At 39.3% G+C, this 72,089-nt stretch overlaps 1 protein-coding gene, 2 long non-coding RNA genes and 1 pseudogene across 3 annotated transcripts; all 4 read left to right on the top strand.

Annotated features, from left to right (window-relative positions):
- Positions 1-14,199: 14,199 nt before the first annotated feature.
- FBX2 (F-box protein 2) lies at positions 14,200-16,821 on the top strand. The gene has a single exon (XM_088980196.1). It carries the CDS (start codon positions 14,800-14,802, stop codon positions 16,483-16,485), a length of 1,686 nt encoding a protein of 561 aa, XP_088836322.1. The 5' UTR covers positions 14,200-14,799; the 3' UTR covers positions 16,486-16,821.
- Positions 16,822-30,766: 13,945 nt separating this feature from the next.
- Positions 30,767-34,107, top strand: LOC148866974 (uncharacterized). The gene is made up of 2 exons (XR_016110617.1): positions 30,767-31,939; positions 33,832-34,107. It is a non-coding gene; the product is annotated as an uncharacterized LOC148866974 (long non-coding RNA).
- Positions 34,108-34,606: 499 nt separating this feature from the next.
- Positions 34,607-51,489, top strand: LOC148866973 (uncharacterized). The gene is made up of 3 exons (XR_016109173.1): positions 34,607-34,776; positions 36,901-36,964; positions 51,206-51,489. It is a non-coding gene; the product is annotated as an uncharacterized LOC148866973 (long non-coding RNA).
- Positions 51,490-61,639: 10,150 nt separating this feature from the next.
- LOC148866972 (SKP1-like protein 4 pseudogene) lies at positions 61,640-61,927 on the top strand (annotated as a pseudogene).
- The last annotated feature ends 10,162 nt before the right edge of the window (positions 61,928-72,089 follow it).

The raw sequence follows: 72,089 nt of genomic DNA, 5'->3' as shown, positions 1-72,089 counted from the left end.
TAGGCTTCCGTTGCTCGAACTACTTAACCGAGGAGAAACTCGTGCAAACAGGTTTGAGCCCGCGTAGGTCGGTCTTTTAGGTCACGTAGTGCCCTGTGACTTGCGTACACATGCATTTTGTTTATTGTTGGACTAATACCTTGTGGTCTTGTGGCAGTCATCATGTCTAGTGCCGATTCGCACTGCCTTCTCTCGGGCAGCCAGAGACGCTAGGTGAAGAGGACACGCCCTGACCGAACCCCGCCTTTGGGAAGCATTGAGTTCAGGTCTGCCGAGTCGGCCTTGCCCTCTCCTTCGCTCGAGGTTCCGATGCCCCCTCCTGAGGGGACTAGTGGGACTAACCCTAGGGGAAGCGAGCTCCCTTAGTTGGGGGAGGTACCCTTTAACCCCCTTCAGCCCCGTCCTTACCCCCGATTCCTAGTGGGAAACTGGGAAGGGTAAATGATTATCTGGTAGCTCGCCGGAGGAGTCGGAAGGCAATCACAAATGATGAAATCACTCAGTGGGGAAACATGGAGCCCGGGGATCTCTCCGCGTTCGCCTCTGCTCACTGCATGGTGGTAAGTGACCTTTTTCCCTCTTCCTCTCTTATTTTGCCTTCTTCTGTTGTCTTCTGATCTTTCTTTTTCCTCGATAGGTAAATTCTGCCATCCATGCCATGGCTCTCCAGACGCGCATCCATCGCGTCGACGCCCTCGACCAGTGTGCTGCCAACCAGAAGCTCTAGGTCGAGCTCGATTGAATCTGCAACGAGCTCCATCACACCCACAAGGGGAGCGAGTCTCAGGAGCTGCTCGTGCGGGACTTGGAGTCCACTCTTCTGAATTGGACCCGAAACTTTGATCAGATGGTGGAGGCTAAGCGAGAGAAAGCGGTTTGGGATTTTAAAGACTCGTAGGAATTTCATGACCTCCAGGCGGAGTATGGTTCGGGTTCGTACCGCTCAGGGTTTAAGCTCTATTGGTGGCTAGTTCAGAAGAAGTTCTCCGGGTTCAACCTCGCCGGCATTACTATGAAGGGTCTGTCTCCTGAGACAACAGACCAAATGGATGAAGAGGAGCCTGATTCTCCAGAGGATGAGGAGGCAGATTCTTGAGGTGGCATTTCTTTGGTCTTTTGTGGCTTCCGGGTGCTGTAAACCCGATCTTTCACAAGTTTTCGGTTGGGCGGTTGTGCCCTATGATGATCAAACCTTTCCTGAGCTATTTAGCTCGGTTACTGCACTTGTTATTTTCTTTATTGTTTTTTTTTTACAATGAAAGTTTCTTCCTTCTTCTGAGTATGATGAATTTCCTTTATTTTTACTAAAACAATCTCATCATTTGAACTGTTAAAGTTACATACTTGAAGTAGGGATCTTCAGTAGGCATTATCCCGATTTGTCACGTTTAAGGCCCCTGCGGTATACCGCGGAGTGATTACAACGTATGTCCAAGGTTGGCTATTCCTCAGTTCGACCAACGTGTCGGGACGAGCTATGCTTTGCAAGGTTTAAACCCGAGCTTCTTACGCTTTTGATATTTCATACCTTGCATTCGCCACTGAAGTGTCTTTCTTCATGCCGAGGTCTTTGTTAGCTTGGTGTTTTGGCCCTTGGGCTGAAAGAGTGGCTTGTGGTCCACTCACGGAGTTTGCCCATGCCATAGAGGCGGCTGGGTCCTGTTGTGCCGAGGTCATATTAGCCCGATATTCTAGCCCTTAGGCTTTGGGAGGGACCCGCAGTCCGCTCCTGGATTGCTCCTAGGCTGAAGTGGCATCTGGGGTCCTCTTGTGTCGAGGTCATGTTAGCTCGGTCTTCTGACCCTTAGGCTTTGGGAGGGACCCGTAGTCCGCTCCTGGATTTCTCCTAGGCCGAAGTGGCATCTGGGGTCATCTTGTGCCGAGGTCATGTTAGCTCGGTCTTCTGGCCCTTAGGCTTTGGGAGGAACCCGTAGTCCACTTGACTTTTATAGATAATATTGCCTTATGTTGATAATATTCCATGCTCGAGTTACTTGTTTCCCTTCAAGGGTCTCAAGCTCATAATTTCCTTCCCCGAGCACTCATTTCACTTGGTAAGGACCTTCTCGGTTGGACCCGAGCTTGCCAGCACCGGGCTCAGGCACCATAACTTTACGAAGGGTTAGGTCGCCAACATGGAGGTTTCGCCTCTTGACCCTGGCGTTATAGTACCAAGCTACTCTCTGCTCGTAGGTTGCGGTCCTAATGTACGCGTGGTCCCTTACTTCATCGAGTAGGTCGAGGTTGGTAACGTAGCTCATCTTCGTTTGTTTGATTGCTGTATGCTTCTAGGCGCAACGTAGGTACTTCAATCTCTGCGGGAATCACTACTTCGATGCCGTAGGTGAGATTGAAGGGTGTTTCTCCCGTGGCAGTCTTCTTCATGGTTCGGTAGGCCCATAAGACACTAGGTAGTTCATCTGCCCACATTCCTTTAGCTTGGTCCAATCGTGCCTTTAGTCCGCGGAGGATGGCTCTGTTCGTGACTTCTGCCTGATCGTTTGCTTGAGGGTGCACGACTGAAGTAAAGTTCTGTTAGATCCCCATGTCTTGGCACCAATCTTGAAATTTGATGTCCTCGAACTGTTTGCCATTGTCAGAAATCAATACCCGAGGTAGTCCGAAGTGGCATACGATGTTCTTCCAAAAGAAGTTTTGGACATTTTGGGCTGTGATGGTCATGAGGGGCTCGGCTTCTACCCACTTGGTAAAATAGTCCACCGCCACTACTAAGAACTTTCTTCCCCCCGTTACTGGCGGGAATGGCCAGAGTAGATCGATGCCCCATTACGCAAAGGGCCACGGGCTGGTGAAATACTTGAGGTTGGCAATGGGTTGGTGGTAAATATTGGCATGTCTCTAACATTTGTCACATTTTCTAATGAGTTCAATGGCGTCTGCCTTCATTGTTGGCCAATAATACCCTTGTCGAAGCACTTTCTGGGCAAGGGCCCTGCCCCCAAGTGTCCGCCGCACAGACCCTCATGAGTGTCGTGGAGTACGAGCTCGGCTTCGGTAGGTCGCAAGCAACACAGGTAGGGGAGCGTGTAGGATCTCCTGTATAGCCGCTCGTCTATCATAACGTATTTAGCTTCCTGGCGTTGCACCCTTCTGGCTGCATTGTGATCTGCAAGGAGGGTCCCGTGTAACAAGAAGCTCATGAGTGGGTCAATCTAGCTTGGCTCTACTCGAACGACGGGAGCGACCTCCTCTGCCCCCCCCCCCCCCCCCCCGAGAATGCTAGGCCGAGACAGGTCCTCTATGTACACGGTTCTCATGGTGATGTCGCTAGTATTGGTTAACTTGGACAAGGCATCGGCCTCGGTGTTCTCTGACCTAGGGATCCGTCTGATGAAGTGTGATTGGAAGTTGAGTAGGGCCTCTCTAACTTTGGCTAAGTAGGCGACCATGGTTGGCTCACGAGCTTCATATTCGCCCGTGACATGGTTGACCACAAGCTGGGAGTCGCTGTAGATAACGATGTGCTTGGCTTTTATTTCTCTGGCTAAGGCTAGTCCGGCTATCAACGCCTTGTATTCTGCTTCATTGTTGGATGCCTCGAACTCGAAGCATAGCGTGTACTCCAGTTTCATGCCGCTTGGGCCGTGTAGAACTATTCTAGCACCGTTGCCCTATTGGTTTGATGAGCCATCTACATGAAGGATCTAGTGCTCCTCATCCTAGCTTGTGGTTGGCCGAGCTAGGAGAGGTGCCACACTGGCTACTACTTCACGAGGTTTGGACTCGACCGATCCGGGAGCTTCGGGCTCACCCGAGGTGGGAGCCTCGCGCTCAACCGAACTGGGAACTTTGGAGCAGAATGTGCATTCGGCTATGAAATCTACTAAGGCTTGGGCCTTAATGGCAATTCGCGACTTGTACTGGAGGTCGCACTCGCTGAGCTCAATGGTCCACTTCGTCAACCGACCGGAGACCTTGGGCTTAAGCAATACTTGCCTCAGAGGTTTATTGGTAAGGACGATGACAGTATGAGCTTGGAAGTATGGGTGGAGCTTCCGAGCTATAATTATCAATGCGTATGCTAGCTTTTCCATCTCCAGGTATCTCGTTTCTGCTCCCTGCAATACTTTACTAGCATAATAGATGGATCGTTGGACCCGATCTACTTCCTTAATTAGTATCGAACTGACCACCTCGTCGCTCACCGAGAGGTAGAGTTCTTTGAGCTCGTTGAACGCGAGCTAACAATCTTGGGTCCATTCAAACCCTTTGCTCTTTATTGCCTTAAAGAACGGCAGATAGCAATCCACCGGTTTAGACATGAAACGGCTTAGGGCAGCTATGCGGCCATTCAACCTCTGAGCTTCCTTCAGCTTTCGGGGTGGTTTCATGTCCAAGATGGCCTTAACCTTAGCTGGGTTGGCTTCAATGCCCCGCCGGTTAACGATGTATCCTAGGAACTTACCCGAGGTTACACCGAACACATGCTTGTTTGGATTCAATCTCATATTAAACTTACGCAAATTTTCAAAAACAGAACGCAAGTCTTGTATTAATTCATGTGAAAATTGAGTTTTGATGACCATGTCATCCACATAGCATTTTACTTTTCTGTTGATTAACGGCACAAATAATTTATTTACATGCCTCTGAAAGGTTGCCCCTACGTTTTTCAACCCGAAGGGCATAACCTTGTAACAGTATAGGCCGAACTACGTGATGAAGGCAGTCTTTTCTTTGTCTACCGGGTCCATCTTGATCTGGTTATAGCCCGAATAGGTGTCCTAAAAACTTAGCAACTCATGCCCTGAGGTCGCGTCCACCAGACAGTCGATTCGGGGTAGTGGCAAGCAGTCTTTCGGGCAAGCCCGGTTTAGGTCGGTGTAGTCAACGCACATGCGCCACTTGCCATTGGCCTTCTTTACCAGAACGGGGTTGGCTACTCGACTCGGGTATTGGACTTCTCTTATGAAGTCCACTGCAAGGAGCTTCTCGACTTCCTCATTGACCGCTTTCCACTGTTCCAGAGCTAGGTTGTGTTTCTTCTGTCTAACGGGCCTAACTACAAGATCAGTGTTCAGCTTGTGAGTTATGAGTCCGGGGTCTATACCGGGCATTTCTGCCATGACCATGCAAAAATATCTAAATTTTGAAGTAAAAAACTTACCAGTTCGGATCGTAGGGGCTCCTGGATGGAAGCGTCGATCTGGAGCATCCGAGCTAGGTCTGTTGTCGAGGTCGGGACCGCGGCTCGCTCTTCACCTTGCTCCGTGGGTCGCTCCAATTCAAGGTCATCGGCTACCTTGGTTTTCCCCTTTAGGGCGGCAACGTAGCACTTGCGAGACTCAAGCTGGTCGCCCCATGCTACTCCCGCTTCGAAGTCTGTTGGGAACTTCATAGCCAAATGGTAAGTGGAGACCACCGCCCGTAGGACATGGGTGATCGGTTGACCTACTATGGCATTGTAGGGCTAGGGGGTCGCTACCACCAGGAAGTTGTGCTCGAATCTGACCATACAAGGCCACGTGCCGACCTCTACAGGTACTATTATTTTCCCAAGGGCTGGACTTATTCTCTGTTGAAGCCTATCAAAGGAGTGTTTGCGGGCTTCAGGTCACTTCTCTGCAATTGGAGTTGGTCAAACATAGTTTTGAAAAGTATGTCGGCCGAGCTGCCTAAGTCGACGAGTACGTGCCTAACCTTGAAGTCGTTGACCTCACGAACTCCCGGGTGACCTCACAAACTGAGCTCCCCGGTGACCTCACGAACCGACGTCCGAGCTACCGCTGAAGTGCAACCCGCAACGATTGAACCTCCCACTATCATGTGGATGGTCCACCGAACTGGCCTCTCCCCTGGAGGCTGCCTCTGTGATTGTTCGGCCGACCTGCTACTGGACTCGGGAGCGTCTTTACCATGCTCCCCTTGCAAACCTGTTCTATTACTATTATTATTATTATTATTATTATTTTGTACAAAGTTTCTCAAATATCCGTGACGGATGAGCTCCTCTATCTCGTCATGGAGGTTTTTACAACTCTCGGTACTGTGACCGTGGTCTTTGTGAAAGCTGCAATACAAATTCTTATTTCTATCATTGGGATTCCCCCTCAGACGGGGTGGCCACTTCACGTACGGGGCGTCCTTGATCGCCATAAGAATTTTGGCCCGCTTTGCGTTCAGTGGAGTGCAATCAGCTCGGTCCGAAGCAAGAGCTCGGAACAGCTGACCCGGCTTTGCACCCCAAGCTGTTTCCTTTTTTCTTCGAATGTACTCTTAGCTGGAAGGTTCTCCTTCTCTTTCTTTTTTCGGGTGCGCCCTCACCCTTCTGGTTGATCTCCACTTGAACTCTTTGTGCTTCACGCCCTTCTTGGCTAATGCAAGGTGTACGGCGGGATCCAGGCACTGTGTCTACATACAAGCGTCGTTGAACCGCTTGATATAGCTCCTGATGGACTCTCCCACCCTTTGTGCTACGTTGAAGATGTTTTCTTCAGTTCGTGGGCACTGCTTGCTAGTGACCAAGTGAGACATGAAGGCTTGCGCGAACTGCGCCCAACTTCTTATCGACCCGGGTGCCAAGTTCCAGTACCATGTGCGGGCTGCTCCCCTGAACATAATGAAGAAGGCAACGCACATGCACGACTCACTGGCCCGCGCCAGGTGCATCTGTGACTGAAAGGCGTCTACATGATCACTCAGGTCGAACGACCCGTCATACTTGTCAAGAGGGGGGAGCTTGAAATCCTTGGGCATCGGGACCGCTAGAAGTTCGGAAGACAGGGGGATGGAACTGAGAGGAGGGGAGCTTTGGCTTCGGCCGAGCCTACCTCTTCTTTGCCCATGAGCTCGGGCAAATCGCGGGTGACAGATCGACGAGCTCGGCGTCGGCACCTCTGCTTCCTGACGGGCTCGGCATTCGTGTTGCTCACCTCCACGCTATCCAGAACAGTTTGCGCCGGGGGTAGCCCGGTCTACTGGTGATGGCTACGGACAGAAGGGGCCTGCTTGGAGTCTTTTGCCAGAATCTCGAACCGGTTATCAAGAATCAGGGTTCCAAACTTCGACTATCGAGGCGATGCTGACCTGCCAAGCTGGGGTCCTCTTGACTTGTTCACCCATGGCGAGATCGGGGTAGCCGGTCTCTCCCGTCTGCCGTGGGGGGAAGCTTGGTTTTTTGGGAGATTTTGGGAGGCCTCTCCTTGGCTAGAGTGTTCTTTCTAGCGGTGAGACTTGGCTTGCTACGAGGCCAGGTGCTGAGGCTGGAGCTGAGGCCGTTGAAGCCGAGGTTGGGGCAGCTAGGGGAACTGCTACTGATACTGGTACTGGGAGACCTGGTGCAGCACGTGCTGTTAATAGAGCTGAAGTTCTTGGAACTGTTGCATTTGGGCCTGCATGGCTCTCACGCACTGCATCAGGTCCTCCAGCTGGTTCGGGCTGGCCACTGGGGGCACGACCGAAGGTTTGGTGAACGTCATTCCAACTGTAGTAGGGAGTGGGGCCATGACAGGTGCCATTGTGAGAGGCACGTTCAAGCTGGGGATTTCGTCCGCTGAGAGGGGGACGATGAATTGTCCGATACAGATAGTAGGAAACTGGGGTTGTTCCCTGGAGTTATCCATTTCTGGGCTTTGTCCGACGTTGCTAGAGGAAGCCATGAATGTTGGATTGTTTCAAGGAAGAAGGAACTAAAAGAGTTTAGAGAGAAAGGCTTTTTGAAGCGTTTCCCACAGATGGCGCCAAATGATGTAGTGCGATCTAGGCACTCCTAGCTGACTGCTGACTGGCTCCTTGTTGGCAACGAACGGCACCTGAGAAGATGAAAGGAAAGATTCCCGGGGATTTACCCGGTGGGAATACTCTGATGCTTAAGTTAGTACTGTGTATGGGAAATAAAAGGAAAAAATGAAGGCTAAGAGTGGAGGTCGTGCTTTTTTCCTATACTCGAGAGATTGGAGGTCTCAAGAAGAAGTTTCTCCTCTACCCTGAGGGCTTTTGTAGGGGCGCTCTTTGTGAGATGGGGCATAACCGCCACTGGGCCCCTTGCCACAGCCGTTACTTGCCAGGGCTGCGCAGGTGGCCATTGTGACGTACTCCTTACTCGGGCGAGTGACACGTCCCCAAAGTGACAAGCACGCCTCCGCCTACTGAGAGACATGGGCGCAGACTGACAAAAGGACAAGGACTATGCCATCAGTAAGGGATATGGCGCAACCTGATTGGTATGGCCTGTTAGATAGAAGATTCCTGCGGAATGCTCGTGCGGCTCACTCGCGAGCTACTTTGCAGCGAGCTCAGAATACTTCAGGAGTACCCTTAGTAGAATTAGTCCTCAGGATGACTTGTCTGCTTGGGTGCTCGGGCGAGCTGGTTTTCTTTGCTTGCGAGCTGAAGTTGCCTCAGAATATCCCTTTGGGGGTAGCTCGGGGAAACCGGAGCTTGCGTCATGGCGAGCTCCTCCTTTTGTGCGATACGATGTGGTGAGCTGATTTATGGGCCCATTACTTAGCTGTACTGGGCTGCAATGCTGAACTGTCGCTTACGTCAGGTCAATGTCCACGTGTCGCCGTTTCATAGATCGGGTCAAATCATCCTTCATCAGTATTCAATGTCGTCAATGTTTTCATAACAAATCTGGTTCCTAAAACTGAAGTTTGATATATATGTTGAGGATACTGAACACTCTATATTAGGCCATATGGATTTATTTTGGCTAGTTAATCACATGGAAAGTGAGAGACCTTTCACTACTTTTAGAATGGTGGACAAAGTGAGGTAGGTTTGAATTGGATATGTTAATCAGCTTATGGAGGCAGAACTCATAGTGCAGGAACTGTGGCCGCCTGTGAAAATGTTGGTTCCCATATCGAAGGCTTTGTGTGCTGCTATTGATATCAAAGGAAGCACAGATAAAGTTGCAGAAGATGATCACTAGCATTCATTTGCATATGTAGATTAGATGTTACAGTTTGAAACCTACTGGGGGTTCAACTGTATACAAATGGCTAACATTAGATGACAATAGAAGTTTTAGAGATGATGACACTTGGACCATAGAGATGGAATCTATTAGCAGTTGAGCATCTTTGCTGTAGTGAGACTAAAATACATAGCTGATGTCTTAAAGCAATTGAACTAGTCCTTGTAAATCACTGAAAACAGCCCCTGCACTAAAATAGAAACGAGAATTCAGAGACTTGAGCTCTGAATTTTCAATAGCTTAATTTGTATCATATTTGAAAAAACTCCTCAATGCATGCTTTTGCCCATGCAAGAGTAAAAGCTTCCACGATTTGAGATTCGAGATGTTGGTATTTCAAAGTTTATATATCAACAGATACGGATGATTAGGGGAGAAAGAGGGTTTCCTTAATAACATAGGGCCAACACCCAACAGACACTAATCGGTATTGATATGCTTAATTGCTGCTACCAAACTTTTTGGTTTTACTTTCGTCTAAGGTGTCTGATCAGTTCATATATGCAACACTGCCGTGATCAGAGAATTACAGTAAGTACTGTTGAATTCTTTTGCAGACTGATCCATTTCTGGGCAAGTGAGAAGAGATAATAAGATTGCAGCTTGATGATGTCTTTGTTCCAGTTTGATGATTATCGTCCATATGCAGATGCTGGTTCTGGCTTATGTCTCGAAGCTTTTTAGCATAGTAAAGATTATGGGTAAGAGTACCCTGGTTAAGTATAATTCGTGTCCTGTCCGCGAATTGAATGGTAGAGAATCTAGAGATGCACCGAATTCCATTATATATACTGTAACAATGGCATTTGTTACATAAGCAATGAATACACCTTAGTGAGACTATAATCTTAGATGTACCCTAACTTGTATAGGTTACATCCTCCTCAATCTGCTCTTATTGTATAGGTTACATCCTCCTCAATCTCTTTTCTGGTATGATGAGTTATTAATCCGAGGCATTGAAAAAGATCACATTGAATTATTTCTTGATCTTTAATCCTAGATGTACCCTAACTTGTACTCTTATTATTAATAAGATCGGTTTAGTTCGTAGTCAGAATCGGAATCAAAATTCTCCGGAATCGGAATGGTCCATTCCCATAGTCTGTTTGGTTTAGACAGGAATGAGAATGAGAATTAAAATCAACAGGAATGAAATTTCATTTCCAAAGAAGGGACAGGGAATGGCCATTCCCTCAAATGGGGGAATGCCATTCCAGCAGGAATGGGAATGGGAATTTCGATTCTGCCCAACCAAACAGTTGGAATCAGAATAGCCCATTCCGATTCCAATTCCAGACACCTATTCCCACAAACCAAACAGGGCCTTAGGGTCCATTTGATTTGTGATTGGAATCGGAATCGGAATGAGAATAGGAATCCCTTGGAGTCGGAATCGGAATGATTTATTCCCCCTACCTATTTGGTTCAAACAGGAATCAAAATCGGATTTCGATTGATGCTGTTTGATTCATCAAGAGGCTGGAAACGAAATCAGCCAAGTTTTCCAATTTTGCCCCTAATAAAAATAAAAAAAAATAGAAAATGCATGAAAATATCAAAAAATGCAGAAATTGTAAATTTAACCCAAAAAATTTGTAGAAATGTAGAAATTGATCGGATCAAAGCAAAACCTATGGCGCATGCACTCCACTACGAAACAAAAAAATGTGAATGGATGATAAAATGACATGTCATTTTTTATATCTTTAACATTCTTATTAAGACTTAATGGTAATTAGACCTTGTGAAATGTGAAAGTATATTTTATAAAACATGAAACCAATAAATAAACAATGTGATGTCTTTAATCAATATGATTGGGCAAAGACAATTAATCAAATAGATCAAAATAACGGTTATTTTCCCGCCAAACAATCCATTGATAACTTTGAGTATAACATTAATTCCAAATATTTACAATGGCCTCCTTTTCTTAAATAACCCAAAAATACAGTGCCCAACTTTTAATAATATAAATAAGAATTATAATTATATTCATAAACAAGGTTTAAAGTATTGATACATCTAAAATGCATTAACATGCTTATCGAGTGTTTAAGGTGAGTAAGAAACTTTTTTATTTTTTTTATTTTTTTAGTTTCATATTTTTATAATGCACTCGTAACATTACTATCTAACATTTAAAAACATTTTTTTTGAGAAGCCTAAACTGGTATGTTAGTCACCTGCCAGAACAATATGATAAATATATATTTTAAAAACTAGACATATTTTTCATTTACATGTAAAAATAGCTTTTTATTATTTAGGGCTGCAAAGGGTATCTGATGGTCCACATTGGAATTCAATCCCATTAAGAGCTACCTGAATTTTGATAGGTAGAGTGACACTTTAAGCATTGTTATGTGTAAAAGGATATAATTATCATGATTTAGGAGAATGTTACCACATTCGAATTCAATCCCACTACTGTATATATATATATATACACACACATAAATATTTGCAGTAAAAGTAATACACATATTACCATTTGATTTACAGTAATAGGGGTATGGAATCAAAATTATATTGGAATGGGCCATTCCGGTTCCAATTGCTTGGTTGGTCGGAAACAAAATTGTTAGATAGTGTATACCTTTAGCTTCAATCAGATTGATGTATATGTATATTTATTGTAAATGAATAAAAATACATAATTATTCCATATTATCAATGATGTGTTTTTATGTAATTATCCCTTAATTTAGACACTTATGAGACTCATGTTAGTTTAAAATGTTCTTAATCATTGGATAAAGTTGGGGAGTATATCCTGCCAAGAATGACACTAATGTACTGCCAAAGAGGTTGGGGTAGCTTGTCTCGGTTGTTAGGGTTAGACCCGAAGCACGTGTAGTGTGTGTTTGTTTGAAGCATTGAACCCGAACCAATTTTCAGTTATGTCTTGGACCATAGAGTTTGATGGGCAAAATTGAAAAGTTACACCTAACCTCTAGACTTGATTATGGTACTGCACTGAGTGTTGGATTGGATTGTCTTTGATGTGTCAATCGTGAGATCCTTTGGGGGTCAAAACTTGGGTATGTTGGGGCAGTCTGAGAATTCACTTTAGCGGGTGATCATAGTGATAGGATCAACCCCTTTTATCGGACAAAATGAATGATCGGGACTATACTCTCTTTGATGGAAACAAAAACTATTGGTAGTCGATTTCAACCGTGTTTGAGATTTGTTTTGCAAAATATATTTATATTGATATTTTTATATTATGTTTCAAGAAAAATGTTTGCAAAAAGTTTTTAATTCCCAGAATCATCCGAGTAGAGAGTGCAACACTGCACCTTGTAGTCAGGGGAGATGTCCTTCTCTATCGGGCAGTGTTTGGTCATTGTGGGCTAAGAAGTTCAGTGTAAGAGACCATTAAGAGTTGTTTACCTGATGGGTTATATCTTGCTTAAGTTCATTATCCTTGGGCCTTCATAAGATGACTGGATTCAAGGATCATTTAACTATAAATGTTGGACCCATATTGAGCCCATATTGATGAACTCAAGGGTTCATTGCATTTAGTAGTGAATTTGGCTAGGCCTTTTTACATAGGCTGGGCCGAACCCATGTAGGCTTATGTGAGGTCATTGTTGGGGTCCTACACTAAACAAATTGAACCTAAATGCACTAACTTTCTTGGGATGTGAGCCACTTGTTTAATGGGCCTAAAGCCCATGATTATTAGATTAATCAAGATGTCACATGATAGCTTAAGCAATCATATGATACGGGTGAATACGAGTATAGAGCACCCATTCTTATAAAAGGATAATGGTTTATTTGCTGATAGAGTACAAATCCAAATAAAGATTTGGATTGCAAAACCTCATAATCAGATTATGAGTGGTGCTCCTTAAGGCTTATAAAAAGGGAGGAGGCAAATTGCTCCAGATCATCTTTTGCTTTTAGTTCTCCCTCTCTACTCTTACTGTCAGAAACCCTAGTTCGACCTCCCCTTCTTGGATTGATTTTTTATTAGTCCCTTCTCTAAATTTTGCAAGAAAGTTGTAAAGAAAATTTGTGCTCACCTCCCTTGTACGATCCAAAGAGTTGGATTGTAGTTTTGCTGAAAACTACATTGCTGAACCAACTTCGTTTCAAGTCATGCCACCTTTAGTGGAGGCTGGTTTTGGGATTTAGTTTGGGTGTGAACTACCACTTTGAGAGCTACATTTGTGGATTCCATATCAGGTATACTTCTACCTTTCTTTTGGTTTCAAATCTAATCCGATTTTGGTGCAAGAACGACCATTGAAAAATGCAGTTTTTCTAAAACTAGGAATTCAATTCCCAGAATGTGAAAGAAAAATTTTGAAATTTCACCCAACCATCCAGCATGGTTTGTCCATCCATATGATGGATTGCACATTCTTTCAAAAATTCCATTCCCATTCCTTTTAGTATGGCATTCCCCCATTTGAGGGAATATCCATTCCCTCCCCCTCCCTTGGGAATGAAATCTCATTCATATTCTGATTCCTATATAAACCAAATAAACTATGGGAATAAATCATTCCGATTCTAAGAAATTTTGATTCTGATTTCCACTATGGACCAAACAGACCCTATATTTATACATACTAGTGTGAAGGGAACATGTTTGTAAGTTATAAAGCTTACTTTGGGAAAAGTATAAATATAAATATATAGAATACAAATACATAAATAGAAATACAAAAATACAAGGCTTTGCATTGTTCAGATCGCATTTTCACTCCTTCCAAACTAAGTATATTGTATTTACAATCTTTATATTTGGGAAGAGTAGAAATATGAATATGTATAGTGCAAAATACCTTTTATGACAATGCACCACATTCAAAGACAAATATCCGATTTATAATAATATAGGTAGATAAATATTGTCAGATTGATCAATGCTTCAACCCTAACCCAATCCATCCCAAAATTAGATCGGCTTCATGCTTTCCAACCTTAACCCGAACTTCAACCCAACCCGACTTTTTCGGGCTGGTCCGGAATAACCCAAGTTGCAGCCCCATTAAAAGGGAATCAATTTTGAATCTTCCTATATCCGGTTCGATTCATTCCGTATCGGACTGCATGTGGAATGTGGTGTCGTGTCATCTCTCGGATACGCAGACAAGTAGGAGTATGAGATCATTGAACCGTCTAATTTCAATCCAACGGCTGTTAACTAGTGGTTTGACGCCCATTTTCCTAATCTTATCCGTAGATCTTCTTTAAATGGACGGTTGAGAAACCACAACTCATTTAAGCCACCGCTTTGAACTTTTTTTTCTTTTTTGTTTCTCTCAAGCAATCTGAAAGTCTCTCTCTCTCTCTCCAAAATTGCTCGAAATCTCTGAGGTACGCCTTAGATAGTTCATCTTTTTTCCCTCTTTCTGATCTCTTCGACGATCCTTTCTTCATATACAGTGGTTTTATTTCTGCGTATTTTTCTTGTTTTTTTTTTTTTTTTTTCTTCCGTTTCTGGGTCATCGAAAGATCAGATTTTCTTTCAATTTCCAGCATTTTACTCCTAGTTTTGTTTTGTGTCTCTCTGATTCTGATACTGTAAAAGGTGAGTTTCTTCCTTTCTTTCGATTAGTTTTTATTTCTGACCGGGTGATACGTCCTTCGATGAAATTAGGGTCTTGAAAATTTAGGTTTTATTGACTCCAGGAAAATTTTCTAGATTGATCTTATAGAGGCAGAACGGTTGGGGTTCGTTGATTTCTGGGGGTTTCTGTTTGATTGGGTTTTAGAATTGTAGGTTTCCAGTTTAGTTTTGCAATTCTGCAAGAGAGGGGCTCTTGTTCTTTTTTTTTTTCGAGAAATAGTTGATTCAGGTGGTTTGGGTGGTCTTTCGTATTCATTTTATGGCATTTGAATGTCACGAAACAGGGGGTTTGTTGTTGAAGAATTCTGTAGATTGTATAGATAATCCTTCGGACGAAGAAGTTGCATCACCCCAGTTCAGATCTTACATTCCTTCAGCTGATTCGAACTTTGATTCCACAAAGGAGAGCCGGAAATCAGTAACACCGAGACCCAGTTTTGAATTCCAGCCCAAGAAGGGCACCGCGACATCTAAAACCGAGAAACTATCTAATTCGGATGATTCGGATTTTAATAATGGCCGGAGATCAATCACCGACCTTCCTCCAGCCCTATTATCTGAAATCCTCCATTGCCTGGACGCCAAAGAGCTGGGAATTGTCTCCTGCGTATCTACATTCCTTCACAGGCTTGCATCCGATCATCATGGATGGAAGGAATTCTATTGCGAAAGATGGGGCCTGCCGGTGGAGGCGGTTCCCCCTGGTTCCGGATTTCCAGACGACAGATCATGGAAGGAGCTCTTTGTAGAGAGGGAATATAGGAGCAAGACTTTCATGGGGCGGTACAGCATTGATGCTCTATATGGCCATACTGAAGCAGTTCGCTCAGTTTTCATTCTGACCTCGGCGAAGCTTATATTTACTGGGGGTTACGACTTGATTGTCAGGATGTGGGACATGGAAGAAGGGTTGCTAATTGCGTCGTCTCGGCCACTGGGGTGCACAATCCGAGCAGTTGCTGCTGATACAAAGCTTCTGGTAGCTGGAGGGACTGATGGTTTCTTACAGTGCTGGAGGGCTGTTGAAGGAAACCCACATTTGTTCGACATTACAGGTTCCCAGAACCAGAACTTTGAGTTCCGCCTGTGGGAACATGAAGGGCCTGTTACTTGCCTTGCATTGGATCCTACCAGAATTTACAGTGGCTCATGGGACATGACTGTTCGTGTCTGGGACCGATCCCTGTTGAAGTGTGTGAAGGTCTTGAGGCATGCTGATTGGGTTTGGGGTCTTGTCCCCCGTGACTCTACTGTCGCAAGCACAGCAGGCAGGGATGTGTACATTTGGGATGTTAATGGCGGGGATCAAGTTTCTATTGTTCAAAATGCTCATGTGGGTAATACATGTTCTCTGGCAAGGAGTCATACAGGAGACCTTCTCTTCACTGGAGGAGAAGATGGAGCAATTCACATGTTTGAAATCATGAGACATGATACAGAAGCTAATGTTTGTAAGGTTGCAACCTGGATTCCACACACAGGTCCAGTCCACTCCCTTGCATTTGAGTTTCCCTGGCTTGTGTCTGCTTCTAGTGATGGGAAGTTATCACTGATTGACGTGAGAAAGCTATTGAGACCGCAAAGGCGCTCTTTATCAACAAAGTCTTCAGTAGGTGTGGAAGCCCCTCAGAGGATGTTACATGGGTTTGGGTGCAATTTGTTTACAGTTGACATAGGTGCTGATCGTATTGTATGTGGTGGGGAAGAAGGTGTTGTTAGAATCTGGAATTTCTCACAGGCTTTGGAGATTGAGTGCAGGGTTAGGGCCTTGCGTGGCATTCGGTTAGAAAACCGGATGAGGCGACGGAAAATTCAAATAGAAATGAGCAACAAGGGTAGCCGGGCTGATCAGTGTTCGGTGGCAGCCAAGAAGAACCAGATGAAGGGTGATAGGAGTGGCACCTGGCATGGTAGGCGTGGAACAAATGGGAAGCTGAAGGCTTAATGGACTGCATTGTCTCTGGTACTCAACCATGTATACTCTTAGCAAACATGTAGCATGGCTCCATTCCTGTGTTTTCAAATTAGGGCATAGTTCTGTCATTTACGTCAGTAGTTGGATTTGACTCGATGCTTTCTTTTCTGGTGTCATTTGATCGATTCTTTTCTTTGTGTAGATATTAGATGGTAATCTATTCCATCATCATTTGGGGCATAAATTTTCATTAGTGTGACTTGCAAAGGAGTTAGATTGCAATTTTAAGACAGTGCCCAGAAGTACACATCCGACTTAGATATCTTTGGCTTCTAAATGACACAAGTATCTTTAGTTTATTTCTTAGATGCATGTGATCCTTTGTTTACCATTTTCATAGTGTTCAGAGCAAATCTTGCAATGAAAGTCACATTAGAAAATCAGGCTTAATTCCAGAGTCCAAACTAATAATTCATTTTCATTTTGTATATCATTCATTCTTATAAATAATAAAATACTCAATAATTACTGATAAAAAAGACACGAGAACATACTACTTTATCAAGTTGTTAGTGGTTTGAAAGTGCTGGTTCTTGTTTTTTCACATATTGTGAGCTTCCCTGCTATTTCCTCGTTGCATGCTTCTATGTATCTCAACTACCCATGCATTGCCCCGTCCCCTGGGTCTTATTGTCTACCAAAAGGCATTGATTCAAGGAAGCCTTGTAGATTTGACAAACTGGGCCGATCGGCATTATTGCTTATTGTCAGTAGAAAATATTGTTTATACAAACCAGGTTGATATAAGGTATAGAGAAGTTATAATTTCACAAATACACTAGAAAGATAAAAAAGAAGAAGCTTCAGTAGAATAGGCTCCCCAGTCTGTGTATAGGAAGCTTCATGCCTCTATAATTAACATGTTGAAGATATTGATTAGGAATGGCAACGGGGCCGTCCCCATCCCCGTCCCCGTCCCGTGATTCTTTATAATGCTAATCATTTTGTTTTTTTTTTTAAATAAAAATAAAATAATTAATATTTACAATCGTATTAAAAAATATTCAAACATATTTAACCCTATTTTTAAAAATATTAATACATAGATGTGTGTTTACATATTTGCATATATAACGTATATATACATATATACATATATATATTAGTGGGGATCCCATGAAGCGGGGATCGGGGTCTCCATGGGGTAGGGAGTGCTCTCTCCATCCCCGCCTCATTCCCGCTAATGGGGATGAAAATTTCCCCATCCCCGTCCCCACGGGGGAAAAATCATCCCCATCTTTGCCTCATTCGGGGTGGATCCCTACGGGAATTGGGGAAGTGGGGAAAATTACCATCCCTAATGTCGATAAATCAAGTTTGATGGATATATAACCATAAAAGGTATTTTCTTTTGCACGTGTTCGGGCCATTGCAAATGCAAGTTATTATCCATTTCTCGCTGTCATATCATTCGGATGAAATAATGCAGGCTGCTTCAAGATCGTCCGACTTCTGAGAGCTTCCATTCTTGTGTTTGTTTGACTGTCTTGTTAAATCTCCTGTTCTTGATATTCTTTATTAACAAGATAGTAACAATTTAAAAGAAATTCTTGGAGATGCTCTCAAGGGATCGCTTGGGAGCACCAAATGATTCTAGACAATAGACTTTCCCTTTTGCCATAACCCATTACTGTGACTCCTTTGCTTGTGATGGCTTCTGAAATGATGGGGATGCTGTTGGGATTGGAAACCTATTTGGTCGTGATTCAGTAAGTTTTTGCCAACCGTTGACTGATTCCTGGGGTGCATCTACGGTGTACAGATAGAGTGTGCTTTGGATTTCAGCGATTTCTTGCAATGGAGAAAGATGAAAAATCAGCTGGTATAAACCTCTTCACTGAGCCAGGAAGATAGCTTTTTGCATCCCCTGCGAGATAATGGTGTTGGGCACAGCTCAGCGAGAGGATTTTTTTTTAACCATTTCATTCAGTCGTTAATGCAAGGATTGAAATATGGGTATCGAGTATTGTATCATATTGGACAATATGGATATGGATATAGTTATATTTAGGAAATATATGGATATGGACAAAAAATATGGAAACATTTGGATACATAAGGAAATTGCATATAAATTCTATAAAAATATTAATAACATTAAGTTTAATGGTAGAATAATTATAAATAATGTATAAATACATAGGAATTGTGTAATTAAATGATATATATGAAGAAATATATTATAATTAATATAGTAAGATACATAGATATTATACAATTTTATTAATAATGCGTCAATCAAGAGTTCAAGGCACATTTTATATAAATTTTTATAAATTAATGTATGTAAAAAATTAATATTATTTTATTATCTATTAAAGTGTAAGGCATAAAGCATATGCAATTATTATGTTTAAATTATTATATTAATTTTTTTTTCTAATTTTATTTTTTAACATTAACAAAAAGTTCAACTAAAAATTAATTCTCAAATGTTTGGTAAACAATATTTGTATTTTTGTAAACAATAAATATGTTATTATAAAATGTAAGTTAAAATATCAATTAATAATTTATAAAAATATATAATATTAACTTAAAATATATCAAATTTATTAAAAATATGAAGATGCATATCATATGAAAATTCATAAATTTTAATTACTAAAATAATTATTCTATTATTAATATTTTACTTTTATAAAATTTTAAATTTAAAAATTATTTTTTATACAAAGTGTAGATTAATGGATTTGAGATTGAATTTATATTATATTTTCAAATATTTTGTAAACAATATTTTTATTTTTGTAAATAATAAATATATTGTTATTTAATGAAAATTAAATATTAATTAATAATTTATAAAAAATTTAAGATATATATCATATGCAAATTTATCAATTTTAAGTATTAAAATAATTATCCTATTATTACTCTCAAAAAATAATTATTCTATTATTAATATTTTATTTGTATAAATTTTTGAAACTAAAATTCATTTTTTGATATATATGTAGACTCTATAAATTATTAATTCTATTGATTTATAAAATATTAATTTTGAATATTGTTTTTTATTAATTTTTAATTGGAGTTATTGAAAAAGAATGTATGTTGCTTTTTTGGTTTGCATGTAGACATTAATTTTAATAAAAGTTAATTTATTACACTTATTGACAAGGTTTAAAATATCGATACATATTGACCCATATCGGCCGATACTTATTGTGCCGGTGGCTTCTTGATATGCCCCTACAGGGGTTGTATCAGGTCAGCCACTAGTTTAGAGGGTAGTCGGGCCTTAAACCAGCCCCTCTGAACCGATTTCGAAAAAATAAGTAAAACATAAAAAAAACACCGACACTACTGGTGTATGAGCTCGTGTCAATATTAAGAACCTTGCTTATTGACATGAAATAATAAGAAGTGGCTCTGTTTGTGGTTAAAGGTACTTGCGCGCCTGGGCATTGACCAACCTAGTGAGGCTCCCATTTGTTGAAACCAGGGTTGATACTCTTTCGTATTGGTGCATATTGATTGATACTATACAACTTCTTTTTCAACCATGATACATGAAGGATAGGGTGTAGGCGATGCCAATTCGAAGGACCTTAAAGGGCAAAAGAAAAAAAAAAGGTTGACAGATTCTGAGATCGTTGAGCAGCAATGCTGCTTTGCCAAATTGTCTGTCGGACCTGTGTTTGTCAATCTTGAATGGTGTTGTCTTGATAGCCATGTGGTAGGTAGTATTGTACCATTATTCGGCTAATGTGAGTCATTTGGACCATCAGTGGGTATGGGTGCTCATGAGGCATCTGAGAGATGTCTTAAAGTGTGGTTGCCTTGCCTTGAAGCCTGAATAACTCTTTCTTGGTAAAGATGACATCGAAAATTGGCCTTTGTATGGCCACTTCCCCAACAGCAGCTGAGATGTGGGCGATTGCAAGAGAACTATTAGGCCTCTCCAAAGCTATTCTACTTTCAGATGCGAAAGCAGGTCTTCTGACTCTAAAAGGAACCGAGAGAAACATTAGTTGGGATATTCAAGCCGTCCATGAGCATATCAAATATGTATCTTCTCTCATTTTATGATAATGTAAGACGGGCTGGAGTCACTAAAGCCCATAACATGGCAAAACTAGCAAGACTGCGTAGGTCTTTTGTTTCAGCATCTTACCCCTATACCTCTTAATTCTCTTTTTAATTCATGTAAAAGAGGGGTTAATCATGTATCCTCGGGCTCAGTTTGGAAAGAGTACAAATACAAATATATATAGTATAAATACATACAAAATATAAGGTTTTTCATTCTACATATTTATATTTGTACTCCTTCCAAACTCAGCGTAGTGTTTTTTGTTGTTCCTTTTATCAAAAAAAGAAAAAAAATTGTGCCTTTGTCTAGGATGGGGAGGGACAGTAGAATAAATTTCCTCACGTCATCATTAAATACTTCATTGATTAATGGCTGAAAAGTCGATGGGGGCGTTGCTGAAAGTGATCGCCGTGATTGCGGAAATGAGGAACCTGTCTGGAATAGTGGCCTTGTTGAGTCCATACATAATTTCTCACCAATATGACGGGCAGAAAAAAGACTCGTGCTTGGTCTGATAACCCCTTCACTTGGAGCATCTTTCCCACATTTTTTTTTCAATTTCCCTATTCTATTAATAGGAGTACCTATAAGGCTGAATATTAATGGGCCTAGTCCCTGGGCTCCGTGTGATGGCATGGTCGTGGGACTGGGTAGGAGATAGCACTTCGGGCTTAGAGAAGACATTGGAGTATTCTTCCAAAAGTCTGCTAACCTCCTTCTGGCGTTATATTCTTCTACTCCTAGCAAGGCCAAACGGATAGCTCTCGCTAGAGTGACTAGTTCAAAATTTTCAACGCCAACGATGAAAGGGTTAACTTTGGCCGTTGGGGCCCAAACAGCATAGGCTGTTGAGTAGGGGTGAGCAAAAAAAAAAAAAAAAATCAAAAAACCAAATCGGTTGGTTTAGTTTCGGTTTGATGTTTTTAAAAAATCGGCAATTTCGGTTAACCATTTAAAAAACCGATGGTTAACCTAGCTCAAGCTTTTTCAGCCTTTCTCTTCAAAAGGCTTGCAGACTGGCGACTGACGAAAAGGCCAACTCAGGCTTTTTCAGCCTTTCTCTGAGACTAAGTTTTCTTTATCATTCTCAGTTTTAGTTCTCTTCTTCCCCAACGGATCAACGACCTTTGGCACTCCGCCCTCCGATCCAATCATCAACGGCCTCCGACGATCAAGTCACCATCATCGACGTCCGATCAGGCGACCATCTGTCTTACTCTTTGTTCTCTCTCTCAGATTCTTCTTCTTCTTCTTCCCCGGCGTCCTCCTCTTCTCTCTTAGTCTCAACCACTCATCTCTCTCAATCTCTCATCTAATCTCAGTCTTAGTTCTGTTCACTCTTCTTCACTCTCAATCTGCAAAATGATGGTTTTTTCCTCTTTTTTTTTTAATTTTCAGTGCATAAAAAACCAAAAAACTGAACCGCAATTAACTGGTTGCATCGATTTGGTTAGATTTAAAAATCGAACATGTCGGTTCGGTCTAGAAAATTATCCCACGATTCAGTCACCCCTACTGTTGAGACAGTTTCTAGGTTGGGCATGTGGACATGTTCTGGGCAGTTCACCAATTCAAGCCCATGATTTGGTTTTTAGTCAAAATAAATTAAGATGTAATTATTAATTTATCCATTCTCATGATAACGTGGCATTTCGAAAAAATTTCTCAACAGCATAGGCTGTTGGCCCCCAACAACTAAAGTTTTTCCACGATGAAACGCCCTACCAAGAAATCCTCAAACAGCCCCAATGGCTGTCCACTGTCCCTTCCCATCTCCGCCCCACAACACTTCTCCGCCGTGTATTGGGAACATCTCCCGATAATAGTACCAGAATCGATGATATCATCATTGAGAGATGTTCCCAATATACAGCAGAAATGTGCTATGGAACATTGTGGGGCGGAGATGTGAACTCATCCCAGACAGCCCCATTGAATAAGCTATCCACTATCCACTATCCACTATCCAAAGCGGTGACAAACTGCCTCCAACGGCTGCAGATCCCTATATATACCAACACCACCATTTGATTTCCTTCCCCTCAAATCCCATACTGGCCATTGTAACCAATTGCTCTTCTGGGATCTCCTGTAATGAGAAATACTGTTTCACCAACAACAACCACCCATCAAGGTTGTTGCCATCAAACTTAATCCGACGCAACTATCCATTCTACGACCCTCCCGCTGGCGTAGAGTCGTAAGCTTGAACTTGCGACGCCTTTGGAATTGTTCTTCGTAAAGGTCCCTCACCAAAGCAGAGCATGTTGAGCTTGCTCATCATCTCCTCTAGTCGCAAGCCAAATTCTTGCTGGGTTCTAGAAAATTCTTGCTCGTTCCATACCACTAAGCTGTTGCTCCACATCTACGAATGGCAACAGGGCAGGGATCATATTTCCCGTCCCCATTCCGATTTTGAAATTAACCCTCATCACCATCCTCGATCCCCATCAGGACAAAATTTGTCCTCCATCCCCGATCCCCGACGGGGATGGGTTCCCCACGAAAACCTAAATCCCCAAAAAAATTTTAGATAATAGTATTTAAAAAAAAATAAATTTACTTAAATTAAATAAAAATTTTAAATTATAAATAATATTTTAAATATGTATTGATATATATATATATATATATATATATATATATAATCGAGGTTGGGGCGGGGTAGGGACCTCAATCCCCATCCCCATCCCCAACCCCATCGGTTTGGTGTAGTTGGGTCCCCGTCAAGGATGGGGAAAATTGCCATCCCTATCCACATCATCCATGTCACTGAGATTAGAGTTGGCCATGAGCCGAGCTTCTTACAAGCTATTCGAGCTCAGCTCGGTTTAAACCAAACTTTTAGCCGAGCTTGAGCCTAATGAAACTCAACTCGTAAGGCTCATCAAGCTTAGTATAATAAATAAATAATTTATATATATACATACATACATACATACATATAAATATAAATATATGTATATACTATAATAAATAATTTTTATTATATATAATAATATTTTTATTTTTTATGTATAATAGTAAATAAATTTATAAGTATTTTTAAATGTATAATTTTTATTTTCAAAAAAAGCTTAACTTGCAGTCTAGCTCGAGCCTAACACTATTTTTTCGAGCTGATCTCAAATAGCCAAGTATTCAGCTGGACTTGGCTCAAATCTATCCCTTGTTGAGATCAACCAACTTTGATATCAAAATGGTATCAACCTCTTCCTTGAGCCGGCTTTCCTGAACCGGGAAGACAACTTTTTATGTACCCTAGGAACTATGGTGAACACCACTCAACAAGAGAATAAATCACGCATAGAGAGTTGAAATGGAATTCTTTCATAACTTTTCATCCAGCTATTAGTGTATATATAAAGAGGGGCCTGATGGCCATTATAAGTAATGATTACAGAATCATAATCATGGCCAATAATTGGTTGACAATTAACGGTAAAAAAAGAAAAAAAGAAAAAAGGAAACCAGTATGGGGAAGGCGGTGATATCGACCCACCCATGCACATTCATATGATTACAGAATCATAATCATGGCCAATAATTGGTTGACAATTAACGGTAAAAAAAGATAAAAAAAGAAAAAAGGAAACCAGTATGGGGAAGGCGGTGATATCGACCCACCCATGCACATTCATATGATTACAGAATCATAATCATGGCCAATAATTGGTTGACAATTAACGGTAAAAAAAGATAAAAAAAGAAAAAAGGAAACCAGTATGGGGAAGGCGGTGATATCGACCCACCCATGCACATTCATATGATCAAGGATTCAACCCGTATCCTAATTCGGGTGGGACACGAGTTGGTCTATTTCGGCTTTTGGTATTTGTATCATCAACAATATATTCATTGATTGGGTATCAAGAGTGTGTTAAGTATATTAGAATTGGTTTCTCAATTTCTAATCATGTCAATACTCGACAGGCTGTTTCCTTAAGGGAATGTTTGCAAATTGGAACGAGTATTATTTCAAATAGAGTCTAGAGATCACTGATCAGGTAATAGATATTTTGTTGATTTTAAATTTGAATGATGTCAATCTCACAAATTCTGAAATCAAAGTTGTTGCTGCTTTTAATCATATTTGCATTCCTTAACAACTCATTTGGATTTTGATATGAGAGTAATAAGAGAGAGAATTAAGAATAATGGTCGAATGTGTTTTATTCTCCTTTCCTTGATGGTATATATATAGAGTAGTGAAGTTCTATCTGAATTAGGATAGGTTAGATGTAATCCTAATTAGGATAATCCTTATTTTATTAGGATAGATTTATCCTTTAGAAAGATAATTTACAAGTTTACGGGATAGGGATTATCTACAAGAAGGAGAAATATAGTAGAAAAGATATTTACAGGATAAGAGAGAATAGGAGTTTACAGGATGAAGTAAACCGATACGTGCATATGACATGCACGTTATCACTTACATTTGAGTTGAAATTATAATTTTTTCATTATCCCTAACCTCTAGCAGGGCTAAAACAAGTGGCCTAACTTCTAAATGTATTTGAATCGATGGGGGTATGACTCGTTTTACATATTCATTTCCTTTTATCCATGCCAACAATTTACTTCCAAAAGTAGAATTCGTTAATCCTATTCTAATTGAAGGCGTACTATGATCCTCTTGAACTCGATGTTACAATAAATGCTTTGCATTCTTAACAAAGTTAAATCTCAGGTTTTGTTTAGAGATGTTAGCATAAAAAGAAAAACAAAATTGTTTAGGACAACCTTTGGGTCCGTTCAACAACGTGAATTGTTTTTCTAATGCCTATTTCAAAAACAAATCAAAATCTCTATCTTGTTCAAAAATAGATCGTTTCTCAAAACAACATAACATGTTCTTATTTGTGTATATGTTTTTTTCTTTTCAAAAGTGAAACTATAAAACATGTTCTTGATTTTCTAGTTTCAAAAATATTTTTCTTTTGATTATTTGATATATTCTTCCATAAATCACATAATTTCACACTATAATTTCTTTTTTTTTTAAACCATTATTTTGATGGCTCCAAAAGCATGTATTGGCAAATTGTCCTTTGGCTGGCTGGTAAGGTCTCCTGCAGGTTGCAGTGGAGACTTGGGTTGAATTCCACCTGTACCAGGGCTTGGAAGATGGGTGCAAAAACAAAAATATTATTTTTTTGAAACAAATCAACTTGTTTTTTGCATTTGAAAATAAAAGTTTAAAAACATAAAGTTTTTTTTTTTTTTGATGATGTAGCAATCTAAAAAACAAAACAAAAACATTGGACACCACCTTAATTGTTGATAAGATTTCTCACTATAAAAGTTTTTATGGACTTTTACAAAGAAAGGATAAAAGATTTTCACTAGAAAATAGTTAGTAAAATTTTCAGCCATATATTTTATTATGTGGATTTGTTTTAGCCAATATTTAGTCTGTTAATTTTATCTGGGGAAACAACATTGGTATTTGTTTAGCACCAGTGTTGTAATACCATTTTCAGCATTGGTCCCCATTATCTAATGCTTCACATGTCTTTGTATTCTCTTACATCCAATGGTGCAAAAATGTCCACATTTTGGGTTGAATTCCACCTACACCAGGGTTTGGAGGTTTATGGGTTTGGAGGATGGGTGCAAAAACAAAAGTCTTGTTTTTCGAAACAAAACCAACTTGTTTTTTGCATTTGAAAACAAAAAGTTAAAAAATATACTTTGTTTTTTTTTCTTTTGTTGATGTAGCGATTTAAAAAACAAATCAAAACAAAAACATTGAAGACCACCTTAATTGTTGATAAGATTTTTCACTGTAAAAATTCTTATGGACCTTCACGATGAATCAAGGTGAAGGCGAGTATATCCAGAAAACCATGGAGAACGGTAATGGTGAGGGTTTAGTCACATTCATCACTCATCTTATGACTATGCTCAATCTCTAGATTTCTTATTTTGACCACTGTAAGTAGTTTACCTTTTCAAAGAAACAATCCTTTTAGGCTCTGTAACCCTTGACTGATTCCTACCTTGAGCCAATAAACATGAAGATGAGAGTCGAGCCTAAAAAGAATGCTTCTTTCCCACCTTTCAACCCGTTTCGTTTTTTTTTTCTATCCCATTTGACACACCCAAGAAAGATGATGCATGTCAAGAAATTTCAACATCGCTCACCCCCGCATTGGTGGAAAATCCCACGGAGGTAAACATTTGAACCACACTTAGTTAAATTTTGTTTCAATTAATTTTGTGGCATAGGATCCCTATTTAAATAGAAGAAAATGGCAAATTGAATAGATGAGATGAGTGAACGGATGGACATAGAGCTGGAGACAACAAAAGAAATGGTTGTAGAAATGAAGAACAAGGTCATACATATATTTTTTAGAAAAATCTTGGCTTGCAGTCAAGCTTGAGTTTGAGCCTTGATTGATTCCTAGGGCTGTTCACAAGTCGGGTTGGGTCGGTTTACTGGTGTTTTTCCAACCGACCGTCCTAGTCGATTTACCTAGAAATGAAATCGAAACCGACCCAGTACTATGTAAAACCGACCAGGTCGGTTTGAATCGGTTTGTATCGGTTTGGGTCAGTTTTGTGAATGATTCTCTTGGTGTGAACGTTAAAGGATTCAAGTCTAAGAAAGCAAAGGCAGGATGCCTAGAAATTAAAACTGATATTTTATATATAATATGTATATTTCTGAAATAAAGCTGAAATATATATATATACATATATATATAGCAGGATGCCTAGAAATTAAAACTGATATTTTATATATCAGAAATTTTATATATAATATGTATATTTCTGAAATAAAGCTGAAATATATATATATATATATAAGAAATATATATTAAAACAAAAATATATTAGAAATTATATATATATATATACATATATAATATCTAAGTTGGTTCAGTTTTGGTTTTCACACATGAAAATTGAAACCGAACCGAACCATCGGTTTATGTTTTTTTGTAACCTGAAACCGACCGGTGCTAAAGAAAAACTGGCCAACTCGGGTTGGATTGGACCGGGTTGGTCGGTTTGGTCAGTTTGGGTCAAGTTATGAACAACCCTTCTTATTCCTACCTTGAGGCAATAAATAGGAAGATGAGAGTCGAGCCTACAAAGATCGCTTCTTTCCCACCTTTTAGCCGGTTTATTTTTATTTTTTTTTTCTCTATCCCATTTGAAACACTTGATAACTCTACATTTTTATGCCTTAAGGGCATTAATTTGGGGGTATTTTCGGCCTTAGAATTGTCAAGATGTGCCCTTTTCCCAGTTAAATGCAATGTTGTGGCCTCCAAAGGTCTCTGTGCAAATTTTAGGGAAGCTAGGAAGATTTCATGGCTGAAATGCAGATTTTGGGAAGCTGGTGTGAAGTCCAACTGAGAAAGGGGATGTTTTTGTGAAAAACTGAAAGTAGGAGAGCACCTCCTAACTGCTAAACCCAGTTTGGCACCCCTCCTACAGTATTAGCATGCTCCCCACGCCTTAGCAAACCCTAGGGTGCCTTTTAACCCATTCTTTTCACTCTTAACAAACCCTAACCACCCCTAACTGCTAAATCCTCACCTTTCGTCCCTTCTAATCTCCACCATCCATTCTAGGGCACTCTCTTTTTAGCATTCTAACCCTAGGAGCCTCCTAATTTCTAATGTTCACCATTTAGCCTTTTGCCATTAAATCTCAGCCTTACATATTATTGGGTGCCTTATCTTTTTCTTCTCAGCCTTAGGATCACCCTAGAACCATCCTAACCCTTCATTCTAAACCCTAGGGCACCCATATTTTTGCTAAAACCCAACTTCCACCCCCTCTTTCTCTCTAATTCCAGTTATATCCACCATTCTCTATAAAAAGGGCCCCAGGGGCCTTATAGATGTTGGTCAATTCACCCAGTTCACAAGGCTAAGGTTTCTTGAGGAGTTCAAGGGTTGTAGAAGGAGAGGACACCCAGATCTTGTCATGAGGGGTTCTTGCAAGCTATTCAACAATTCTGCAACTACCGTCACTAGATCTGATCAACCATTCTTTTCTTTTCTTTATTTTCTTTTATGTTATTTTTATTTCTGCAATCTTTTAGATTTAATTCTTGTTCGTTTATCTATTTTGCATATCTGAATTCGTTTAGTTCAAGGCTAAGGTGTCTCGAGGGGTTCGAAGGTTGTAGAAATGGTTGACGTCCGGTTCTTGTCAGGAGGGGTTTCTACTACCTGTCTGGCCGATCTACAGCTACCGCCACCGGATCTAGATTCTGGATCATTTTATTTATTTATTTATTTATTTCCTTTGTTGATTCCCATTCTTATTAAATTATGATTTTTATTTATTGTCTTGTTTAAATTTGAAACATTTAATTTCAGCAATAATAGATTCTATTTTCTTATTTTCTGTAATTCTCAAATGTATTCTCTTGTCCCTATCTAAGTACATATTAATTTTTCACTTGCTTCCTTGTGGATACGACCCGTTCTCACCCATTTACTACATTAATAGTTGTTTGAGAAATGGTAAAAATTATAAATGTTTAAACTGGTGTTCCAGGATGTTTAACAACGCGCTTTCGGACACACCAACACTCAAGAAAGATTATGCATGTCAAGAAATTTCAACATCGCTCACCCCCGCATTGGTGGAGAATCCCACTGAGGTAAACATTTGAGCCACACTTAGTTAAATTTTATTTCAATTAGATTTGTGGCATAGGATCCCTATTTAAATAGAAGGAAACGACAAATTGAGTAGATAAGATGAGTGAACGAATGGACATAGAGCTGGAGACAACAAAAGAAATGGTTGAAGGAACAAAGAACAAGGTCTTACATATATTGTTTAGAAAAATCTTGGCTTGCAGTCAAGCTTGAGTTCGAGCCTTGACTGATTCCTACCTTGAGCCAATAAATAGAAAGATAGGATTCGAGCCTACAAAGATCGCTTCTTTCCCACTTTTCAACCCGTTTAGTTTTTTTTTTCTATCCCATTTGACACATCCAAGAAAGATGATGCATGTCAAGAAATTTCAACATCGCTAACCCCCACATTGGTGGAGAATCCCACTGATGTAAACATTTGAACCACACTTAGATAAATTTTGTTTCAATTAATTTTGTGGCATAGGATCCCTATTTAAATAGAAGGAAATGACAAATTGAATAGATGAGATGAGTGAACGGATGGACATAAAGATGGAGACAACAAAAGAAATGGTTGAAGGAACGAAGCATAAGGTCTTACATAAAGTTTTTAGAAAAATCTTGGCTTGTAGTCAAGGTTGAGTTTGAGCCTTGACTGATTCCTAGGGCTGTTCACGGGTCGGGTTGGGTCAGTTTACTTGCGTTTTTCCAACCGACCCGACCTGGTCGGTTTACCTAGAAATGAAATCAAAACCGACCTAGTACTAAGTAAAATTGACTTGGTCAGTTTGAATCGGTTTGGGTCGATTTGGGTCAGTTTTGTGAATGATTCTCTCGATGTGAACGTTAAAGGATTCAAGTCTAAGAAAGCAAAGGCTAGATGCCTAGAAATTAAAACTGATATTTTATATATCAGAAATTTTATATATAATATGTATATTTCTGAAATAAAGCTGAAACATATATATATATATATATATATATGTATATATATGAAATATATATTAAAACTAAAATATATTAGATATATTATATATATAATATATATCTAAGTCGGTTTGGGTCGGTTTGGTTTCAGTTTTAACACATGAAAATTGAAACCGAACCAAACCATCGGTTTATGTTTTTTTGTAACTCGAAACCGACCGGTGCTAAAGAAAAACTAACCAACTCGGGTTGGACCAGACTGGGTTGGTTGGTTTGGTCAGTTTGGGTCTTGTTATGAAAAGCCCTACATATTCCTACCTTGAGCCAATAAACAAGAAGATGAGAGTCGAGCCTACAAAGATCGCTTCTTCTGCACCTTTTAACCAATTTAGTTTTTTTTTTCTCTCCAATTTGAGTCACCTGATAACTCTACATTTTGATGCCTTAAGGGCATTAATTCAGGGGTATTTTCGGCCTTAGAATAGTCAAGACGTGCACTTTTCCAAGTTAAATGCAATGTTGTGGCCTCTAAAGGCATCTATGCAAATTCTAGGGAAACTAAGAAGTTTTCATTGCTGAAATGCAGATTTTGCGAAGGTGGTGTGAAGTTCAACTGAGAAAGGGGGTGTTTTTGAGAAAAACTGAAAGTAAGAGGGCGCCTCCTAACTGCTAAACCCACTTTAGCACCCCTCCTACTGTATTAGCATGCTTCCCACACCTTAGCAAATCCTAGGGCGCCTTTCAACCCATTCTTTTCACTCTTAACAAACTCTAACCACCCCTAACTGCTAAATCATCATCTTCCATCCCTTCTAATCTCCACCATCCATTCTAGGGCACTCTCTTTTTAGCATTCTAACCCTAGGAGCCACCTAACTTCTAATCTTCACCATTCCGCCTTTAGCCATTAAATCTCAGCCTTACATAATATTGGGTGCCTTCTCCTTTTCTTCTTAGCCTTAGGATCACCCTAGAACCATCCTAACCCTTCACTCTAAACCCCCTCTTTCTCTCTAATTCTAGTTATATCCACCCTTCTTTATAAAAAGGGTCCCAGGGGCCTTATAGATGTTGGTCAATTCACCCACTTCACAAGGCTAAGGTTTCTTGAGGAGCTCAAGGGTTGTAGAAGGGGAGGACGCCCAGATCTTGTCAGGAGGGGTTCCTGCAAGCTATTCAACAATTTTGCAACTACCACCACTGGATCTAATCAACCATTCTTTTCTTTTCTTTATTTTCTTTTATGTTATTTTTATTTCTGCAATCTTTTAGATTTAATTCTTGTTTGTTTCTCTATTTTGCATATCTGAATTCATTCAGTTCAAGGCTAAGGTGTCTCAAGGGGTTCAAGGGTTGTAGAAATGACAGATGTCTAGGTCTTGGTAGGAGAGGTTTCTACAAATTGTCTGGCCGATCTATAGCTACCGCCACCGGATCTAGATTCTAGATCATTTTTTTTATTTATTTCTTTTATTTCCTTTGTTGATTCCCATTCTTATTAAATTCTGATTTTTATTTATTGTCTTGTTTAAATTTGGAACATTTAATTTCAGCAATAATAGATTCTATTTTCTTATTTTCTATAATTCTCAAATGTATTCTCTTGTTCGGATCTAAGTACATGTTAATTTTTCACTTGCTTCTTTGTGGATATGACCCGTTCTCACCCATTTACAACATTAATGGTTGTTTCAGAAACGATAAAAATTATAAATGTTTAAACTGGTGTTCCGGGGTGTTTAGCGACGCACTTGCAGACACACGAACACCCTAGAAAGATGATGCATGTCAAGAAATTTCAACATCGCTCACCCCCGCATTGGTGGAGAATCCCACTGAGGTAAACATTTGAACCACTCTTAGTTAAATTTTGTTTCAATTAATTTTGTTGTTTTTATTTAAACAGAAGGAAACGACAAATTGAATAGATAAGATGAGTGAACGGATGGACATAGAGCTGGAGACAACAAAAGAAATGGTTGAAGGAACGAGGAATAAGGTCTTACATATATTTTTTAGAAAAATCTTGGCTTGCAATCAAGCTTGAGTTTGAGCCTTGACTGATTTCTAGGGCTGTTTATAAGTCAGGTTGGGTCGGTTTATTGGCATTTTTCCAACCGACCCAACCTTGTCGGTTCACCTAGAAATGAAATCGAAACCGACCCAATACTAAGTAAAACCGACCTGGTCGGTTTGAATCGATTTGAGTCGGTTTGGGTCAGTTTTGTGAATGATTCTCTCGGTGTGAATGTTAAGGATTCAAGCCTAAGAAAGCAAAGGCTGGATGCCTATAAATTAAAACTGATAATTTAAATATCTGAAATTTTATATATAATATGTATATTTCTGAAATAAAGCGGAAATATATATATATATATATATATATATATATATATATATATATATATATATATACATATGTATATATATAAATATATATGAAATATATATTAAAACTAAAATATATTAGATATTATATATATATATATATATATATATAATATCTAAGTCGGTTTGGGTCGGTTCGGCGGTTCGGTTTCGGTTTTCACACATGAAAATTGAAACCAAACCGAACCATCGGTTTATTTTTTTGTAACCCAAAACCGACTGGTGCTAAAGAAAAACCGGCCAACTCAGGTTGGATCGGACCGGGTTGTTTGGTTTGGTTAGTTTGGGTCTTGTTATGAACAACCCTACTTATTCCTACCTTGAGCCAATAAACAGGAAGATGAGAGTCGAGCCTACAAAGATGGCTTCTTTCCCACCTTTTAACCCGTTTGGTTTTTTTTTTCTATCCCATTTGACACACCTGATAACTCTGCATTTTGATGCCTTAAGGGCATTAATTCGGGGGTATTTTTTGCCTTAGAATAGTCAAGATATGCCATTTTCTCAGTTAAATGCAATGTTGTGGCCTCTAAAGATCTATATGCAAATTCTAGGGAAATTGGAAAGATTTCATGGCTGAAATGCAGATTTTGGGAAGCTGGTGTGAAGTTCAACTGAAAAAGATGGTGTTTTTGTGAAAAACTGAAAGTAGGAGGGTGCCTCCTAGCTGCTAAACCCAATTTGGCACCCCTCTTACTGTATTAGCATGCTCCCCATGCCTTAGCAAACCCTAGGGCGCCTTTTAACCCATTCTTTTCACTCTTAACAAACCCTAACCACCCCTAACTGCTAAATCCTCACCTTCCATCCCTTCTAATCTCCACCTACCATTATAAGGCACTCTCTTTTTAGCATTCTAACCCTAGTTTCCACTAAATTTCTAATGTTCACCATTCAACCTTTAGCCATTAAATCTCAGCCTTACATAATATTGGGGGCCTTCTCCTTTTCTTCTCAGCATTAGGATCACCTTAGAACCATCCTAACCCTTCATTCTAAACCCTGGGGCACCCATATTTTTGCTAAAACCCAACTTCCACCCCCTCTTTCTCTCTAATTCCAGTTATATCCACCATTCTCTATAAAAAGGGTCCCAGGGGCCTTATAGATGTTGGTCAATTCACCCAGTTCACAAGGCTAAGGTTTCTTGAGGAGTTCAAGGGTTGTAGAAGGGGAGGATGCTCAGATCTTGTTAGGAGGGGTTCATACAAGCTGTTTAACCATTCTGCAACTACTGCCATTGGATCTGATCAACCATTCTTTTCTTTTCTTTATTTTATTTTGTGTTATTTTTATTTCTGCAATTTTTTAGATCTAATTCTTGTTTGTTTCTCTATTTTGTAGATTTGAATTCGTTCGGCTCAAGGCTAAGGTGTCTGGAGGGGTTCGAGGGTTGTAGAAATGATAGATGCCCGGTTCTTGTTAGGAGGGGTTTTTGCAAGCTATCTGGCCGATCTACAGCTACCACCATCGAATCCGGATTATGGATCAATTTTTTTTTATTTCTTTTATTTCCTTTGTTGATTCCCATTCTTTATTAAATTCTAATTTTTATTTATTGTCTAGTTTAAATTTGAAACATTTAATTTCAGCAATAATAGATTCTATTTTCTTATTTTCTACAATTATCAATTGTATTCTCTTGTCCGTATCTAAGTACATATTAATTTTTCAATTTGCTTCCCTGTGGATACGACCCGTTCTCACCCATTTACTACATTAATAGTTGTTTGAGAAATGGTAAAAATTATAAATGTTTAAACTGGTGTTCCAGGGTATTTAACGACGTGCTTCCAGACACACCAACACCCAAGAAAGATGATGCATGTCAAGAAATTTCAACATCGCTCACCCCCGCATTGGTGGAGAATCCCACTGAGATAAACATTTGAGCCACACTTAGTTAAATTTTGTTTCAATTAGATTTGTGGCATAGAATCCCTATTTAAACTTAAGGAAACGACAAATTGAGTAGATAAGATGAGTGAACGGATGGACATAGCTGGAGACAACAAAAGAAATGGTTGAAGGAACGAAGAACAAGGTCTTACATATATTTTTTAGAAAAATCTTGGCTTGCAGTCAAGCTTAAATTCGAGCCTTGGCTGATTCCTACCTTGAGCCAATAAATAGGAAGATGGGATTCAAGCCTACAAAGATCGCTTCTTTCCCACTTTTCAACCCGTTTAGTTTTTTTTTTCTATCCCATTTGACACACCCAAGAAAGATGATGTATGTCAAGAAATTTCAACATCGCTCACCCCCGCATTGGTGGAGAATCGCGCTGAGGTAAACATTTGAACAATGCTTAGTTAAATTTTGTTTCAACTAATTGAATAGATGAGATGACAAATTGAATAGATGAGATGAGTGAACGGATGGACATAAAGCTGGAGACAACAAAAGAAATGGTTGAAGGAACAAAGAACAAGGTCTTACATATACTTTTTAGAAAAATTTTGGCTTGCAGTCAAGGTTGAGTTTGAGCCTTGACTGATTCCTAGGGTTGTTCATGGGTCGGGTGGGGTCGGTTTACTGCCGTTTTTCCAACCTACCCGACCTGGTCGGTTTACCAAGAAATGAAATCGAAACCAACCCAGTACTAAGTAAAACCAACTTGGTCGGTTTGAATCGGTTTGGGTCAATTTGGGTCAGTTTTGTGAATGATTCTCTTGGTGTGAAAATTAAAGGATTCAAGTCTAAGAAAGCAAAGGCTGGATGCCTAGAAATTAAAACTGATATTTTATATATCAGAAATTTTATATATAATATGTATATTTCTGAAATAAAGCTGAAATATATATATATATATATATATATATATATATATATTTATATATATATGAAATATATATATATATATGTATATATATGAAATATATATTAAAACTAAAATATATTAGATATATTATATGTATAATATATATCTAAGTCGGTTCGGGTTGGTTCGGTTTCAGTTTTCACACATGAAAATTGAAACCGAACCAAACCATCGGTTTATGTTTTTTGGTAACCTAAAACTGACCGGTGCTAAAGAAAAACCGACCAAATCGGGTTGGATCGGATCGGGTTGGTCGGTTTGAGTTCGAGCCTTGACTGATTCCTACCTTGAGCCAATAAATAGGAAGATGAGAGTTGAGCCTAAGAAGATCACTTCTTTCCCACTTTTCAACCCATTTAGTTTTTTTATGTCCCATTTGACACACCCAAGAATGATGATGCATGTCAAGAAGTTTCAACATTGCTCACCTCTGCAGTGGTGGAGAATCCCACTAAGTTAAACATTTGAGTCATGCTTAGTTAAATTTTGTTTCAATTAATTTTGTGGCATTGGATCATTTTTTAAATAGAAAGAAATGACAAATCAAATAGATGAGATGAGTGAACGGATGAACATAGAGCTGGAGACAACAAAAGAAATGGTTGAAGGAATGAAGAACACGGTCTCACATATAAAAATTATTTATATGTATAATTTTTATTTTTTAAAAAAATCTTGGCTTGTAGTCAAGCTTGAGTTCGACCCTTGACTGATTCCTACCTTGAGCTAATAAATAGGAAGATGAGAGTCGAGCCTACAAAGATTGCTCCTTTCCCACTTTTCAATCTATTTAGTTTTTTTTTTCTATCCCATTTGTAACACCCAAGAAAGATGATGCATGTCAAGAAATTTGCATTGGTGGAGAATCCCAATAAGTTAAACATTTGAGCCATGCTTAGTTAAATTTTGTTTCAATTAATTTTGTGGCATAGGATTCCAATTTAAACAAAAAGAAATGACAAATCGAATAGATGAGATGAATGAATGGATGGACACAGAGCTGGAGACAACAAAAGAAATGGTTGAAGGAATGAAGAGCAAGGTCTCACATATAAAAATTATTTATATGTATAATTTTTATTTTTTAGAAAAATCTTGGCTTGCAGTCAAGCTTGAGTTCGAGCCTAACACTATTTCTATGAACTAAGCTCGAATAACCAAGTATTCAGCTCGGCTTGTCTCAAAGTGGTATCAACCAATTGGGATCAATCAACTTTGATAACATAATGGTATCAACCTCTTCCTTGAGATGACTTCCCTAAGCCGGGAAAATAACTTCTGTTTTTTGCATTTGAAAACAAAAAGTTTAAAAACATTTTAGTTTTTTTTTTGTTGATGTAGCAATCTAAAAAGCAAAACAAAAACATTGAAACCACCTTAATCGTTGATAAGATCTTTCACTGTAAAAATTTGTATGGACATTCACGAAGAAAGTATAAAAAAATTCCTAGAAAATAGTCAACAAAATTGTCAACCATACATTTTATCAGGTGGATTTTTTTAGCCAATATTTAGTCTATGATTTTATATATAATTTAAGTACTAAAATGTTATTTTATTATCTTTGGGTCATAACTGTAATCAATGGACAGTTTGTGTTGTAGAGCTCTGGTGGGATTGGCCCTGATCTTATTTCTTGTTGCGAAGCTTTGTCAGGTTCGACCTTGATCTTCTTCTTTTAAAAACATGTTTCTTTTGGTTATTTACTATCTTGTTCCATAAATCATATAAATTTCACACTACAATTATTTTTTTTGTTTTAAAAACCATTATTTTGATGATTCCAAAAGCTAGGGTTGTCCATGAGTCGGGTTGGGTCGGTTTACTGATGTTTTTCCAACCTACCCGACCTGGTCGGGTTACCTGAAATTAAAACCGAAACCGACCCTATGTTAAGCAAAACCGACCTAATCGTTTTAAGTCGGCTTGGGTCGGTTTTGGCTCTACTTAGTGTTGACTTAGTTGTTGTTCAAGTGTTCATTTCTGGCTCTACATTCCCAAAGGAAACCAGCATCTCCTTAATGTTTTGTGGCCCATTCATGGATCCAGTTGTGGAGGGAGCAGAGTTTGAGAGACAACTTAGTTAAGTAGGTTGTAACTATGATAGAGACAAATTAGTTAAGTAGGAACTAAGTAGGTTTATGATTTTTTATAGCCCGAAACCGATCGGTGTTGAAGAAAACTCGACCGACTCGGGTTGGGTCGGTCCGGATTGGTCAGTTTGGTCGGGTTGGGTCTTCTTATGAACAGCCCTACCAAAAACATGCAAACCATTATTTTGATGGTTACAAAAGCATGTATTGGCAAAGTGCCCTCTGGCTGGCTGGTAAGGTCTCTTGTAGCTTGTATTGAAGACTTAGTTGAATTCCATCTACACTAGGGTTTGGAGGTTTATGGGTTTAGAGGATGGGTGCAAAAACAAAAGTATTGTTTTTCGAAACAAAACCAACTTATTTGTTGCATTTGAAAACAAAAAGTTCAAAAACATACTTTTGTTTTTTTTGTTGATGTAGCGATTTAAAAAACAAATCAAAGCAAAAACATTGATGACCACCTTAATTGTTGATAAGATTTTTCACCATAAAAATTTTTATGGACCTTCATTGTGAAAGGATAAAAAATTATCACTAGAAAATAGTTAGCAAAATTTTTCACCATAATTTTTTCAACCGGATTTATATCATCGAATATTTAGTCTGCCAAATTGATTATATATATATATATATATATATACATACTAGAAATACTAAAAAATTAGTGAATTATCCTTGGTTCTAAAATTTTGAAATTTTTCAATATGGACCAAGGATTTGAAATAAAAAAAAAAATCAAAATTTAAAACCTTGAAACAGATAGTACAAGAGTTCGATTGATTACCAACTAGTAAGAAATAGGAAAAGGAAAATAGGGTGGGTTTTTGGTCTTAACATGTTGGTGTTTCATGCATCGGTGAACTATTTCCCCCAAGGATTGACTGATGTGTATTCTATGTGGTGCTTACCTATCAGTATATACATGAAAGACGGTGACAAAAATCACCTTACCAAACAACATAGTTTTGCTCACTGCCTACATGGCAGAAGCATTTTTTTGTGAAAAACAGGTCTTGGAAGCATGGGATTTTTTTCTTGAAAATCGGTACGAGTGCTCTATAACCGATTTCAGCATTGGTCCCCATTATCCAATGCTTCACATGGCAATACTCCACAGGTTGTTTCCAAATTAAAGGGAATGTTTGCAAATTGGAATGGGTGTTATTTCAAATGGAGTCAAGAGATCACTAATATGGTAACAAATATTTTACTGGTTTTGAATTTGAATGATTCTAATCGTATAAATTCTAAAACTAGAGGTGTTCCTCCGTCTAATCAGAGTCGCATTCCTTGACAACTCATTTGGATTCTAAGTTGAAATTATAATTTTCTCACTATCCCAAACCTATATTAAGGGATAAAATGAGTGGCCTAACTTTTGAATGTATCTGAATTGATGGGCATATGACTCATTTTACATATTCATCTCCTTTTATTCATGATAACATTTTACTTCTGATGCTACACGATTTGGGCACTCCTAGCTAGCTGTGACCTGGCTTCTGACTGGAACGAACGACACCTGAGAGTAAGGAAAAAGTGAAGGGTTCCCGGGGAGTTGTCCTGGTGAGAACACTCCGATGGCTAAGTTAGAACTGAAAGAAATCTCAAAGAGAGTAGAGAGTAAGAGTGCTCAAAGTGCTTAAGCTTCAATACCTTTTCTCTGTGTGGGTTCGTGTTCTTTTATGTTGGAGTCTGGTCATACCTGGCATACCGCCATCGCCCTTTCCGTTACTGCCAAGGCAGGTGTGGTAGGCACAGGTTGCCGCCACAAACTTCCATTGCCAGGTACGGGCTTGACAGACGTGTCATGCCTTCTAGAGGAGGCAAACAGAGCGACACCTGGTAGGCGGAACACGCCTGGCGAGGGATCAGAGCCCTGCCACTGGGTTCGGTGGGTACGGATGTCAGACAGGGCTCTCCACAGCCTACCAAGCTACCGCACACTGGACTATCTGTAGCAGGTTTGTCCCTATACCGAGGTGTCGAGGTGCCTGCACTTGGGGGAGGGAGGACAATGCTGCCTCAAGGTGCTCGAGACACTTAGGCTGGAGGGAGTGGCACGTGGTCACTCTAACTATTTTCCAAGAGTTTGCCCCTACTGAGGGGGGGTGACTGGACCTCATGCTGCCAAGGTTGTCACTTAGTTCGACGGATTGGCCCTAAGGCTAGAAGGGAGGGGCTTGCGGTTCATTCAGTGGTTCATGGGTAATATAGTCTTAGGTTGACGATATTCCACGCCTGAGGTACTTGTTTCCCTTCTAGGGTTTCGAGTTCGTATGTTCCTTCCCCGAGTACTCGCTTTACTCGGTAGGGCCCTTCCCAGTTTGGACCGAGCTTGCCAATGCCGGGCTCAGGCACCATAACCTTGCAGAGAACCAAGTCACCAATGCGGAGAGTTTGCTTTTTTACCTTGGCGTTATAGTACCGAGCTATCCTTTGTTGATAGGCCATGGTCTTAATCTATGCGAGGTCCCTCACTAAGTCTAGCAGGTCAAGGTTGGTACATAGCTCGTCTTCGTTTGCTCTGTCTTCGTATGCCTTCGATCTTAGCGAGGGGACTTCAATCTTAGTTGGGATGACTCCTTTGGTACCGTTTGTAAGGTTAAAGGGAGTTTCTCCCATGGCAGTTCTTTCCGTGTTATGGTAGGCCCAAAGTACACTGGGCAGCTCATCCGTCCAAAGTCCCTTAGCTTGGTCCAGGTGCGCTTTAAGTCCTTGAATGATGGCCCTGTTCGTAACTTCCGTTTGGTCATTCGCTTGAGGGTGCGCCACTGAGGTGAAGTTCTGCTAAATTCCCATGTCTCAGCACCAGTTCTGGAACTTGATGTCCTCGAACTGCTTACCATTATCAGAGATCAGTACCCAAGGTAATCCGAAGCGACTCACTATGTTCTTCCAAAAGAAGTTCTGCACGTTCCGAGTTGTGATCATCGTGAGAGGTTCGGCTTCGACTCACTTTGTGAAATAGTCCACTGCCACCACTACGAACCTTCTTTGCCCTGTTGCTGGCAGGAATGGCCCGAGTAGGTCGATCTGCCATTGTGCAAATGGCCATGGTCTAGTGAGGTATTTTAGATCAGCGACAGACCGGTATTGGATGTTAGTGTGCTTCTGACACTTGTCGCATTTTTTGACAAGTTCAGTCGCATTTGCTTTCATGGTTGGCCAGTGATACCCTTGTCGTAGTGTTTTCTGAGTGAGGGCCCTGTCCCCCAAGTGTCCACTGCACAGGCCTTCATGAGTGTCGCGGAGGACGAACTCAGCTTCCGAGGGTCACAGGTAGTGCAGGTAGGGGAGTGTGTAGGATCTTCGGTACTGCTGTTCATCTATCACGACGTATTTGGTTATCTGGCGCTCTACCCTCCTGGCGGCATTAGGATCTGCGGGGAGGGCCCCACGTAGCAGAAAGCTCGTGAGTGGATCAATCTAGCTAAGCTCGGCTCTGCTTGAATGACGAGAGCGACCTCCTCTGCCCCCCTGAGAATGCTAGGCCGAGGTAAGTTTTCTATATACACAGTCCTCATGGTGTTGTCCCCCATGTTGGCTAACCGTAACAGGGCATCGACCTCAACATTCTCTGATCTCGGGATTTGTTGGATGAAATGTGACTGGTAGTTGAGCAGAGTCTCTCACTTTGGCTAAGTATGCTACCATAGTTGGTTCGCGAGCTTCGTACTCACCCAGGACTTCATTTACCACGAGTTGGGAGTCACTGCAGACGACGATGTGCTTGGTTTTCACTTCCTTTGCAAGGGCCAGCCCGGCTAGCAGCGCCTCGTATTCTGCTTCGTTGTTGGATGCCATGAATTCAAAACATAGCGCGTACTCCAATTTCACACCGCTTGGTCTGTACAGGACGATCCTAGCTCCGTTGCCCTGCCGATTTGATGAGCCATCTACGTGAAGGATCCATGGTTCTTTATCCCAGTTCGGGCTTGGCCTAACTAGGAGAGATGTCGCACTGGTTGCTACTTCACGGTGCTCGAGTTCAACTGGTCTAGGAACTCTGAGCTCTCCCGTACAGGGGGCCTCGTGTTCTACCAGCCTGGGGACTTCGGAGCTAAAGGTGCATTCTGCAACGAAATCTGCCAAGGCTTGGGCCTTGATAGCGGTTCGCGGCTTATACTGGAGCTCGTACTCGCTAAGCTCAATGGCCCAATTTGTCAACCTTCTCAAGACCTCAGGCTTGAGCAAAACTTGCCTCAGAGGTTTATTGGTAAGGACAACGACAGTGTAAGCTTGGAAGTACGGGCAAAGCCTTTGAGCTGCTATAACCAGTGCATACGCTAACTTTTCTATCTCCGGGTATCTCGTATCTTTTAATTTTTGGGGCAGTCTCATTTCTAGGATGGCCTTGATTTTGTCCATGTTGGCCTCAATGCCTTGTCAGTTGACGATGAACCCTAGGAATTTACCCGAGGTGACACCAAAGATGCACTTATTTGGATTTAACTTCATATTAAATCTACGCAGAATTTCAAAGACTGAGTGTAAATCTTGTATTAATTCATGTGAAACTTGGGTCTTGACAACCATGTCGTCTACATAACACTCTACTTTTGTGCCTACAAGTGGCTCAAATAGTTTATTTACAAGTCTCTGAAAAGTAGCCCCAGCGTTCTTTAGCTCGAAAGGCATGACTTTGTAGCAGTACAGGCCAAATTTGGTTATGAAGGTGGTCTTCTCCTCATCTGTTGGGTCTGTTTTTATTTGGTTATAGACCAAATAGGCATCCAAGAAGCTCAACAACTCGTGCCTCGAGGTTGCATCCACTAGGCGGTCAATCCAGGGAAGTGGGAACCAGTCTTTTGGGCAAGCTCGGTTCAGGTCGGTGTAGTCGACGCACATGCGCCACTTACCGTTTGCCTTTTTCACCAGAACGGGGTTGGCTACCTAGCTCGGGTAATGGACTTCCCTGATAAAATTGCCTGCAAGGAGTTTCTTGACCTCCTCGCCGACTGACCTCCATCGTTTTGGGGCTAGGTTGCGCTTCTTTTGTCTAACGGGCCTAACTGAAGGATCAGTGTTAAGTTTGTGAGTGATAATGTCGGGGTCTATGCTGGGCTTTTTTGCTGCCGACCATGCAAAAATGTCTAAGTTTTCAAGCAAGAAGCTTACCAGTTGAGACCGCAAGGGCTCCTTGATAGAAGCGCCAATTTGGAATACCCGAGCTGGATCATCTGCCGAAGTCAGGATGGGGACAATCTCCTCAATAGGCATAGCCCGCTCTGTGAGCTGCTCTGTGGGTCGTCCCAGTTCGATGTCGTCAACTACCTTGGCCTTTCCTTTGAGGGCGGCTACGTAGCATTTGCAAGACTCGAGTCGATCACCCCGTGCCACTCCAACTCCGAAGCCCGTAGGGAACTTCATCGCTAGGTGGTAGGTGGAGACTACGGCTCGCAGGACGTGGGTGATGGGTCGGCCTACTATCGGGTTGTATGGAGAGGGGGTTGCAACCACTAGGAACTCGTGATTGAGCCTTACCACACTGGGCCAAGTATCGACATCCACCGGCACAGTGACTTTCCCTAACGGTCTAACCTCCTCGCCGTTGAATCCCACCAGTAGAATGCTTGCGGGCTTCAGGTCACCCGCTAGGATCTGAAGCTGGTCGAAGGTTGCCTTGAAAAGGATGTCTGCCAAGCTGCCTAAATCTACCAGGACACATTTGACTTTGAAGTCGTTGACCTTAATCTTGATGACGAACACGTCATTGTGGGGGTAGTGGACTCCTCGCGTGTCATCTTCAGTGAAGAAGATCGGCTCCTCCACCCTTGGCCGCTTTGGGGGGTTTAACTCTCTCTGGTGGTTTCGCGGGCTGATGACCAAGCTGCCGCCGAGGTGCAGCACATGACAATTGATCCTCCAACGATTACGTTGATGGTCCCTCGGACTGGCCTCTCGTCTGGAGGCTGTCCCTGTAGCTGCTCCGCCTGTCTGCTAGACTCAGGGGGTTCTTTATTCTGCCCCACGTGCCGACCTGCTTTATTATTATTATTGCCACACTATACAAAATTTCTCAAGTATCTGCGACGGATGAGCTCTTCTATCTCATCGCAAAGGTTATTACAATTTTCGGTGCTATAACCGTGATCTCAATGGAAGCTACAATACAAGTTCTTGTTCCTAACACTAGGATCATCCTTGAGCTGAGGTGGCCACTTTACATACAGGGTGTCCTTGATCACCATGAGGATCTTGGCCCGCTTCGTGTTGAGGGGCGTAAACACCCTTTCTGTTGCTGGAGTTCGGAAAGGCTGGACTGGTTGTGCCCCCCGAGCTTGATCCTTCTTCTTCTTGTAGTTATTAGGAGTCGGGAGTTCCGGTTCCCTCTTTCTTTTTTGGGGGGCGTACTCGCCCTTTTGGTTGATCTCCTCCTCTATTCCTATGAACCGATCTGCGAGCTCAAGGAACTTGGTCATGGTTTTGGGCTGGTTGACGACCACGTGCCATCTAAACTCTCTGTGGGTGATACCTCATTTTGCCACCGTAAGCCGAATTGCAAGGTTCAGGTCAGGTATCTGTAGGCAAGCATCATTAAACTACTTGATATAGCCCCGGATGGACTCCCCCTCCCTCTAGACTATGCTGAGGAGGCTTTCTTGGGTCCTTGGGCATCTCTTGCTAGTGACGAAGTGGGAGGTAAAGACCTCCACGAACCGTGCCCAACTCTTTATCAAGCCCAGAGAGAGGTTTCGGTACCAGGTGCGGGCCACCCCTTTGAACGTAGTGGAGAAGGCCACGCACATGCAAGATTCGCTTGCCCTGGCCAGATGCATCTGGGACTAGAAGGTGTCAATGTGGTCGTTGGGGTCGAAGGACCCATCGTATTTGTCCAACGGTGGGAGCTTGAAGTCTTTGGGGACAGAGGAGAGGGGACCGAGAGAAGTGGGGTGGCTCTCACCTCTCCCGAACTTATTTCTATTTTGCGCTTGAGCTCGGGTAAGTTGGGGACCGTGGTAGTCCAGCGGGCCCGGCAACGTCTTTGCTGCCTCTTGGCCGGCTTGGCGTTAGTGCTGCTACCCTCTGTATTGCTGAGTTCGATGGGCCCAGCGGGAGGTAGGGATGGCTGCCGGTAACTACGGACAGAAGGACCTTGCTCCAAGTCGTCGGCTAGCATCTCGAATCGGTTCTCCACGAGCAGAGGCTTGAGCTGCGAGTGCTGGAGTGACACTGACCTAATCGATTGGGAAGCCCCCAACCTGACTTCTGGCCACGTGGCGGGGGTAGGGAGTCTTCCCTTCATTCCATGAGTTGATGCCGAAGTCTCTCCCCGCCGAGAAGGGGGGTCACTGCGGCACTGAGGCTTGGTTGGTTGCGCCGCCGGCTATCGAGGAAGGAGTGAGGGGAACTGTTGCTGGTATTGGTACTGAGACACTTGGTGCAACACTTGCTGCTGGTGAAGCTGGAGTTACTGGAACTGCTGCATTTGGGCCTACATGGTCCACATGCACTGCATCAAGTCTTCGAGTTGGCCTTGGCCGGCCACCGGAGGGAGAATGGTGGGTTCAGCGGGACGGTTACAGGTGCCACCATTGGAGTTGGAGTTGGTCCTCCAGGGTGCATCGACGTTCGGAGTTGCTAGAAGAAGCCATGGATGTCAGTGTTGCTGGTGAGCAAAAGAGGGAAGTTTCGCAGAGATTAAAGGGAGGCTTTTCGAAGCGTTTCCCACAGACGGCGCCAAATGATGTTGCACGATTTGAGCACTCCTAGCTAGTTGTGACCTGGCTTCTGACTGGAACGAATGACACCTGAGAGGAAGGAAAAAGCGAAGGGTTCCCGGGGAGTTGTCCCAGTGGGAACACTCTGATGGCTAAGTTAGAACTGAAGGAAATCTCAAAGAGAGTAGGGAGTAAGAGTGCTCAAAGCGCTTAAGCTTCAATACCTTTTCTCTGTGTGGGTTCGGGTTCTTTTATGTTGGAGTCTGGTCATACCTGGCGTACCGCCATCGCCCTTGCTGTTACTGCCAGGGCAGGTGTGGTAGGCACAGGTTGCCGCCACAAACTGCCATTGCCAGGTATGGGCTTGACAGACGTGTCATGCCTTCCAGAGGAGGCAAACAAAATGCCGTCTGGTGAGGGATCAGAGCCCTGCCACTGGGTTCGGTGGGTACGGATGTCAGACAGGGCTCCCCACAACCAACCAAGCTACCGCGCACCAAACTGTGTAGGGTAGGTTAGTCCCTATACCGAGGTGCCGAGGTGCCTGCACTGGGGGGAGGGAGGACGACATTGCCCCGAGGTGCTCAGGACACTTAACCATGAGCCAGGGTGCATCCTTTTTGGGAAGGGAGAGCTCTGGGCCTCTTAGAGGGAGCTCGGGACCTTCCACACATGGCGGAAGTCAAAACTGGCCAGGCGTCAGTCCCCGGTGTGTTGTTTAACTCGCCGAGTGGCCAGCGTTGGACTCGGCGTGTCTCTTCCATCGAGTTGCGGTCGTGTTGTCAGGTTGAGCTGTACATTGAGCCAGGTCATATACACGTGTCCCTGGGCTATGAGGTCGGGCCAAATTACCCTTCATCAACTTCCAAAAAGCACAATTCATTAATCCTATTTTGGTCGTCTGATACTCTTGAACTTGATATTACAATAAATGGTTTGCATTCTTAACAAAGTTAAATGTCATGTTCCTTTTAGAGATGTTAGCACAAAAAGAAAATAAAAATCAAATATGTTCAACAACGTGAATTGTTTTTTCTTGCCTTTTTTAAAAACAAATCTAAACTTCCATATGGTTTGAAAATAGATCGTTTCTCAAAACAACACATGTTATTGGTCGTGTATATTTTTTTGTTTTTAAAAGTGAAACTCAAAAAATGTTTTTGAATTTATGGTTTCAAAAACATGTTTTCTTTTAGTTATTTAATATCTTCTTCCATAAATCATATAAATTTCATACTACAATTTTCTTTTTCTTTTGTTTTAAAAACCATTATTTTGATGATTCCAAAAGCATGTATTGGCAAAGTGCCCTCTGGCTGGTTGGCAGCTGGTATTTGTTTGATACCAATGTTTTATAATCGTTTTCAGAATTGGTCCCCATTATCCAATGCTTTACATGTTTTTGTATTCTTTTACATCCAACGGTACAAAAACATCCACATTTATCATATGGTCCCCATTGCTAAAATAGCAGTATAGAAACAATTATGGGAAAATGGCAAGGAAACAACAGCAAATTGAAAGGAAATTATAAAAAATCACAAACTAATAGCAAAAAGATGCAAATTACCATGGAAAAATATGAAAAAAATGCAGAAATAGTGGCAAAAAAATGCAGAAAATGGATAAATTTTTTCAGGAAAATGGCAAAAAAAAAAAAAAAAGAAAACGAATCTGTAAAAAGCCATGGGAAATTCTAGCCATTGTTGACCCGAGCGGTGCTGGCAAGGCTTAGTTGAAGAAGATATCAGAAGCCCATCGACAAGGCTTGGTTCAAGAAGATATCAAGGTATGTCAGATAAAAAGATATGCTCTTTCCTCTCCTCAGTGTGGAAGACACTCATGTTTAGTGCCAAGCTCTCGTTGAGGCTTCCACGTTCACAACTGAGCTCCAGGGTGAAGTCATCGATGGAGGAGCTAGGCAGGCCTAAGCTATGTGGTGGGAACCCAGCAAGTCCACCCTTAGTGGCTGAGAAAGAAAAGGGACCCTGTAAGAGGAAATATGGCGTTAGGGTTTTACACAATGATACACATGTTATGGTGCATTGTGAAGCACCGTATCATTTCAAATGTAAACCACGCCAGATGCCATATTGCTGCCACATCGTGATACCATTGGCAGCAATGGTTATGGAAACGAGAAAATGTAGGATTTGACATTCTCTCAGACCACGCCTTCCCGAATTTCAAGTCGTGGTTGTTTTTTTAGCATTTTTTAGAAAAACGAAACTAAACAATCCTGTGTTTCTTGGCGCACCGAAGATTTTTCCGACGTAACACCACTTTCTGATGGCATTGATGCCAAACACCGCCCTAATTGTTATGTTTCTTATCAGACTCCGCTCATTGTGGCAGTGTTTTTGGGCTTTCCAGATTTTTTATCAGGTATATAATACAAGTTTGTTCATGTGGGCCCACCTAGCAAAGCCAGAAGCCACCGCCGCACTGCATGAAACGCGTATACAGGTACTGGGTTGAAGCCTAAAGCTCTAGGGGCTTCTGGCTCTTTAAGGTGGGTGCCACATGAACACCTTATAAGAGCCCAAATCAGTGTCTGTCCACGAGTCATTTGAAGGGTTGTTCTTAGGCTTTTGGGTTAGCCCAACTATAATACGGATGGAGCCGATACTCATTAAGCCCAATAAGCTTTTGAAATCCATGATATAAAGTCCAATGAAATAAGGGTCTGTTTGGTTGTGCTTGGAATTGGAATCAAAATCTGTTGGAATTGGAATCAGAATGGCACATTTTCACAGTCTGGTCTAGACAGGAATTAGAATCAATTGGAATGGGATTTCTCTCAAGAGGGAGAGGGAATGTCATTCCACCTGGAATGGGAATAGAATTCCGATTCCACCCAACCAAACACATTTGGAATCAAATGAGCCATTTTAATTCCCATTTCAGATCCCTATTCCAAGTAACGAAACGGGTTTCAACTAGCTAGGTTGACTATTTTTATGATAAAATTCGAAATATTTTTAATTAAGCAAAAGATTACGAATATAAGGTTCCAGATGGCTAAGTTGATAATTCCACCAATAAAAATATTTAGCTTTCTGGGCCAACGCATGAGCAGCTTTTGTATGACTTAGATTTATCATTTATGTACAAAACTAGAACATGGAGTTGAAATCAGAATCTAGCTGTTTGGTTGTGTGGAATGAGATTCTGATTTCTAGATTTCTATTTTTGGTGGAATGACATTCCCCAATTCGAGGGAATGGCGATTCCAGCCTTCCATAGTTGACCAATAAGAAGAAAGAAGAGAAAAAAAAAAGATAATTTTATTTAAATCCCCATATAAATAGTGGGGGGTGGGGGGGGGGGGGGGGGTGTAAGCTATTCTGATTCAAATTCTAACCGCAAACCAAAGGACCCCTAACATTGTCCAGCATTTTGACCACAGATAAAACCCTATCAAGCCAACTAGCAAAAAGCCAAGAAATTGCACATTCCTTTCCCTAAGGCTGTATTTGGATGTGACGTAAATCAAGAACCGATGTAAAATTTATATTGGTTCGCTTTTGTACGCATTTGGTAAACAAGTGTAATCATTATCGACGTAAAATTACACTCTGGTTCAGTTTTGTGTGTGTTTGGATGAAGTGTAGTTTTATGTCAATGATAGATGTAAAACCTCATCACATTTACAGTTTTACATTGATAATCGATGTAAAAAACTATACCGATTTTATCGATATAAAACTTAAACAACATTTTACATTGATTCAAAATATAGCGGTCATATATGTTTAAGGTTTAGTGTAAAATGTTCCTTTCCCTAAAGAGCATTCACTGCATTCTGAGTCTCAATATACTTAGTAAAGATTTCCAACCCTAGGGCCTTAGCAAACGAAATAGCTTCAAAAATCGCCCCAGATGAACTTCAATGCGATCCTTCACAAGCCCTAACTTACCACTTGCAGCCAACAGAAGATCTCTCTTCAGTTTTGATTTTGCAGAATAAGGGAATTGGTTGCGATGGAAGGTAAAAGTCCCCATCTCCCTCTCCCTCCTTGAATTGTTTTTGTATTTTTTACATGCATGAATGGAGGTGGGTTCAACGTTGTTTTCAATTTCTTACATTATCATCATCAACAATTCTTCTAGCAAACAAATCAGCTTTAAGAAAAATAAAATCAAGTATACTCTCTACAAAACAAACCAAAATCATGAAGCAAAATGCAATTTTCAAAAATTTCTTATCAAACTTCAAAAAGGATTTTCCAAAGACAAATGAGCAAATTTGCATTCAAGCAAATACAACTTCTTAATTGTGAATTTATCATTCAGTCGAACTACAATGCATTCATTAATATTTGTTGCACGTTAAATCAAGATCTTAATCAATTACGTTAACAACAATAAAGATGCAAGCTGTGGTGTACCATAATTTGCCTTTATCATTAGCATTGTTTGTCTAAAGATATTTATCCATGTTTCTTTTTATGTAAAACATGGATAATCAATTAATATATGAGACAACTCAAACTGTTTAAAGATTTTAGACAGTTTCACAGTTTCTAAGCTGAAAATCCTTAAATGTTGAACGGAGGCTCAATCATCCTTAATCGGGTTTTGGATTCAGGTCAACCCATGCCAAACCTGGCCCGTTGGCATAGTGCATTACACATTACACATTCGTAGATATAGCCATTGCTGAGCATAGGGGTAATATATTTGTGAGACAGGGCAGGTCAGGTTCAATAAAGTTGGATTCTGGACTGGCTTCAGGTCGGGTTCGGGTTGATTATACGTATCAAACCCAGTTTCTTGCGTCCCTAACTACCTACTTCACCAGCTGTGCCCTGTGCTAGCTACTGCTTGTACTTATATCAAATTTCTTTCTATTTTATGAGTTTTCGTGTATCAATGGATAAATATAGGGTTGAAAATGGTATCTGATTGCTGAATTAGAATTCGAATTCAATCCTATTAAGGATGACTTGAATTTGATCAACAAATATGAATCCTCCCTCTCCAATATCATATAATCCAGTTCTATTCCATCGGTCTAAATACATATGCTCATATATACTTGAAATTCATAATTTCATATTTTATTTATCAATATAGTTGGTCTAAACATTGTAGTTTTACTAAATCGTTATACGTTCAAGTTAATTTCCAATTCATTAATTTTGTTCATAAAATATAATATTAAAGTCATTTTTAATTCATTTTATTAATAATGAATGATATTTTGATCATTTGTAGTTTAATTTATTATTATAATTTAAAAATCGATTATAATCCAAGTTCAATCCAATTTGTAATTGGATCAAATATGGATCCTCCTTGTCCAATATGATATAATCTAGATCTATTTGATTGTTTGGCATTCCTTATTTCAAGGACTTATCTCCTTTCTTCCTTATTTTGCCATTCATTTTTAGGGGCATTTTAACCACAGAAAGGGGATAAGTCCTTAAAATAAAGAATGCCAAATGCAGCCTAAATACATATGCTCATATATACTGAAAATTCATATTATATCTATCAATATAGTTGGTCTAAACATTGTATTCTCACTAAATTGTTATATGTTCAAGTTTAATACAAGTAATTTTAAAGTCATTTTGTTCATAAAATATAACATTAAAGTTATTTTTAATTCATTTCACTAATAATAAATGATATTTTGATCATTTTTAATTTAATTTAATTATACAATTTAATATTAGACTATAATCTGAATTTGATTTGAATCCATCATATATATATCTAATGGATACAATCTGGTTTGAATTCGGTCTATAAACAAATCAAATTTGGGTATTACCAATATCCGATTCCATTCAATCCGTTTGCAGCCCTAGATATTTTTTTTCATATTTTTTGCTTCTTTTTATTATTTTTTGTACTTTTATGATCAAGGACAACCAAAATCATACAAAATCCCTCTATTCAACTGTAAGCCATTGGAAATCAGCAATGGAGTTTTCCACGCATCAACTGAAATGTTTAGGCTCAGTTTGAAAGGAGTATAAATACAAATGCAAATAAGTAGAGTGCAAAACTTTGTATTTTGTATTATTTTGTATGTATTTATACTGTATATATTTGTATTTGTACTCTTTACAAACTAAGCCTTAACGTCTGTTTGTCTGTTGGGATTGTGATTCATGACAAAACAGAGACAAATGGAAAATGGAGTAGCGTGGCCAATTCTTCGTAGATTCTACAGTTTGTGTCCAATTCTGACAGGCAGGAATCTGAAAACTAGCGAATTTTAAGCCTCCAATCCCCCATTCTTCGTAGATTCTACAGTTTGTGTCCAATTCTGACAAGTACGAAGATATTCCCAATGCAAAGCTGCAATTGACTGTGTTAAGTGTGAGCATGATCTTATAAGGACTGAATCTGATCTCATTTTGGACTTCAACAATTGGAACCCAAATGAAATTACTTTTAGATTTAATTGCATGCAGATACACTTTAGCAACAAACTGGAAAGTTAGCTGATAACTAGCCTTTGTCACAACAGAACTTCGATTCCATCCCCACAATGCTCTTGCAGTCTTTGCAACCGTGCATTGAGAACATCTCAGTACTTATATGTTTTTATTCATGGGGAGATCTTCCCATTGTATAGCTGCAAGAGGCTGTGAGGATGGTGTGAGGACAGTTTTGTAAGGAGGGAATTCAAATTCATCATAACAATTGTCTCATATAATGTATTCAGGACCCAACAGATAACAGGTGTGATATAAGATAACAAGGGTCCATTTGGCAACAATTGAACTGGCTGAATTGAATGACGTATTGCTTTATATGTTTTTAAGAAGGTTGCGAGCTCCTTAATGGCATTAATAGCTAAAGCTGAATTTGGATTTTCTATTGTGATCACAAATATTTTAGGGAAAATTCCTGATTTAGTATCCTGTACTTTGGGCCTAATGCCACTTTGGTCCTCAAACTTTAAAATGTGATAATTCATTACCAAAACTTTCAAAACATGACAATCCAATAGTTGTTGTTAACTAGTTGTTAACCAATCGTTAAGTGGCATTTGAAAAAGACACAAATGCCCTTCAAGTGTCATCTAATTTTCTTTATCAACCATCCAAACATTGACAAAAAATTAACAGTATCAAATCCTTGCCTCTTTTATTCAAGAAAGTTGGAGTCACCAGAATGCCCACTCAAACGTGACCCCAACTTTCTTGAATGGAAGATTTGGGACTTAATTTTTTGTCAACGTTTAGATGGTTGGTAAAGAAAATTAAATAACACTTGAAGGGCATTTGATTTTTTTTTCAAATGTCACTTAACGGCTGGTTATCAGCTAGTTAACGGGAGGTATTGGATTGTCACATTTTAAAAGTTTGGGTATTGAATTGTCGCATTTTAAAGTTCAGGAGACCAAAGTGACACTAGACCCAAAGTACAGGGTACTAATTGGGAATTTTCCCAATATTATTTTAGTATATACTAGTTTTATTCAGTAAAGCTGTGTTTGGTTTGAAACAGGTTTTCCTACATTTCCCTTCATTTTCTGTCAAACCAAAGCCTAAAAGATAAAATCATGGTTTTGAAAGCGTAAATGTTGTTGATTTGAATGATGAAACTGTTGGACCCAGGAACCAGTTGGCTAAATGGTTCCATTTTGCACCTAACCAGAATTTTCCAAGAGTAACATTGACTAGGTTAGCAGACCACTGACCCAAACAGTCGAACTACTAAAATGTTCAATCTAGACAATGGTTTTTAGGTCAAGCATCGTGGATGAATGGGTTCAACCTGTTAAACCCAAAAATAGGTAATTAAAATGGTTCCATTTCTGGGTCAGTTTTTAAAACCTTAAACATAGTGAGTGAGTTAGTCCAACCATTTAACCCCCCACCATCACAAAAAAATAAAAAAAATAAAAAAAAAAACCACCATCACAAAATTATCTCATCATGCTGATTTTGGGCTTTGGAGAAATTCTTAGGAGGGACCCATTTGACCCATTTGATGGGATCCAGATCTTCATTAGATAATGTCTAGTTGGATAAATGGAGGATAATAACAAGATAAGCAAGTGAAAACTGAAAAGTGGTTATGAAGATTGGGATAAAAGGCGTAGACCATTCCGTATGTTTGGACGAGGCCCATTCAAATTTTAACAAAATTTCAACTCACGCCTGCCCAAATTGCACCCCCAAAGTAGGGGAGTTGCTCCAATCTGGAAACTACCAGGCAAGAGAGGATTGGAAAGGTGGTGCCTAGGATTTATGGCACCCTTGAAGGTATGAAGTAGGGTAGAGGCCCAAGTCATGTACTCAATTTGAAGAATTTATACAATGCGGGTCTGAATTTTTGGACCAAACCCATTCAATTTTTAACAAAATTTCAACCCGTGCCTGACCAAACTGCTTCCCTAAAGTAGGGAAGGTCATCCAAGCAGGAAGCTACCAGGTAAGAGAAGATTGAAAGATGGTTTTTGGGATTTATGGTACCCTAGAAGGCATGAAATAAGGTAGGGACACAAATCAGGTACCCAATTTGAAGAATTTATACTGTGCGGTCCGAAGTTTTAGATCAGTCCCATTCAAATATTAACAAAACTTCAACCCGTGCCTATCCAAATTGCACCCCTAAATTAGGGGAGGTGCTCCAAGCTGGAAATTACCAGGCAAGAGAGGATTGGAAAAATGGTGCTTAGAGTTTATTTCATAGATAATAAAAATTGGACTCTGTCTGTCAACTTGGCTCCCTCCGTCTTTGGAGTGAGATTGATGAAGATGGAGCCCAACAATCTTTGTCAGTTGCATTCAAACGTATTGAGAAAGGAACCATGGATTGTCTTCATCTTAGAAGTTTCAGCCTGATGAGCCCAAAGATAAGATAGGTTGGTGAGAGAGAGTCAAGGTCCTGATTTATAAGAGAGGAATTATTAGGCTGTATTAAGCAACTAATTTAATAAAAACTATGGAAAAATTACAGTGCATTTGCTGCACTATGCAACAAAGGGCACAATTGATTCAAAGTAAGGCTCAAAATTTCGATGTGTATCATATCAGTGGCCTCCTGATACATCCCTATAGAGAGTGTTTCGGAGTTTAAACCTGGTTCAGGGGGTAGACGGGCCTTACACCAATCCCTCTGAATTAATTTAAAAAAAATAATAATAAAAACTAAAAAAATAAAAACAAGTCAAGATACAAGTTGATACACCCCAATAAATATATCGGCCTGTATCGATATTTTTGAATCTTGATTGAAAGTAATAGTAATTACATATTATAAAATGTGAAAATACACTATCAAACATAAAGTAATAGTAATTACATATTACATTAATGTTATTGATTGAGATTTAGATTTAACTTAGGGATAGTGTTAGTGAGTACTCAAAATTATCATAATACACGCTGAATAACAGAGCTTCACGTTTCTTACAGAATAGGAACACGGCCATTTCTGTCAGAGAGAGAGAAAAAGAGAGAATTGCCTAGTTGACTCCTGGCAGAAAAGACCTGCACATGTTGATCGAGTTCTGTAATTTGTCGCAATTATCATCTACATATATAAGGCCAAACACGTCTCTCTTGTGGGTACTTTTCTTCCCTGGACTTGTTGCTAAGAGATGAAGGTAAGCCACATCATCCCTTTTATGTGGTTTAAAATTTAAGCCTCTTTATTATTGGGCCGAATTTGGGAGTGATTATTTGAAAAATAAGTATTTATTCTAATAAACGTTCATGAATACTTGGTGAAAAAGCACTTAAAAATCTGACCCATGGATAGGGATCAATCAGATAGATAGGGATCAAGACGAATTTACCTTTTTACCTAACCCATGGACATCCTTACCCTTGACCATGGTTTTAAAAAACGAACCGGTCAAGGGTTCAATCCGTTGGACCCGAACAATTGGCCCATTTTGACAAAAAAAATTAAAAAATTAGAAAACGGTCAAAACCGTTCGAACGATTAATAAGCCGGTTCAGCGGTTTGCTGACCAAAATCATCAGTTTTAAGGGAAAAAGTAGTTTTGGAGGAAAACGGAACCTGGTTTTTCCGGTCCGACCGTTTGGTCCGTCTAGTTTTGAAAACAGTGCCCTTGACTCAATATCTTTCTCCTTTAGTGCAAGTTCTCTAATCTTGCTTGGTCATGCCACATAGGGGTGAGCATTAGGAGTGCAACTTGGACGGGCCCAGCCCAAGCCCAAGCCGGCCCAACCTGGAATTTTACACGGGCTGGGCTTGGATTTTCAATCCTTGGGCTGGGCTTGGGTTCAAGAAGTCAGGATTTTTTATTTTTCAAGCCGGGCTAAGGCCTAGCCCTTAGGTAGCCCGAACCCGGCCCAATCATATACATTTATACATATATATGTGTATATATGTAAATGTTGCATACATATTTACATATATATACATACAAATTTGCATAAATACATTTATATATGTATAATTTTAGAGTGGTTTCATTGACCAACTCGAGCCCGGCCCAGGCCCGAGCCCAACCCGAGTGCATCAAATTACAAGGCGGGTTGGGCTCGGGTTGAAAAATTCGGGCTTGACCTCAGGCTCGGGCCTTAATTCTAAATTCTAGGGCCAGGCCTAGGTTGACCATAAACCCGACCCAACTCGCCCGACTTGCACCCCTAGTGAGCATTATTTGGTTTTTGGGTAATTCAGTTTTTAGAAATTTTGTTTTTCGGTTTCGGTTTTCAAAGTTAGAAAATCGATTAACCGAATTAACTGAAATTTATTATATAATATACAATATATAATATGCTATATATTTATATATTAATATATTATATATAATGTATTATAATGAAATTCATTTCCATAATATATATTATAGGTTATAATATATAATATTTTATATATTAATTAAATTCAGTTTTTAATCGAAATAAATGAAAATCGAACCGAAAATTTCAGTTTCAATTATTTCGATTTTCATTTTTTATTTCAGTTTTTAAAATTTCGATTTATTCTATTCGATTTTTAACCGAATGCTCACCCCTAAATGCCATATGAGTCAGTTTTCAGCCAACTTATACATTGAGGTTCTTTGTATCATCGTTGTCTAAAACTCTCCACTGAAAAATCCGTAGGCAGAAGTGGAAAATAACTAGAAATAAAGATGCCATTGTAGGCATTGATGTGAATGCTGAGAAAACTATGGGGTTGAATAATAATTCTAAAAGGAAGTGGAGCACATGATACAATTAAAATGTCTTAATCTCAAGAATTAAAGACCCAACTGTTTTCTATGCCATGATGAAGACTAGAGGAACATCTCATTCAGCTACACAACCAAAGTTTGGAAACATCTCTCAATAAGCGTAGGTTGTACCTGCTTTTCGATTCACAATACAATCCAAAGATGCCATTCTTATCATAGGGTTAGCAATACTAATACCTATACAAGTAAATCATTTCTTAGGATCCAAACAAATTTGGCTTGTCTATGGTCACTCTGAAATGAAAATGAGGGGAAGTTCCATCTTAGGCCACAAATATAAAACGACTATCCATATTCTATTTAGTCTGAGAAATTCTAGAAAAAGGAAATACTATTCTGGATCAGGCTAAAATCCAAGCTTAATGAAAGTCAGAAATGGTTCCTATGAATCATCACTGCGACCCTTATTTCAACTTCAACAGAATCTCCCATGAATGATTAATTGATTAAATCATTACAAACTGACAGAAACTCATCTTATATGAGGTTGGCTACATGAATCCTGATTTTCCATTCCGTTCCATTTTATTGTCATATTCATCATTGGGCACTTGAATCATTTCTTATTACTTTTACTTAAGTCTTTTTCGATCTGTTCTTAGCTCTTTTATGCTGCATTTGGCATTCCTTATTTTAAGGATTTATCTTCTTTTTATAGTTAAAATGCCTTTATGAATACTGAGCTTTTAACAGCAAACAGAAATAAGTCCTTAAAATAAAGAATGCCAAATGCAACCTTAACCCCTTAATTTAATACAAATTGGCATTCAAGCATGATAATTGCCGTTTCTTAAATGACTTTCATGAGATCCTGTGGTAGTGGAGGGAACTTGTTTAGGCCGTTAGGGTGTACCCATCAACAATTGGAAAAAATAAAATAAAAGGAAATAAAAAGAAAAAACTGTTTAACAACTTTCAAAGGAAAAAAATATTTCAAAGTCGTTTTCAAGAAAGAGAAATATATTATGGTTTTTTAATGCTGTTTGATAGAAATTAAGGGAAAAACAGAAAGAAAGTTCAAGGAAAGTTCTTAAAAAATTTCACAAAATTTACTAATTACCTTCCCTCAACTTTTTGCTTCTCTCTTACTTCCTATCAAACATAATGTAAGAAAACACAGGATTAGGCACACTAGTAGTGCTCTTGATCTGCTGTACCCTCGAGATATTCCCCTTGATATCTCTAAGGCCTCGTTTGGGATGGCTGAGCTGAAGGTTCAGCTAAGCTGGTTCAGCCAATTTGGGCTAGGTGGACAGCCCTTCAAAATGTTTTTGTCCGAGAGCCTTTGTGAAAACGTCGGCAAGTTGTTCACCGGTACGTACATAGGAAGGTGCAATGGTGCCAGCTTGGAGCTCATTGCGAATGAAATGATAATCAGCTTCAATATGTTTGGTTCGCTCATAGAAGACAGGGTTCGCAGCAATGTGCAGAGCAGCTTGATTGTCACAAAACAAGTGTATAGGTTGAGGATGAGATATACCCAAAGACGACAGCAGACATTTAGCCACTTCAACACACAACTAGCAGTAGCCATTGACCGGTATTTAGCCTCAGTAGAGGAATGGGAGACAGTATGTTGTTTCTTAGTCTTCCAGGAGATGGGGAATGTCCTAACATGACAAAATACCCAATAAGAAAGCGACGAGTTAGAGGACAACTCGCCCAGTCAGGATCACAATAGGCATACAATTGCAGATCACTAGCAGAGCGCAAAAATATCGCTTGACCAAGACATCCTTTCAGATAACGAACCACAAGTAATGCCGCAACCCAATGATCAACACGAGGACACTGCATAAATTGAGCCAGGACATGGATGCAATAACTGAGCTCTAGTCGTGTAATGGTTAAATAAATCAAACGACCCACAAGACGTCGATATCGTTCAGGGTCATCCAGGAGTGCTCCGTCAGCAAGGGCAAGTTTATGATTCTAAGCAATAGAAAAGTGAGTAGGTTTGGACCCCAATAAGCCAGTTTCTATAATAATATCAAGTGCATATTTTCTTTGGCAAAGAAATATCCCCGATGATCCGCGAGTCACTTTGATGCCCAAAAAACATTTAAGAACACCCAAGTCCTTCATGTGAAAACACTGGTTCATATACTGTTTAAATTGTGTATGAACTTCGGGTTATTCCCACCAATGATTAAATCATCAACATAAACCAGGACATGCAAGACAAGCCCATTCTTGCGATATGTAAATAAGGAATAACCGAAATAGGATTGATCAAACCCAAAAGTTTTCAAGGTAGCACCTAATTTAGAGAACCAATTACGGGGGGCTTACCGTAGACAATACAAAGATTTCCGGAATTTGCATACCTTTCTAGTCTCGAAGGCCAGAAAACCTGGAGGAGGTTTCATATAGACCTCCTCATGGAGATTACCATGCTGAAAAGCATTGTGGACATCCATCTAATGCAATTCCCAATGTTGGGCCATAGCAATTGCTAAGAAGGTTCGAATTGTAACCATTTTAGCCACAGGGGCAAAGGTCTCGTTGTAGTCAAGACATTCAACTTAAGTGTTGCCCAAGACTGCCAACCATGCTTTAAATCTTTCAATGGGTCCATCAGAGTAGTACTTGACTTTGTAGACCCATTTACACCCGATTGCCTTTTTTTCCAGATGGGAGGTCTTCCAAGGTCCATACCCCATTGTCTTTCAAAGCCTGTATCTCTTGGCGCATAGCTTCATGCCACCGAGCATCAGCTATTGCCTCAGAGAAATGAGTAGGTTCTCGGCCTGCAGTAACAGTTGCCAAGAAATGTATGTGTTTGACAGAAAAAATTTATCATACGTCACATAATGAGTTATGGGATAAGGAGTACGTGAGGACTGAGATGATGCAGGAGAAACAGCGGAGGGGTCTAAACAATGAGCAGAGTGTGTGACAAAGTCCTGTAAATAGTTGGGGTCTGCTTTTCTCGATGTTCGCAGCCTAATAACTCCTGGTAGGCTGAGGAGCAGCTGGAGTTTCATTATTCCTGCAATCTGTATGGCTCATTGTCTCATCAAGAGGACCTGCCTCCTCATCATTACCATGTTCTGATGTCCTTCTTCATCGATCGTGTTGCTCCCCCTGACTTCTATATGAGGTGAATCAGATACCATGTTAGGAGTAGTGGTCGCAGAGTTCGGTGGTTGGACAGTCCAAGGCAACCCAACATTTTCCTTGGCTATGGGAGGACTGGTTAGTGAGGGTTGATGTTTCGGAGTGGCAAAGGGAAACTCGGCCTCACTAAACACCATGTCTCGTGAGATGAACTAATCACCAAACTCAAGATCGTATAATTTCCACCCATTTTTCCCAAAAGGGAACCCAACAAAAACACATTCCCTACTCCTAGTGGCAAATTTGTCACGGTCCCGAGTATGCAAAAAAAATAAGCAACCAAAAACTCTAAGATGTTTATAAGGACTTTATCCAAATAGCATCTCGTAAGGTGTTTTACCACCAAGAATGGTCGAAGATGTCCAATTAATCAAATACCATGCGGTCAAAACACACTCACCCCAGAAATTAATCAGAAGATGGGCTTGAAATCTTAGTGCTTTGGCCACATTCAAAATATGACGCTTCTTTCTCTCCACACGACCATTTTGTTGTAGTGTTCCAACATAGGAAGTTTGAAATAAAATTCCTTGCTCGTCAAAATATGATTTCAAGGATTTAAACTTTGTTCCATTATCACTTCTCACTACCTTAACCTTCTTATTAAATTGACGTTCAATCCACAAAATTTTTTTAGTGTTCGACCAACTTCACTTTTTTCAACCAGCAAATAAATCCAAACCGCTGGAGAATAATCATCAACAATTGTCAAAAAGTATACAGCACCACAAGATGCAGGTACTCTATAAGCACCCCATAAGTCACAATGAATCAATGCAAAACAATTAGTCACTTTATTGCCGCTTTGAATAAAAACATCTCTAGTTTGCTTTGCCTTCAAACAAACATCACAGGTTTTGTTCTTACTATTACTAATATTAAGAAGCAAGCTAACCGTTTCATAAGAAGGATGTCCTAATCTTTGATGCCACAAATCACATGACCCAATTCCATTTGTCTTGTAAGCACGAACCGGCACCACACCCTTGAAGACATAGACCCCATCAAGTTGTTCACCCGCACCAATCGGAGTCCTCGAGATGCGGTCCTATATCACACACAACTTATTAGTAAACATCACAATACAATCTGTGTCACGAAGTAACCGACCTACTGACAATAAATTATAATAGAGTTTTGGGACATATAATACGTGCAGCAATTTAAAATTATTTCCAAGTTCAATAGTGCCTTCTTTCACGGCCTCGGTGTGCATACATTGGGTAACATCATAGGTGTCAATGAGCACATTTAAATTCCCTGTCATGTGATGTGACGACCCAGAGTCAATAATCTATTTAGTGGAGTAATTCTTACCCGAGAGTTTTTCATTAGTCTCGGTTTTGTAAGCATTAAGCATGCTTACAAGAGTCTGCCATTGCTCGTCATTAAGCCCGCTCAGTTTGGTCCGCCCTCCGTCAGTCACAGCTGCATTAGCAGCCACCTCACGCCCCGCTGATGACTGAGCAGCATGAGATTTTGTCGTACCTCGGCCATGTCTGCCAGAGGGTCCACCCCCTTTTCCTCGTCCTGCTCCACGCCCGATCGACGTACCTCGGGGTCTATCTCCCCACCATTCAGGGTATCCAATTAATTGGAAGCAATTCTTTGCTTCATGGTCAGATCGACCACAATTGTTTTGTCTTTTGAAGCAGCTCTACTGTTTCGCGATGTCTGCAAGGCTTGTGCTGCAAAACCAACCGCATCTGCCCGTTCCTCCTTACCTCCGGCTACCGCTCCACACCTGCACCCGCATGTACACACGGGTACCTTAGAGTAGCTTCCTAATTCATCCCACATTGCCTTCAATTTTCCATAATATGCAACCACTGTTTGTCCATGTTGCTTGCAGTTAGCAAGCTCAGATTTAATCTGATAAATCTGGGGTTCGTTGCCGATCAAGAATCGTTCCTTCAAATCATCCCAAAGCTCCTTGGCCGTCTCCATATACGTTATAGTTGAACACAGTGATGGATCGACAATATTGAAAACCCAAGCCACCAACATCGAGTTCACAATCCACCGGAGATTGATCTCCAGAGCGTCGTTCTCCAGCTTTGTGACCTTGCCTTCGATGAAATCGTTTTTGTTTTTGGCACGAAAAGCAGTTCTCATCGCCTTTGCCCATTCGTCGTAGCTATCTCCTCTCAAGACCACTGGACTAATAATAATTCCAGGATTATCTGATGGATGCGAATAGAAAGGAGAAGATGGTCCAATAAACTTACTCGAGCTTTCACCGTTCCTGTCATTGTTGGCATCCATGGTGACCGATCGACAAGACTCGTCTGAGATGTTCAAACAAATGGTCGAAGATGGCTTTGGTGTTGATGTGGTTCCATTGCTCAACGTCAGCAGTAATATCTTACCCAAGGTGATTTATTATTGCAGGAAACATGTCGAGTTTGATTTCAAGAAGAAGATGGACAATCCTAATGAGGCTCACGAAGAAATCAGGAATTGGGACTCAAAGTACATCAACGTCGGTGTCGATGAGCTTTACCATCTTATAATGGCTGCCAACTACCTTCATATCAAAGGGTTACTTTGACTTGCTAGAACCTTGCTCTCATACCATGATATATATATACAAACTCGATGGAGTTTGTTGCTCCCAAAACTTTCTAACAACCCTACATCCTAAATGCAATGCAACTTCTATCTCCAAAAGACTTTCTAATCCAAAAAGAATATCTTCCTAAAAACAAGGCTACTAAAAACAAAACTTCTAAAACACAAGGCTTCCTAATTGTACAAGAAATATACAGATCTAGGATCTCATAGGACTCTCGTGAATCTCGTCCAATAAATACCCACCTATGTATTGGCATCAATTCCGAGTTGGTACCTACCCCAACTGTATGACAAAGTTAAGATTTGTTGAGGTGGACTAAACAATTAACCAAAAAAAAAAAAAAAAAAACTACATCCAATGGGGCACTAAGATCATTGAGGAGGATATAAGGATCTTTGTTTGAAAACTAATGAACTTATATGAATCTAAAACATCAAGTGTATCAGAAAGACAATTTTGAGATACGTATTGAGATACGCATGCGTATTAGAGAAAAACTAAGATATGTATAGATACGCTTGGAAACACTATAAATATTTTAATAAATCATAAAGATACATCAATAACACTAAATATAAGACCACAATGAGCTGTATATACATTAAATTAATATATTTTAATGGTTTTATGAAGAAACATATAGTAGTTAATTATAATTTCATTAAAAATCCTATGCTTAATTATAATTTATAAATTATAATTCTTAAGTTTTAATGTTTTATAAGATGGGAAAAACCCAACTCTCCTATCTAACCATAATACATGCATTGGCACAACTTCTAAGTGAAAATACAATTAATAATTATTTATTATTTAAATAACTATTATTTATTATTTGTTTTAAAAAATTATCAAAAATAAATAAGCATTATATAATATATTCAAAAGATAGTTATTAAAGAAGATATTTTAATTGCTTTGTGGATATGATAGGTCATCCATATAAATAATATATCCAATCATTGTGATCAAATGATAAAATATAATTAATTATTTTTAATTCTAAAAATAAAATAATAAAATATAATTATTAAAGAAGGAATTTCAATTGGTCTATGGATATGATAGATCATCCACAGAATTATAATATATTCAATTGTTGTGATCAAATGATAAAATATAATTAATTATTATTTATTTTTTAATTCTAAAAATATAAAAAATCAAAAAAAAAATATTAAAGAAGAAATTCTAGTTCCTCTATGGATATGATAGATATATCCATAGATCTAAAACATATTTAGTCTTTATGGGCAGAGAAAAAATTACAATTTTAAATTTTTTGTTAATTTATAATTTCCCCAAATATCTTCATGAAATTTCCATAAATCTACTGATAACACAAAAAAAATGTGAATTTGAATGTAAGAAATGTAGATCAACATAGATTTAAACATTCAAGAAAAAAATATCACAAGATATTATAAAAAATTGAACAAAACTACCTATTTTTTCCATATCTTTTCAAATTTTGAAAAATCTTTAAAAAAATAACGATTCACACTTGTTTATTGCAATTTTTTGCAAATCTATCACTCTATGAATGAGGTTTGGAGTTTTAGAGTCATTTGGGGGTGAAAGAATGGTTATTTCAGGGAAAAGAAGCTTGCTTTCTCCATTTTTTTTCCATTTTTTAGTCATATCTTTTTTGTCGATACGCTAACAGTATGCCCTGATACACCCTCGATATGGTTTGATACAAGTCTGCTAAGCATGAATAAAGACAAGGTACCCAATTTCTATGCATATCCCGTATCTGTTTTTCAAAGATACGATACGATACTGTATCGAGCATATTGTATCGAAATTTTAAACCTTGATTGTAATAACCATCTCTCAATTTTAAAAAAGTAAATATACAAATAAGGGTTCAAATATGATACAAGAAAAACTACACCCAATCAACCGGTATCATAAAAGAGGTGACTAATCAGTGTGGTTCATATCACAAGTCACGCGGATGCTTTGATTGGTCAAAACTGTTTCAATACCATTTATATCATGGATTTTTCCTTTAAATAAATAATAAATAAAAATCTAAGGAAATTTTCACTAAAATCCACCGTAACTTCCAAAACATCCACTTATAACACTATACCCCTTAAATAAAGATTCTTAGAAAATCTATGCTATTGGAAAGACATAAGATATTAATAAGATATTAGAAGAGCATTTGACCAATCAACCCCCTGTGAATTTTAATAAATATCACATGATTGAATACCTCTTTTGTGATTCATATTGATTGTTACAAGTTTTTCCGATGTCATAGTCAAATCAAATTAATAATGGTATTTATTCCATTTCTAAAAAAGCCACTATTTACTTAAAGAATAGCACTAAAAGGGGCCATTTGACAATGAAATTGTTTATTTCATTGTTAAAGAATGGACTAAATTGTTTATTTCTTTGTCTTTTAGTGAAAAAGTAATTGAGCAAAATGCAAACTTTGGGTTGGATGACACATTTATCTCACTGTACGAGCATTTTATCCACTAAGCCTGTAATTGGTTGCAATGCAAATAAATTTGCACTGATGCAAAACCATAGCAATGCAAATAATTTGAGTGTAAATTCTGACCTATTTTTGTTTTAAATTTTAGTTTATTTTGTTTGATTGCAATATAAATGAAGTAAATTAAAACATGAAGTAGGATAAAGTAAATTCAAAACAAAATTAAACGAAAATTTGCATTTTTTATATTTGCACTCCCATGCATTTGTACTAGTGCACATGAAATTGCACTGCAACCAAACACAGTCTAAAAGTCTAAAAGACAAGCAATAAATAATCCAATTCAACCAATTCAGAAGTTATATGTCGTCCCTTTAAACGGTTACTCAAGCTGATTTCATATGATCTACAAAAATAAATAAATAAGATAAAATAAGAAATGAACGAATGAATGGGAAGAAGAAAACGTTTGAGGCTAAATTGATTTTTTCATAAAGCTAAACCCATTATCAAAATCTTATTCCTCTTAACCCAATTAGAAGTGAATTGAATGACTTATTGTTTTGTCTTATAGTGAATAATATTTTTAAGGTGTTTGGTGAGGGTGCTTGTAATGAGCCTTTTGGTTCTTAGGTCAAATGGTCTGATCGTTCAAATCAAAAGGACGGCCCGTTCTGACAAAAAAAAATAAAAAACAGTCAAAACAATTGGATGGTTTGAACGGTTTGACTGCCCAGGTCAGTGGTTTGCTAACCAAACCAATGGTTTTTTGTGAAACAATAGTTCTAGGGTAAAATAGATTAGTTCCTGTTTTTTCTGTTCGACCGTCCTGTTCGGTCATGTTTTGAAAACTATGATCAAACCCATATTTATTTGGGTAAATTGTTGAAACCTCCCCTCAGGTTTTTGACTGTTGCTTAAACCTCCCTTGAAGTTTGGTAATGGTAATCACCTTCCCTGAACTTTCTAACACAGTTGCAAGTAGATCCCCTCCATTCGAAACCTATAACAAGGTTGAGGCCAACCCTAGCCCAATTGCAACCCTGTCCTAAACCCCCAACCCAACCTAACCAACCCTAACCCTAACCCTAACTAAATACCTCCAACCCTATCCCAACCCAAAGTCAACTTCGGGACCTTCTTCCCATCACTTAAAGTCTTGTAGAACTTCTTAATCTAAGATCTTAGCTCAATTTTCATTGCATATATTAATCCTATGTATCTAAACAACTATCATGCATCTAGACCTGTTCATGGGCCGAGTGGCCCAACGGGCCGGCCCGACCCCTGGACGGGCTTGAACATGCTTATAGGCCCGCGGGCTTAAATTCGGGCCAAAAAGCCCGGCCCATAATAAATTCGAGCCGGGCTCGGGTTTTGTCAAAATAGCCCGACCCGACCTAATACTAAACTTAAAATTAGTTATGTGATTATGTCTATTTGAATAAATTTTTTTATTTAAGAATGTAAAATTGTGTTTTAAAATATAAAAGAAAGGGAAAAATACCATCTTGTAGGCCCATTGTTCATTTAAATAGAAAAAAAATACTATCTGAATTTTTAATTCTAATTTGAATAGGGAAAATTGTTTTTTTTTTTTCAATTAGGTCGGGCTTCGGGCTCGGGCTCGGGTTTCGGGCTTTTTACCAGGGCCGGTCTTGGGCCCAAGTTATAGGTCCGTTGGTCAGGCCAGGCTCGGGCTTGGGCCTAGTATATTTTCATTAGTGACAAGTGAAAGCCCGACCCGAGCCCGGCCCGACCCATGAACAGGTTTACATGCATCTAAAGCTTTATATTTATCTTAAAAAAGAAATAAATGGTAGTATGTGGTGGGGGCTATACGACTATCATGCATCTAAACAAATCAATGTATGGTATATTATATATATAACATATATTTATATATAATATGTACTATAGAGTTTGGTTCGGATTGCCCAAGAGGTCAACCCGAAGTAAAGTCGAGTTCATAAATTTCAACCCTAACCCTAACCCAACTTTTTCGGGTTGGTTAAGGTTGAGTTTGGGCCAACCCCGCCCAAGTTGCAGCCTTACTATAAACCATCTCAATCTCTTTTCTGAAATTGATTTGTTTTCTAAATTTATCTTATGAATCAGTGAAGGTAAAGCTTCAACTTTAAACTCTTATGTTTTTTCTTCATAAAATTTGTATTATTTTCTTCAGTAGAAACCAACCTCAGTAATAACTTTATAAGATTTTGGACATTTTCATGCCACTTGTTAGAGGATTGTAACATAAGGTCTAATTGCAATTATGTCAAAAAATTCAAAGGCGGTTATTGTAATTACCCAAACTTGAAGGGAAGTTTCAGCCATTTACCCTATTTATTTTTCCAATAATGCTTAATCACAACCATGAAAATCTTTAGCCTTTGATCCAAGGGCCTAAATTAGGAATCAGAATTGGTAATGCGGCTTCAGACCTAATTAGTAGATTAATGGGATTAATGACACATGGGGTCCAATTACCCCCGGTTTGTGTAACTCATCCTAGTTTTTACGAAATGGACCAATTCTAGATCAATGCCAAGGACAGAGTTCTTGGTCATAGCATGTGACGCTTACAAAGCAGCATAGAGGAAAGCGCAACACTTCAGCTTTCCACACCTCAAAAGTGATCTCAAAGTCGTTGATTGGCTACGGCCCGATATCCAATCCACTAACAACCATCACAAACTCTTCAATTCAACAAAGACTTCAATTTTTGACAAATTCAAACCCCGCCAAACGTTAGGCCGCATACCTAAAGCTTTAGGTGCCACTTCGATGGTTTCAATTGTGAAATTTCTTTACCCGAATCATTTCTTTTCACTTTCTATGAATTTGGTTTTGCTATGGATCGGGTCCTCACTGGACCCGCATCTCTTGTCGGATCAATTCAACTTCAGGGTCAAGGCTCAAAATGTATCGATATACATATCAGTCTTTTGAAACCACTTTTGAAGGTTAATACTTTTTAGATGTTATGGTTCAATTTTGGAAACTGAATCTCCATTCTGAGAAGAGTGTAAATACAAATATGTTCAATGCAAATAGAAATAAGAACTATTTACAAGGTTTTGTATTTATTTGCACTTTTCCCAAATGAAATTTTAGGCTTCATTTGGAAGGAGTACAAATACAAATATGTATAGTGTAAATACATGTAAGATAATATAAAATACAAGGTTTTGTATTTTACAAATTTGTATTTGTACTCCTTTTAAACTGAGCCTTAGGCTGTGTTTGGTTGCAGTGTAATTTTATTTGCATTAGTACAAATGCATGAGAGTGCAAATGAAAAAAAAATGCATATTCTCGTTTAATTTTGTTTTGTCTTTTATTTTATTCTGCTTCATATCTTAATTTACTTCATTTGTATTTTAATCAAACAAAATAAGCTAAAACTTGAAACAAAAATTAAGTTAGAATTTACACTCAAATCATTTAAACTGCCATAATTTTGTATCAGTGCAAATTTATTTGCAGTGCAACCAAACGCAGCCTTAGGCTCAGTTTGGAAATAGTAGAAATACAAATATGTACAGTGCAAATACATACAAATACCCAGATTTGCATTCAACATATTTGTATTTATACTCCTTCCTTTGGAAAGAGCACAAATACAAATATGTACAGTACAAATACACACAAAATACAAAGTTTTGCACTCTGCCTATTTGTATTAGTACTCTTTTCAAACTGAGACTTAGGCTATGTTTGGTCGTAGTGGAATTTTATTTGCACTAGTACAAATGCATGGGAGTCTAAATGAAAAGAAGGCATGTTTTGGGTTTTATTTAATTTTTCTTTAGGTCTTATTTTACTTCATTTTATTGCAATCAAACAAAATACAGTAAATTTTAAAATAAATATAAATCATAATTTGCATTGAAATCATTTGCACTACCATAGTTTTACATCAGTGCAAATAAATTTGCATTGCAACCAAACATGACCTTAGGAAAAAATTTTAACGTATGCATTATCCCTTTAAATCGTACGATATACAATTTTTGTGTATTACTTTGAACCTTGTTAAGGGTAATTTTTTTTAAACTTCATAGTTTTTTCGGGTCATGGAATTGTTCTTGACCCATCTGGCCCATTGTTATTTCCAAATCAAACAACCAGCTTTCTAGCATAGGAGGAACCAATCATTGGGTGCTACTAACTATAAATGTGAACTCATTTAATGGGTTTTATGCTCATTCACCTACTAAAGTAAACAAACCCTAAAAGTATTAATAAATAAAGGATCTCCTGAGCAATTTTGTTATTGTTTATAGAACTTTAATGGATAGTGAGAACTACATAGAATGTGGATGTCAAACCCTACCCTTGTATTATGTTCATACATATTCACTAAAATAACTAATCTATCAAGAATGTAGGTGGTTAGGGTGAGAGGTAATAAAATACTATTTTCCTATGGACAAATAATGGTCTACAGGTTCATATTGTTGGATTCAAAGATCATCTCCCTAGAACCCTAAATCCATGTTGACCATGATATCTGTTCTTTGAAGTTAGGGTTTCAGATATTTTGATCCATCTCAATCAAGAACATTTCTTCTAATGAAAAGCAGTGTTATTTTTTTCTTTTTCTTCCTGAAAGGTTGTTTGCATTTCCTACCACAATTGCAAAGTTTGTTCTGGAGAAAGAGAATAAATGTTCAAATTAGTTGTTTGCATTTCCTACCACAATTGCAAAGTTTGTTCTGGAGAAAGAGAATAAATGTTCAAATTAGCATTCCTTGGGAATATAAATCTATAAAGTTATGCAGACCAGGTCAATCTCTCTCTCTCTCTCCCAATTATTTATTGGGATAGCAGAATGGACCATAACCCTTTGAATTCTGCTTGAGTAAATGGTCTTAAATGAACTTGACTTGGTGAGCATAGACTTCCAGTGTAAAGCATGGATGGGTCAACTTGTACACTTTATTACATTTGATTCCATTTGAAAGTGATATTTTTTTTCTAATTAAACAATTTCACTTTCTTGTTCTATTCAGAAAACACAGTCAATTAGGTGAAGGAGGTGATTAAAAAAACTAAAAGATGAATGCAATAAGACAATGTAGAAGAAAAGTTAGGAGTTAATTAAACAATCTTGAACACTTTAGTGGTGAAGAAGCAGTCAAAAGAATTTTTGTGTAACCCAAGAGGGTGAATCAGTCAATAAATATGTCTCGCCAATAAGCAGCCGTTTGAGAAGGTGAAATCTTTTCATATTGGGAGCTGAGTTCAGTTTGAGATCAGAGTTTTGCAAATGGTTAGATATGACACAGACAATTTGCCTAGATCACGGGCTCACATAATGAACTTAGACTAAAAAAAACATTTTTTAAACAGAAGACTTTGAAATAAATTCCTGGAAATAAAGCTCAGTAACATAGCTGATATGAACTTACTAAAATGAGAAATCATATATAAACTATTTATGATTTTCTTTTGCTATAATTGAATGGATTGGTATGTGGTAGGTAAGCTATAAACATCAAGTTAGAGTAGAAAAATATTTTTCTAAAAGAAAATGTAGGTTTAGATTATGGTGGCAAGTGACAATTAAGAGATTTTTGGACCTGTAAACAAGAAACTACTTTAATTGGGGTTTCTGTTTGGACAGAATAAGCTTGGAATTATTTTTGTCCACATAAAGCTAAGGTGCAACTGAAAAGAGTTCATATGTTTGTTTTAATTTGTTCCCATGTGGCAAGTTTCAGCCCAGTATTTCACTGTTAATTGTATGACAAAATGGTCATTAAATCCACCCTCCTTTACTTGAGAAAATTCAATCAACTCAAGTTCAAAAAAAAGATTTGGAGGGCTTTGGGTGAATGCAGTGTGTATGGTGGAAAAGAAGTTCACATGGATAAGGAAACTGTGGAAGGTATCATGGAAATTGAAGGATCTCTTTGTCTCAAACCCCTCTTGTTGCTTGAAACATGGATGAAGATTTTATAGGCAACCATGGGACAACAACTCACCTTTTAGATGATGTTTGGTACCAGAGTCATTTCTCTAAGATGTTTCTACCATGTTAATGTCATGTAGGCATTTTGTTCTCTCTCACTTTTTTTTTTTTTTTTGTTTAATTGAACGTTTTCAAACCGTTTCAAGTAATACTAAACCCTCTGATTCTATGGGAGCAACTTTAAGGAAAAAAATCATTGTCATTTCTTGCAATGGAAATAATGTTTTCACTTTTGAGTTTATTTTTGCAATAAAAATCATGGCGTTGGATCTACTACATTGGCCCTACCAAGAAGTCACTTCAACAAATGTGGGTTCTCACCTTTTTGCCCATGTCATGTCTACTTATCACTATCACTGAATAATAATATAAAATATGCACAAAATCTAGAGTTAATTTACGATTTCTAAGGCACAGCCGTTGCATGAAAAAACGGCAACGATGTCAAATATCCCCATAGTGTTGCCACAACAGTGACTAGAAGGCATTCGGGGAATTCATCAAACAGTTGGTGAGACCTTTCTTTCCCCCTATCCTTGTTTCTTATTGTGCCTGATTTGGGTTTCCAAAATTTCAACTCCCATTAACACTTGTGTCTCCATGAAATTCAGTGGTTTCTGAACCAAGATTATTACCTTTCTGCTTAGCCCAAAACTGGAATTTACAAGAATGATGTGCTTTGATTAAAGGTTCAGCCTAATCCAAACAAAATGTGCTTTGATTAAGAAAAAAAAGAAAAGAGAAAACGTCACCAATCAACATCTCTTGCCGCGTAATGAATGAGACCGGTCCAAGCGGTGGTTTCAGCAGCATTGCCTGTACGCTTGTCACTTGTGATGGAGATACGTCTATGTCCACAAGATTCTTTCTTTGCCCACAATTACCTAAAAAAAACCTGCCCTCCTCCATTGATTGAGACTGCCCTAAACAAAGCCAAACACCATATTAATCAGAGGCCAGTAGGGTCAACAATCTCATGCTCTTTCTTTATTCTTCCCCCCACCACCCTATTGAAATTCGTTCCAGTTAAGCAATATCCTTGGCCATTCCTCCAGTACTTGAGATTCGAAACCGTCATTCCCATTCATATCATATGTTTCATATTACTTTGATCGATCACTTAATTCAATTCAATAGCCATAACGCCTTCTGTTCAGTTATGTTCTAGTTTGATTCTTCATTTTTAGCGTTGTGGGATGGATTCAGGGCCTCGGGTTCTTTAAGCAAACCCATCAACCTGCTAAGAGTATAGCAGAAGGTCTAAAAAAGATTCAAGCCTGAGGCAAGGGAATTGAGTCCTTCAAAGCTGAGTTTGGTTTCTAAGAGAACTATTGACAAACAGTTTGGTCTGGGTTTTTGTTGCTTATGAAAATGAAAATGGTTTTTAAAGCTGGACGAGGTCCAAGGTTGAACTTTACAGGAGAAACACTCGTCACTTCCTCAGTCCTCATCCACCCACCCCAAAAAATAAAGGCACCCCAGCTCTTTTCATATAGGAGACTGAACTTGGTTTCAGGCTTTCAGCTTTCAATGATTCAATATTCCATGAAAGTATCAGGTTAACTGAACTGTTGCAAGATGGGTATCAGACTATCAATTGGAGCTGTGGAGCCCGGCCATGGCCCATGGGTCCTCCGGCCGGCCAGCTCCTTCGATTTTTGGCATTTTGTTTTGAGAACTCAGTTCACAGTGAGAGGCCCACC

The sequence above is a fragment of the Nelumbo lutea genome, chromosome 3, assembly GCF_056320005.1.
Source record: "Nelumbo lutea isolate HS-2025 chromosome 3, American lotus-T2T, whole genome shotgun sequence".
NCBI classification, from domain to species: Eukaryota; Viridiplantae; Streptophyta; class Magnoliopsida; order Proteales; family Nelumbonaceae; genus Nelumbo; species Nelumbo lutea.
This window is presented reverse-complemented; position numbering and strand designations above follow the sequence as displayed.

Bases quoted from the DNA above. Each gene is read 5' to 3' on its own strand.
- FBX2 (XM_088980196.1), top strand. From the start codon at position 14,800: ATGGCATTTGAATGTCACGAAACAGGGGGTTTGTTGTTGAAGAATTCT.